This window comes from Ammodytes marinus, assembly GCF_949987685.1.
Source record: "Ammodytes marinus genome assembly, chromosome: 21".
Lineage (NCBI taxonomy): Eukaryota > Metazoa > Chordata > Actinopteri > Uranoscopiformes > Ammodytidae > Ammodytes > Ammodytes marinus.
In genome coordinates, this window is record NC_137225.1 from 7,888,664 (window position 1) to 7,960,752 (window position 72,089).

Here is a 72,089-nt window from a genome sequence, read left to right on the forward strand (position 1 = left end):
CACGGCTGTAATCAGTCCTTTGAGAACACCTTTTCTTTCCTTCACTGTGCCTGGTGTTACATCTAAGAGTGGCTAATGACCTCGCTGCTTTCACATCTTCAGATGGACATGAACTTTTAATATAGCACAGTATCCACAGCAACACGTGTCGGGAGTGGCGGATTGGGTTCACAGGGTGTTTACAGTGCAGAGACCGCTGTTAAAAATGTGTCCGTTTGTACAAATGGATTGAACCGACTCCAGCCTGCTGCAAATGCAAATGTGTAATATTCATGCCCGTGTCAGCACTCCAGGCTGCAGTACATTTAGGTGAACGTACTAATGTGCCCCGGCAATGGCTGTGTTATCTCCTGCACTGCATCTGCTGAGTTGCACTGCGGTCTAAACAGCCTGTAACGACAATACTATCTAGAGATGTTTGCTGTGCTCCGGTGTGGTCAGATTGCTTTTAAGCTATTAGTAATCCAATCCTAGACTACCATGTACATTAAATACATGCTGTGCTGTGGTGCCGTGATTTGCTTGTCTATGATCAAATTTGAAAAGACTAAAAAGCCTTTCGTTGGCTGTCAGAATTCACACTCTTTGAGTAGTTTTCCAAGAAATTAGATTTTACTGTAGCCTTTACTGACATTTTCAGCAATGCTAGCGCTTTGGTCTGGACTGAAAGAAGATCCCATCTGCTATTAGATCAAACGCCTTAAACATTCTGATCAGACATTCATGGTCCCCAGAAGATGAATCCCAATGATTTTGTAGAACCGTTACTTTTCCTCCAGTGCCACAATGAAATTTTTTGGGCGTTTCAGTGAAATATCCAGACAAGTGTATGATGTTACCATGAATTCTGATACAGATTACATATCCATGCTACTTCAGACTTCCACTGTCTTCATCTACAAAAGGGATTGGCACCAGGTACAGGCCTTAATGGTTCCATGGCGATGGTTGTCCCAAACCTCAGCTACCCTTGGTCATTAGTGCTAAATTAGCAAACGTTAGCTAAGACGAACAAAGGAGACTTTATACTAAATACTTACATACTTAAAGGTTCAGTATGCGGAATGGTCAGTTTAGCTAACTTTTTGCCAGTGACCAGTTAGCAGTCCCCTCCCTCGTCCCTACGTCACCACATTAATGCACTGCGGTCTTCAAGCAGCGAGTTATCTAGCATCATCTCAGATCCATAAGTGTGATGAAACATAATAAAAACCATCAAAACAGACATTGGGAATGATTTTTACTGTGTGTACCGGCAGTGAGACGGGTGCCGGTTTGTAGCGTTCTCTCCTCTGATTGGTTATATACAAAGTAGTGGGATACCCGAAAAGTTTATTTGCCGATTACATGCAGAGCGAGTGACTGAGAGATTGGCTTTATAAAATGTGCACACTATATAAGTGATCACTATATGAATATAGAGCGATTTAACACTTAAATTAACATACATAAATGGCTTACTTCACCTTTAAAACCTGCAGAGATGTTGTCAGGTCACGGGACACATTCCTTGCTCATAGACATCCCATCTCAAACAGGCATTGCACTGCTCATCCCAAGTCAACAAATGGCAAATACATTTCATGTAGCTTGATAGTATGATGGGTTTGACTCAAACTAATACACACATTAGTCATTCAAGACAGAACCAGACATTTTTTTTATGACACTATAGGGCTGAGACCAATCAGCCTAATACACTTGTTTGAAGTATAATAAGAGTCACCAACAATGACCTACATCTGAGTGAAAGCTGACAGACTGCTCCCTCTCACAACCTCACATGGGCACACACACTGGTAATCACCTAAAACATCAGCGCCTTATCTCTCCTGCACTCCCATACCGTAAGCCTGCCTGATCAAAGAGGAAAAAAGCAGACTTTACTGTGTGTGTGTGTGTGTGTGTGTGTGTGTGTGTGTGTGTGTGTGTGTGTGTGTATGTGTGTGTGTGTGTGTGTGTGTGTGTGTGTGTGTGTGTGGTTTTGCTTGTGTGTGTGAGTCCACCTCAGCAGCTGCTCTGTCAGCATACTCTCAGTCCGAAGGGGGGGGGGGGAGGGGGGGGGCACACAGCATGGCTAAAGAACTCATCAACAACCCCAGGCACTGTGCATGGTGTGTGGGATGATATGCTGCAGCCTCAGCCTCTCAACCCACCAGACACACACACACACACACACACACACACACACACACACACACACACACACACACACACACACACACACACACACACACACACACACACACACACACACACACACACACACATGAACTCCACTGTACACACATCAACATGCTTACTGTCTGCATTCATCCAGCAAATGTGCTCGTAACCCACTAGGACGTGTATTCTTTTTTTTTACCGGGGGTTAAGATTCTGGTGCTTGTTATGAGAAAGTAGGATTTGATTTGTTATGAATGCAAAGCACACAGCTGAAAAGCTCTCAGGGTATTTAGTCTCTGGCTATATGCTTAATGAGAGTGTGTGTGTGTGCACGATGTGTGTGATGCGTGTGTGTGCATCAGCATTTGTGAGTTTGTTTTACACTTGTCAAAGAGGCGAGCTTTCTGGAAGTGTTATACACTTATGTGATGGCTAGTGGGCTGTAGGCACTTGGTCTAATTCACTCTGCGAGGCTTATTCCATGCTAACAAGTCAGCGATGCCACATGCCTGTCCTTGCCCACAGCCCAGTGTGCCAGTCTCAAAAGCAAACCAATTAGCCAGGCTGACTGTGGGTCTGTCAACCTGCCCCCTCCCTCTGAAAAGTCAAGCTCAACTTTTCTCCCCTCCTCTCTTCCCCCTCCGAGGCTTTAGAATGTAGGAGGTCTGTGAGGAGTGCAAAAGGGGCTGCGCATTAATAAGCCTGTATCGCTGACATGAAAGACGTCTGGCAGAAACATCAAATACACAAGGCTAAGCTGCCTTGCCAATTAGCTCAAATAGCCCAGTTAGTGACAAATCTTCTGACCCGGGAATCAAACCACGTCGAATGTACAAGTGAAGAGATGAATACAGTGGTAATGGCTGCATTAGCGCGGCCAGGGATTCTTTGTTGAAACTTTCTCTGGCTCCATCACAACTAGTTTGAAGAAAGCGGGCCAAACATGAAGGTGTCAGGCCTGGCTAAGTGAAGCGACTTGACACCGTGCAGCGCTGAAGCAGTTCCGCTGTGGGAGTCGCTAATTGGATGGTAATTAATGGAATGGAGGCCGATAAATACCTTTGTGAGAGGCCTTGTCAAGGACACGGAGGTGATTGGGAGAAAGAGAGAGAGAGCCAGAGATGGAGAGAAAGCTACAGGACAGGCACCTTTTCTTCATGGTGACAGCTGATCCTCTTCCCTTCATCCCTCTCCCTCAATTCCTAAATGAAACTCCCCCCCTCCCTTATCAGCCCTTCCCCCCAATACTCTCTCTCTCTCTCTCTCTCTCTCTCTCTCTCTGTTCCTCTCCCCTTATCAGACCCCCTGCCTAGTTTCTGCCCCAACCAACTTCACTCGTTTCCATGGAAACACAGGATAAAAAAATGGTTAGATTAAATCAAAGATGTTTGAAGTGTTGTAAATATTACAAGCTCTTTTTTCTTTTCGACTTCCTCTCAGTTCCTGGAGTTGGGGATGATTTCTCCTTTCCAGATAGTGCCTGTCTACAAGGCTTTGAGAAAACACACGGAGCAGCGCTGTATACTCACTCACCCACGCAAACTGTAAGACCTGTCTGTCTCTGTGGGGACTAATGAATGGCTGCTGAGCTCACAGCTTTTTTCTTTCTTTCTTCCTGCTTTCTTCAGGTTTCTCTGTGTTCCAGGGCTATACGTAGGTGTCCCACAACCCTGTTTATCCAGTCCGTCAGCCTGCGTTGTGGACTCAGTCTGTGTAGAATTGAATATCCAGGCCAGAAGGAGGAAAGGAACACAACCTGAAAGGGATTCTTGGGATGTTTTCCGATGTGAAACTGCAGTCGACCGTCTGATAAGGTTTGATTGTCTTCAAACATACCGCATGGTGCAGTAAACCATGTTGTCTTTCACCTGTTTAGGCTCTTTGATCCAGATTACCACTTGAGTGCACTGCAATGTGTAGCTGGAAGCGTCAGCTCACTTAGCTTAAGTAAACAGTATTTTTTAGTTTTTTTTTAGCTTTTGCTTTCCTAGCCAGAAGGCAAATGAGCAACGCAAATGACTCCGCGTGCTACTTGCCCCTGACACCAGTGTCTGAGATGTTTCCAAGCGTGGGATTAGGATACAAAGGCAAAGACAGCATGAGAGAAATGGAGTGAATGCACAGGATGTAACCTTTTGTAGCCTGATTGATTATGAAAGTGGAAGTAATTGAAATGATCATGACTTATTGTGCAAAGAAATACAACCCTAGATGATACAGAAGCTATTGCAAATGTCTCCATTTTTCAAATAAGGATTCATTTTGATACATCTGTGGAATCCTGAGCTTCAAGCTTTGTGTAGTACATAACCTATAGTGCAGTGTAGCCCATAGACATTGATACATTTACAGTTCCTGAGAGGTTACCTTCCGAGTACCTGGACCAGATATTCAACAATGTAATCCTGACCAAATCAGTATGTCATTTCTAAATAGATACAGATGATTACTTTGACTTCCCCATTCAAAACCAGCTTGGAAGATTAATTCCAGACCTGCCCTGTAAGTTTAGGCACACAACCCCAGCTGTTGTTACCAGGAGCTGAACTCCAATGGCGTGCTCTTCCAGCTCACCTCAAAGTTCTCCATGGAAACCTGAGGTCACTTGTCCATGTTGCTCAGTGCAGATGAGTGACAGGCAGATCTATAGTGACACTGGCAGCACGTAAAGCTTTTCCCGGCAGGCAGCAGACTGACTGTGTCTCTCCTTCACACATGGCCGAGCCCTGAAGGAGATGGGAGTGCCATGTATACCTGGCTGGCGCATGTAGAGTACACACACACACTCACACACACACACACACACACACACACACACACACACACACACACACACACACACACATACACACACACACATAATTGGTTGCTTAATCCCAGGAGAGAAGTTGGGTCTGAACATCCACCTTGACAACAATCAGTCCATAAGCAGACCTGTTTGAGTAGAGAGCCAGCCTTCCTTAGTCAAACTTGTCACACTGCCCCCTGGGAAATAAGTTTAATGGACAATCCAGTCTTTGTCTTGGGACTGTATCCCCTCCGAGGGTAAGACATCAAACCTGTGTGTAAAAAAAATCTTCAATAAGTGTGCGATTAAATGCTGCCGGACTTATACATTTTTATATGCATGAATGTTTTATGCGTGTTAACAGGCCTGTGTGACTTACATCCTCCTCCTCCAGTGGCTCTATTGTACTTGCGCTGTTTGCTGGGAGCAATAGCGTGCATCGGGGGAGAGAAAGAATTGTGCAGGATAGGTTCCATTATTCTGCCTTTATGCCACCCTGCCGTACTGTACTGTAGCAGTCGCTGGTGCAGTGCTATACATCCCACCAGAGTATGATTTATGAGGTACACACTCTCCCAGTTACACCTAATGAATTGAATTGCTACTGGCTAAATTTAACTAATTTTACTGCCTTTGTTAACCACGAGTTAACTGCCACAGGAATAGCAATGAATGCAGCAATGGTTAATGAGTAGAACGGTGTGCGATTTTAGAATATGAAAGATGGATTTGCTCTTGCCCCTAAATGGGACTATTGGTGTGTGTTGTGGAGGCACACTGGGTCTCCCCATTAACCCCACGCTCTGGACCACTGCCTTTGTGAGTGGAGGTTCTGAGGTTTCATGTTACTTTATCCATATGTTCAGTCTGTGGCCCACACATCTGTCTGCATGTCTCACATCCGCCCAGTGGCGAACTTAGCCATTTTGGGGCTCCAGGCGAACAGTCATTTGGGGGCCCTTGCATCTAATGTACCTCGCGCACACTGAGATACTCCATACCAGGGATGAACAAAAGTCACTAGCTTTTTTTCATTTTGGATGAGACTACTCGGGTACGTGTCAGAGGCTTTCTTAGCTTGGATTGGTCTAAGAGGATCCCACATCACAGGGTCAAACTGAGCCATTAACTGAACCTGACCCATGACATGTCCATTGCCTAGTCCTAGTTCATTAATGGCGCTTTTCCACCGCATGGTATCAGCTCGACTCGACTCGACTCGCATTTTTGGCTTTTCCACCGCAATTTCATGGTACCTGGTACCACGTAGCGGCTGCTTTTTTGGTATCGCCTCGCTCTAGGTTCCAAGCGAGCTGAGACGATGCTAAAAGGTGACGTCGGCAGACGGCCGGCCACTGATTGGCCAGAGACTATTGTCTGGCCAATCGGTGGCCAGAGACTACCGGCTTCATTCTGTTGTTTATTCTCCCCAACTCTCCGGGACTTTTGAGTGTATTTACGCCGCGTGCAGCCTTCTCTGGCTCTCTTTCATTTGATTTGCATCACAGATCCGAATTTATTTTCCATATATTCGCTAAGCTCACCCAGTGTTGGTTGTTGGGGAAGTTACTTACATACGAGAGGAGACATGTAGGGCAGCTAGCAGCTAGGCTAAATAGTAGCCAGCTGGGACAGACATGATAGCGAGCGATTACATTACAAGCCTCGGACTGAACTGATTACCTCAATAAAATATTCAGGCTGAGACACGGCTTGCATTTGAAAACACGTATCCTGAAACAAGCACTAAACAGTCAACTTTATCATGCCCGTGTTTACGTGCATAGGGATGTACGTGACACATACCTACAGCTGACTGTGTGGCAGAGTCACACATCGGGACAACAACCATCCCTTTTAATGGCCCGTAGCAATATTCTTCTACTTCTTTTAGCAAACAGATACAAGGGGGGTTTTTCTTAAACATTTTTCATCCGTGTTTTTGGCGGTTGGTTCAGTTAATAGTGCAACAACGTTCAGCAGGTACTATTTGCGGTGGAAAACGACCCGTGCTGCTACCAAACCAAGTTGAGTCGAGTCGAGTTGAGTCGAAAAGCGCCATAAGTGTGTCAGAGGGGCCACGCAGAGGAAGCTTTCTCTCTGACAGGAAGTTGATGATTGCCACTAACCTGGATACAATTCTAGAGACCAATATGACTTTGCTTTCAATTAAATGTGTTGTTTTATTTTTTAAATACACAGTGAATTACAACATAGCCTGTGTCCACAGAGTCTAGGCCTATTTGAAATAAAATCTTCAAATATAAAAAAAAAAAAATAGGTTATAACCCTGCCTTCTTTAAGCATGGATAGTAGTGACTAAGTGTGCAGGGGAGAGAGAAATATACACAGATAGAGGGAGGAAGAGATAGCTTTATTTTGCTTTTTTACTTAAATTGATCATTGATGGCTTTAGACTGACTCCTGCTGTCGCAAGCCTATCAGCTGTTGTTCTGAACAGCTGTTACACACGGAGGTGAAAACGAAATTGAAACTTAACTATCGCCTGGCTGGGCTGACTTAAAGTGGAGCAGCCAAATATAGCCTAAACTAATAGGCCTAAATATTGTTACAAAAATACAGGCAATGTGTTGTGTGATTTTTGTCAGTAGCCTACAGTAGACCTAGAGGCTGGCCCCGATCGCCACTAACTGTTCTGTAATACACGATCGCCGATCACGTGAACACACAGGCGTCTTTATTTTTAGCATATATGCATCCAATCCGCGGTTCACGTGGGTCCTAAACCGTGAGGGTTGGTCCGAATGGACCACGGATCAACCGTGATCCGTTGCACCATTACTTATCTCCATCAGTTTGTTGACACACATTCACGTCATTAGCATAGCTGCTGGCTGAGCCAGAGCCACCTGTTGGATTGACAGTAGGAGCTGGAACGTTACCGGTTAATGATGTAGACAGCTGTTCTTCCGTCTAAGGTCCCGCTGCCACTGCGCTGGGTGCTGTACAAAAGCTTAATAGCTTTGGCAGCTTCGATATTAAGTCCTGACTTTGGTCCTTCTTCTGTTTGTTTTGTGACCCGCTCTCGTATGTTCGCTTCATTTTGGTATAGGTAGGTTAGGTTTATCTCGTCTCTCTCTTCTCCCGCTATTTACTTTTTTGGATTTACGCGTGAACGTGCAGCGTCATGAGCGTAATGTGTAATGGAATAGTCCATGTAGTGCAGACTGAAGGGGGGTGCACGATTGGCAGAAAGGCCGTCAAAACGCGAGTAATTAGACATCCCGATGATACTATTGTGAAGAGATTTTTTATAAAAAACAATAGATATGGGGCAAAATATAAAGAGGGCATTTTGGGGGCCCCAAAGGGGCTTATGGGGCCCCGGGGCTCCAGGCAATTGCCTGGTTTGCCTCAATGGACGGCCCGCCCCTGCATCCGCCTCAACCCCCCCACCCCCCTCGTGACTGATGTGTGTGTGTGTGTGTGTGCATGTGTGTGTGTGTGTGTGTGTGTGTGTGTTTGGGTTTGTGTGGGAGGGGGGCTTCATTTACGTTTAGCATACACACACACCTGCATCAAAACCGGGCGAATTCAGCCGCTCCAGAGGTCAGCATTCTGTAAATATCCGCTAGCTCTTGTTAACGTGTCACAGCATTTTAAATGGATGGACAAACAGCCCACCTGGGACTGCTGGGAAAGACAAAGGGGTGAAGGGTAGTGGGGGGCAGTGGTGTAGTGGTGCCTGGAGAAGTGGGTATACTCTAAGTTGTACTGCGCGCGCATCCGCTTTTGCCGGTCCTATATGTCCCATAATTGCGCTGCCTCACACAGCCACTCGTGAGTAGTGGTCCAACACAGGCCTAATGCATGAATAGTCTATAAGATATAGAGAGCGTAGCTGGCAGAACGGCTATATGTTTAGCCTCCGTGTCCGCTCCATTTACAGCCATTAGTGCGAGTGGGGGGGGGGGGGGGGAGTTCACTGTCCTGACAGCTGACTGCCGCTACGGTCTGCCGGACCATCACTGTTTGCACAGTAGGCTAAATAGGGAGACTGAGGTGGGGACCCTGGACCTTCTAGGGGGGTCCGGGGGAATGCTCCCCCGGAAGAAAAAAATGCAACCTTTTAAAGTAAAATTCATCAATCTGGTGCACTTTGAGAAGAAAACTGCATGCAACCAGGCCCAGGGGCCCAAGGGCTCAGGGGGGCCCTAAGCCAGAGATACTGATAGTAACTTTACATGTCGCATTGTCAAAGAGCTCAGTCACTCATGTCAATAACAGCCTAGGGTCCAAAAAGGAATAGGAAATAAATCATCATGGCCCCTAGCAGGTGAAAAATAGAAAAGCAAGTGCAAAACAAAAGCATTATTAGATATGTCTTATGGGCTTCATAAGGGGCCTCTAAGGCCAACACACACATACAGGAATAAGCTTTATACGTGTAAATTCTATACTGTTCAACATAAAAAGTAGCTTTCCACCCTGTATCTGTTGCAATGGGCCCCTCCATCATATAACATGGGTCTGCAGACCAATCTTCTGAAATGTTTTTACAGTTGCAGAGTAAAGAGTGCTGCCTGTTTAAGAAAAATAATGTTCCTTCTGCAGCTCAAGATTTGATTTAAATCTAAATTTTCCTCTGAAAGTGCATCAGATTGATGCATTTTACTTTAAATCTCATAATCCGTCTATGAACCAACTGGTTTCCACAATCTTTTTTATTTTTGCGGGGAGCATGCACAAGCATTATTCATAGAAAAAAAAATGTGGGGGCCCCCCACAGGGTCTTGAAACGGGCCCCGAGATCGTTAAGACCGCCCCTGCACGCTTGCCGCCTTCTCTCTGCCCGCTCGCCTCTCTATTGAGAATGCATTAGTGGGCGAAACAAACGCCTCGGCCCGTGTGAAAAGGCCTGAACTACTGAACGAAGGAAATCAAATGAGGTTCTGGCATTTTCCCCAAAAAACGGGACAAATTGTGTCCCGGGAGAGATTTTTCTTTTCCCGGGACAGCTGGTGAAAAAAAGAGAACAATTTCGGGGAAAACGGGACGGGTGGCAACAAGTCCCGCAGTCGCGGCCGTTAGAAGTGGGTATACGCAATGTCGCCTGAAAAATAAGTGGGTATACGCCGTATACCTGCGTATACCCCCCACTACACCACTGGTGGGGGGGGGTTGAGAAAAGAGTATAACATTTAAAAAAAGAACATGGCCCCGCCCTCTGCTCCTGTCGTTATTTTTACAAGTCTTTACGACTCAATTTAGCGCATGGGAAATAAAACAAGCAGGGTGTCGGAGCCACGGGGGCCAAGATGAGTTAGTGGGGCTCCCTGAGCTGTCAAGAGAGCGCAGCAGTGGGGGGGGTTAGGGGGGGGAGGATTTGGGAGGATAAAGCCCGCTCTAATCAAGCACGTTTATTCAGTATTTAACTTTGTCACGTCTCGGCAACTTGAAAAGCCGGAGCGGTTAACAAACCAGAGACTTCTCAAGTAAACAGAGGCCTTACTTCAGTCTGTGTTATTTAACATGGGCCATGCGAGTCACTTTAATATAATGTAGTATCTTTTTCATCAATCTCTCCGTGCAGAATAAGCCATGCCTTGGTCCTTTAAAGGAAAAAAAAATGATTGACACATTTCTTCTCATTGCATTCAGGTGGCTGAATTGGCTTCACACGGTGTTAATATTGCGCTCTCTGATATTGGCTTTTCTTCCGGCACACTCTGATAGTGCCGTGTTAATGACGGCGTCTAAAAAAAGTCCTCCTTTTCTTTTCATTGGACTCTCTCTCTCTCTCTCTCTCTCTCTTTTTGGTCTTCTTCTTTTCTCCGCCGTTATTTCAGACCAATTGAGAGAGCACACGCTGAAGGGAGGGGAGAGGCTAGGTAATTAAAATTCTGTTCGGCATGACAACGCTGTTTCATGCCTCATTCTCTCTTGGTCACACGTGGGATGAATATGGGATAAGTGTGGGCACTGTTAATAGGTGAGCGGATAGTGTGCTGCTAGATCCAGCACACAGGTGGAAAAGAAAAACAGACGTATAAAAAAAAATCTGCAAGCTTATCAGTACCTCCGGTGCATAGGACTATGTTATGCCGGGTAATGGCAGCGTCTTAAATGTTTAATGTGTTCTTAAACAAGAGAGGGAGGCTTTGTATTCAGTCTGTTCCTCACTGACAACTGCAAACGTGTGTTTCGGCTGTGAGAACATGTTGTCTAGGATTTGAGCTTGTGTATGTACCATTCACTCACTTGCACTGCATGCTTGCATGTGCTTGTGCTGTGATGTGTTTACTAGAGGGGGTGGGGGCAACACAGAGCCTCCTGGGATGCAGTCCACAGGGCTTGTAAACTACTGTCACTCAGTCATCACTTCTTCCTCCCCCCCAAAAAAAAATATCCAAACCCCATATCCCATACTCCCTTGCTCCGATCCCCGTGCAAAACAAAGACAGCCGCATCCAAAGGGGACCATCACTCCACCAGTATTTAACCTATGGTACAGCTTCTTTCTGTCTAACTCGTTTTCCTTTGCTGGGCTATGTCTCTCTCTCTCTCTCTCTCTCTCTCTCTCTCTCTCTCTCTCCCCTCCTCCTACTCTCCTTCATCAAAGCATTTCTGGCTATTTTGTTTCACAGCTCTACAGAGAGTTATTGCTCATGACAACGATCACGGCCGTTTATTTTCTCTCTCCACAGCCAGGCCTCTGTATGCACGCTGGGGCTAGTATTACCCTATGATATTCAAGCGCTCCCTATTAAATATGCATGAACCCTGGAGATGAAAATTAATTTTGGGAATGTTCTCTCCCTGTTTCTCTCTCGCTCTCCCTTTTGAATGCTCAAATATGCCTTCATCTGCCTTTCGTGTCAAGCCAGGAATTCATTATTTTATTTGCCGGTGACTGTGTGTGTGTGTGTGTGTGTGTAACATGGCACAATAATACGGTGGATACAAGCAAGCGTGGCGATATTGATCTTGTTCAAAGCAAGGGGGCAAACGAAAAACAACTCTGGCCAAGACGCACGTCGCAAGGAAAGGAAGATTTTGTTCGTGGATGTGCCCAAGTTTTGAACAAGTTTGCCCTGAGCCCTTATCATTCATGAATATTTAGGGCCACAAAATGGGAAAATATGAAATTGAATTATGCATGTATGAAGCGATGGAAATCTGCAGTTTCTTTTGTTTGCTACACGATCTTCTCTGCAAATCATCCCCTGCTCCTCTCCACTCACTATACATGCCCCCAACGACCTTCAGCCTGCAGACTGGGGCACGTTCTGTTACACCAGCGTCTATCCTGCTGCACCGCCGATGACAGCATGCCTTCAGAGGGGGAGAGGAGTGGGGGGGGGGGGAACATCAGAAACATGGCATACACAGAGATAGCCTGGTCCAACCAGACCATCGTACTTCATTTCATTTGTACAGAAGGTCTGGAACTGCCCTATTGGCAAACGTTCACTCACTTGGAGGCGGGTGTCTGTTAAAGTTTAAAACTATTGGATCTGCCCAGTGCCACTCTGGATCAGCCAACCAATCGCACAACGTTTGGTCGTGACGTATGTCATGAGCTGGCTTCTGACGGTGCGTTCCAGTTGTAGGAACTCAGATATTTCCGACTTCACTACATATTGTAGTCTATGGATCTACCGGTACCTGGCAACGGAAACTTGCTAGAGCCTAACATTTAGTTATTTGGATGAGAAAGGTTGTAGGCGTCCATACTTTCCCGAGCAGATGCACTGGAACACAGACAGGTCGGAACTCGGAACTACCAAGTCGAAAAAGTCCGAGTTCCGAGTATAAAAGAACGCAGCATTCAACTGAAACTGGGGCGCAACTTCGACTTCATTGTTCTCAGCCACTCGCTCTGTACGCTGATTGGACCGGCAAAGAAGTCTAACAAGTCTAGAAATCTAAAAATTACAAATTGATTTTTTTTTACCCTACTATTAGAATGTGTTGTCATTACTTTTTGTTTATATTTGTTCAAATCTACTTTGAATTTAGCAAAATTCAAAATCATTGAAACACTAACATTAATTGATCGGCTTATTACCATTTTTGTTATTGTGACAAATATGTCACATCAGGATTTCCATGACTATTTTACGGCCCGATGTGACGTATACATCAAAGCAATATTTTCCTAACTTGTTCTAAATAAATTTCTTCATGAAATATGGTCAGACTAGGTTATATGTAATACAGGACACCCTATTAAAGCATTATAATTTGTTAAATGGGTTTTAACTCACCTTTAGTAACAAAAAAAAAGCTTTTAAAATGTGCTTATTCCTTCACTTGTATCTGTCACCCTGCAATGTTTGGGAAGTCACTACCTGTCACAGTCACATGACTGTCCATTCACTTTGGCACGACTCTGTTGGTGTAGAGCGTGTCAGGGAGGGACCATAGGTGAGGGACCAAAGAGAACAAGTGGAGCGGTTGAGGTATTTGGATTTGAAACTCTATCACAACTGCCATTTTCTCCCCAAATCCTCCACCCCAGCTTTAATGAGTAAAAGTCTAGAATAAACCTGTATAAGAAATATTTTAAGACCTTAAAACCATGGGTCCTTCTGGGTAAAATGTATCTTGCTTTGTCAACTCAATCATAATGAGGTGTAGTTTCAGTTGATGTTATATTAGCACTTTCGTTTCGCCCTCCTTGTTTCACTACTATATTTCTTTAAAAGTTGTGCTAAAGAAGTTCACACTGTGCATTATTGTATTTTAGTGACACCAGAAGGTTCCTGTCCCCTGGAGGAAGTGAGCATTCAGCAGGGAGGGGCCGCTCCCTATGGCCTGCACTCACTCACACTGACTCCCATCTGCATAACTGCATCTTTCATGAGGTCCGGTCAATGCCCAATCCATACTGTATAGGCCTCTGTGTGTGTGTGTGTGTGTGTGTGTGTGTGTGTGTGTGTGTGTGTGTGTGTGTGTGTGTGTGTGTTTGTGTGTGTGTGTGCGCGCCTGCTTGCATGTGTGTCCGTGTGTGTGTGTGTGTTAAAACAAATGTGTGTTCCCCTGCATGTTATTTTATGGTGCACCATATTTTGTCTCCCTGTGTCATGCATTAATACGTTTTGTGTCAACCCCATGTGTGTGAGGGCATGTTCTTTTTTATATGTTCTGTGTGATTGTGCTCTTACCTGCCCGGGAAACACAATCTCTGCAACCATCTGTTAGGGACTAATCTTCCAGGTCAGCAATTGAGATGTCCCCTCTTTTGCTCTGCTACGAATTAGCACTCTCACCCGAATCTCTTCATCACCCTCATGGCGCCTGCTAGTGGCACCTTGTTTAGAAGCGGTCAATATTAGCAAAGAGGGATGTGGGTGACTGTGGGTGTTGGACGGCCACTGCAGTTCTTATCAGGTAAAGTGGTTTTTGATTAGTGTTAATGGCCGGGACTAAATAGCCTTCAGCTTTTTCAACAGCTTTACCTGTTCTATACTGTATGTGTGTGTATGTGTGTGTGTGTGTGTGTGTGTGTGTGTGTGTGTGTGTGTGTGTGTGTGTGTGTGTGCGTGCTGCTCTGCTCAAGGGCATGCAAGCAATTCATCAAGTTGAAAAAGATATATCCACTGTGTTGTGACAAACAGTTTTTTGTTGCTGTCTGAACCTTCTTCTGTTATAGTAGGTCTGCATTGCTTTCAGCTATTTGGAGAATGCTGCTAGGTGATGGCTCATATACTAAGTGTCCCCCCCTCAGAGGAGCTGTGAGTATGGCATCACCTACATGCCCCTGCACTAGACATGCAGGAATGAGGCTTTTCTAGTTGTCGCGCACTCTTCTAAAAGACAGGCTGCAATACACAGCTCCTCACCCTCCCCAGGAAAAAAAAACGCAGGGCATCTGGTGCGACAGACAGCCTTGCATGTTAATGCCGAGTTAATATTATTATTATGAACCGCGAGTGACTTCGCATGTTAGTGAGCGCTCTGTCAAATTAATGTCAGTTCCATTAATGCCGCCGTCTATTTCGTGTCACAAGTAGTGCTGGCGTCAGACTCCCCGCTCTGCATCGGGCTCTACTGGGGCTGCAATTGGAAACACACAAAGGAATGCACACACACACACACACACACACACACACACACACACACACACACACACACACACACACACACACACACACACACACACACACACACACACACACACACACACACACACACACACACACACACACACACACACAGCCTGCCTCATGAAAGGATTCACACCCCTGCATCTCAACTGCAGATACAAATTTACACACACACACACACACACACACACACACACACACACACACACACACACACACACACACACATCTTGTCTCTACAGAGGCAAGAGACGAGGGGAGGAAAATGAATGTCCTGACTCATTTATCACGCAGCCCCAAAAGTACAGATGAATCCAGTGATGAAAATCTGTCCTGAGAAATGTCAGGAAGATATTAACTCCAATACATCAAAGTGGAGCTGCAGTGTGCGAGCCGGGCTGCCGGCGGATGCTCCCGGGCTGCCGGCGGATGCTCCCGGCCTTTAGTTAAATACGGGATGCACACCGGCGCCACACTCATTTTTTCTCGCCCCAACTCGGTCCATTTGTCACACAGATATGAGTAAATAAAGACACGAGTCACTGCCAGTCCCCCGAAAAGAATAACATCCCAAATGATGCAGAACGTGAATTTCATTAGCGCGCAAATGCCATTCTTTAGATCTGTGGCATCTCAATGAAGAGTGAGGGAGTGAAGGGACGGGGGGGGGGAAAGGAGAGGAGGAAATTGCCTTTTCATGTAGATTTCACTAATCGCTTCCCTAACAAAATAAGGTTCAGACTTGTGCTAATAAGTAAGCTAAGGCTCAGTGGACAGATAGAGAGAGACAGCACAGAGGCTAATGGAATCCAAAGCTTTCCATGCCTCCATGGGTGTCTTTAATTGTCAAAAAGGGGGATTCTGGTAGAGTTTCGCCACTTGCCCCGCTGCATTGTGGGAAGCCTGATTTGGAGTGTGACGCACTGGACTTGTTTCATAAGCCAGAGCTTTGTCTGGTGTGAGCGAGGTGGATCAAATCCCTCACCACACGTCTAGAAACAGGTCCTGTGATTCACTCTTGTTTATTTGGCACCAAGCTCCCACAAAGTATATGTTTCTCTACAGACTCAGGCCTTAAATCTCTGACTTCAACTCTCTCCTGGAATGCAATATGCGGCCCTTTATTCCTGTGTGAATTTGTTTACTCCATAAACACTCATTCTGAATGTCAGATATTATTAATTTGAAGAAAAGATATATAGTAAATATTGTTTTTTTTTTCGATCCGAGCCAGCTTGGGTTTATCTGCTTTCGTAGCTGTTGTTATCACAACACCTTATATCGGCTAGTCTATTTTAGCATAGCTACTCTCCGCTGGAAATCCCAACCACTCTGGTTCATTAGTAAGGAAATTGGACTGTATGGGAACTCCATGAGAAGTAGCTAAATGTGCTTTTTAATCTAAAAAAAGGTCAATGTGCGCCAGCTATTTCAGAGATTCACCGCAAGGTTATAATTGGGGCCTTGTCTGAAGAGAATGTAGAATTAAATGAAGACAAAGCTACGGAGCGTGTGCTTGGCCTTTGATGAGGAGCGGGGGAGTGAGGACCCTTCATTTGCAACCTTTAATCAGTCCGAGGAGATCAGATTCAGCCTGTGATTGTGGAAGAAAAGAAAGTGAAATGGTAATTAGTATTGATTACCTATGGGCATATGACCCAGCCGTCTCCCCTTGCATTCTTAAATCAACCCAAATTATTGGATTTACTAATTTCATGCTCAGAGAGAAGGAGCCTGGCAATGCTAAAACATGCTTCCACAATGAGCCACGTGCCATGTGGGGTCCGAAAAAATGAACGCGCTGGGGGAAACGAGGCAGAGGTGTGAGTGGCTGTGAAGCTGAATTAACCACTCCGGCTTTAAGTTAAGGATGATCATTATTATACAAGGATGTGTGGGGAGTAAAGGTGATTCAGGTATAGCTTTTTGTTCAAATTACATTTCCCATCACTGTCACTAAGCGCTGGCCTCGGCCCGGCCATACACGCATGTAATTACTGGCAGTTAAGTCAGAGAGAAGGGAGGTCCAACTAGGGGAGGAAATGCAGCCACAATTACATGTATACACAATTAATACACCCATGGGAAATTGAAATTTTCCTTCAAATGATAAGATTAATTCCTAATTATGGCTACAAGGACAGACACACACACACATGCATGTTCACACGCGGCCTCACACTTGTTATTCTGACTTAAGGGATTTAAGCCATCATTTAGTGTGATTGTGAGGAGCAGCACTGGACAGCAAACTGATGGAGGGAAGCCATGTCATAATGCACCCAATGAACCCAGGCAGCGCCACAGAGACAGTGCTCTGGCGCCATCTGCTGCTGGTTAGCTAGAACATCAAGCCCCAGTGGAGTGGCATTTTCTAACTTCTTTTAAATCAATGCTAAACGCTTGTCTCATAGAAGAGCTATTGCTAGGACTAATTTAACAGACTGTATCAATCTTTTTTTGTAAGTGATGTTGTATCTGGTTGCTGTGGTTTAGGTCTTTGTTTACCGTCTCTTGTCAGTGTGAGTCACCTTGTGCTCGTGGAGGGTCTGTAGTTGTTTAATTGAAGTAAGCCTTCTATTGCCATTAACCAGCTAACTAGCTTTTTGCTATACTTAAAGGGATAGTTCGGTGTTTGTACGGGGTACTAAAGCATAGTTAGTGTGTTACCTTATGGAGATGGCGGTCAGTGCAGTCACTATAAGGAGTTTAGGGGAGCAGTCGCTGAAGCACAAGTCAGCCTTGTACTGTTGCAGACAGGGCCAGAAGAAGTTTAACATACAATTGAACTGACATTTTTATCATCTTAGGGTATTATAGGTTTTGGTTCAACATTTAAATATGTGGAGAACTTTTTTTTTCTTCTGATCCCATCTGCAGTATTTCTAGACTGACCTATGCTACAGCTACGTCTCTCCTAAACTCCTTGTAGTGTCTGCACTGATCACCATCTCCATAAGATAACACACTAACTATGCCTAAGTACACCACACAATCCCACTTCAAAAAATACTGAACTATCCCTTTAAGTTGTCCAATCATTTGTGGAACCCAATGAAATGTATTTCAGATTCTAGTGAACATGCAAATGTTTCCACAAATAACGGTCTTAGGCTGAATGGCTGTGTGTGTCAAATGAAGAGAATGAAATATAGCTTTAAACAGAGCTGGGTTGAGACAATATACGTGTAAGATACTGACAGGTGGAATACAATGAATGTTAAAGCTACTTAAAGGGACATATAAAGGGAAACTGTATGCTTAAGTGGTTAATAAATAAATCCAGTGACAATAATCAGTAGGGTACACTTCTCAAGTCTGATTTTTATTATGTGGGAAAACACAGCTAACATGTTGGAGCAATAGGACTGACAGCTACTCAGTACGGCAGTGCCTACAGTTAATAATATATCCATGTGTACAAGCAAAATAAACAATGTTAAAAAGAATAATATATTAGTTTCAGTGTAAAGCACAGCAAGCAGTTCTCTCTCTTGACGTGAAGCAGTGGAACTGTATTGCATCAGTCTCACATAAATATGCTGCGCGTCACACTGGTTCTAGGCAGATACACATACTGGTCTGTATACAGCAGTGTCTATTCATTGTGCAGCTCGGGGGCTCAGAGCCTGCCTGAAGCAACTGGAGACAGAGTAAGTGCAATTTTCAAAAAAAACAATGTTGACGCTAAACATACAGGGCAACGAGGACACACAGATGCAAGGCAGGACAGCTGTGGCTATGTGTGTGCGTTTGATATTAGAAACACTGCAGAGGCTAGGTTTACAGTTCATGAGTTTGTCAAGTGAAAACAGAGGAGTGACATTGGGGGGGGAAATGTGTGTTGTTACTAGAGTTTACAACACACAGACTGGAGCCTGCAGGCCACCGTAGTGAGCCCGTCACATGGCTGCAGAGACGTCTGACTCAAGAGGCCGGTTACGGACCACGTGCTCCAGCTGGCCAGAGTCTGACACGTCGAAGCTGGTCTTGTACTTGGCCAGGATCTTCATCAGAGGACGCAGCTTCAGCCACCACTGCTCCTTAGGGATCCTGTGACTGCGCGCACACACACACACACACACGCATAGAAACACAGACAGACACATAGACACACACAGAAACACAGATAGACACACACACACACACACACACACACGAGGATCAGCAATGTGTGCCTCTTATACTACAGTAAGAATGTCCTGATTCTAAGGTATATCTGATGCTGCTGGCAAAGTATTTTCTATTGAAGACATCTTTAGCATGTAGCATCCTTATACACTGTATGAAGGCATTATGTATTCAAATGTCTAAATGTAATACATGTTCCCTTCATTATTTAATAACACCTGCATCATGTAATATACATTTCTCTATTATTGCATTTTCATAAAAAAGAAAAAAGGGCAACCACCACATTTTGTAAGAACTACAGCATTATAATAGTTTACAACAAAATACATCAGGTTATTACTTAAGTGATAATTATAAACAGTAGTGCATTGTTATTACATAATGCATTGTCACACACACACACACACACACACACACACACACACACACACACACACACACACACACACACACACACACACACACACACACACACACACACACACACACACACACACACACACACACACACACACACACACACACACACACACACACACACACACACACACACACACACACACATCTTCGTTTACACAAATTGGATTAGTAAACTGATTCAAATGTGTAAACTTGGAGTTTTCTTTCAGGTTGAAGAGTGATACGTACACAAAGTCAGTCTCCGGCTTGAGCTGTACCACGGGCTGGAAGACCAGCGCCCTACGCCGCATGCCCAGCAGACAGCACGAGTCATCAGAGTTAGCAAACACTCGTCCTGCAGGCAGACAGAGGACACTTCATATTCTAGCCTGTTTTATGGTTGCAAATATAAAGCAGCACAGAAAAGACATATGGAAGTGGATATCATGAGGATAGTAAATAAAGTACTAATTTATCTATAGGACGACTATACAAAGAAAAAAATCTCAAAACAGAGGGTTAAACACTGGGTGTTTTGACAGAAATCTAAAAAGCGACATAAAGTGCCAGGACACACATAGTAATGTGGGGCAAAGCAGGAAAAAGAAATGTATGGGTTACCCATTCAGTCCACGCTCATACATTTCCAACCCAACTAGTTCAGATGAATAAAGAGCTGGAAATAGTATGGCATGGAAGCTGCTTATGCATTTGTAAGGATGAAGACGCTGTCCCCCACAGCCACATACAGGCTGCCTGCCTCTACAGGGTACGGTGGAAGAGACAGACAAGGGACATGGAGCTAAATGCTAAGTTGTAGATAGTCATGGAGCCAGCATGAGAACAAATATTTACCTTCATCTTATGTCATCCATGTGTATGGCAAATAGACATAAAAAAACAAAGAGGAATTGTAGCTGTAATTGTAGCCTGTGCAGTGCATTTTAAAGACAAACTATTCTTCAGAAATATCACATTACTCGCGGTTGTTATCCGTCATAGAGAAAGACTGAGTATATTCAAGTCAATTTCTCATTACTCTGTGATGCTGATGAATGTAAATCAAATAAATGATTTCCTTCCAGAGGACAGAGATACATCAAAATGTCAGCCGGAGTGACTCCATGACAGATCTGGGATTAAAGGTTTTGCCTCTGTAGGGAGGGAGGATCTAAAACCACAGGCTGTGTCTCTCTAACACTGGAACATTAACCTTACCCTGTCTGAAGGTCTCCAGCAGCTTCTTGGTCACCCACTGCATGGCCTTGGCAGAGATCTTGGTCCCAAAGTTACGGTCAAACGGAGAGGGCGCTCCTCCCTTTCAAAAGGAAATCAAAATGGATATTTCTTTTTTGTTTGGAACACAAAACAACCCTCTTGCCATATGCTGTCTGCTGCTGTGAATGACTTATCATATATAAAAGGATGTGTTGAAGATATTAGTTGTGCTATGTTTAAAACTCTTAAATCAAAATCTACTTTCATTTCCCCCCCCCCCCCGTATCCCGTTCATTGCTCCAGGCAACAACCCGATGTCCCCGTGGGAATCATCAAAGTTTTGTTTGATCCAGTTTTATCCATGTTAATCTCAAGACACATTAAAGCCCAAATACAACAAAGCCCATCTATGTAAAGTAGGGATATGCATATGTATGATACAAATATAGAAAGTAGTTCATTAAATCTTCCTCCCACTCAGTCAGTCAGAAACAGTAGAAAGGGCCTACAGTACCTGCTGCATGTGTCCCAGCACATTCTTCCTGGAGTCAAACACTCCCTTCCCCTCCTCAGAGTACAGCTGGTAGATGAAGTCTGTAGTGTAGTTGTCATTGCTGTTCTCATTCCTACACACACACACACACACACACACACACACACACACACACACACAGACACACGCACACACGCACACGCGCACACGCACACACACACACACACACACACACACACACACAAAATGGTATGATGTCTGACCCTGCATGTCCCTATTGTTCATGTGACAGTCAAAAGTTGAGAGCAGCACTGCAGAACCACAGCTGTTTAAACTGAAGACAATCAGCAGTGGATCTGTTTACAATACAAGCAGCTTAAAATCAAATAGTGAAAAGCTGGGCCTACAGGATCAAAAGCCCTGCCAGTTACATAACATGGGATGAGGGATGCAGCATTAATATTGACTGTGCCTGCCTGGCCTAGGGGTCAGTGAAGCAGTCATTTTGTTACCTGAGGACCAGTCCTCTTTGAATGCTGCCCTTCATCTTCTCTGTCAAATGCTCAACATTGGCCTGTGGGAGTGAAAAGGACAGGTGAGTAATGTTGACCAGTTAAATTTAGCCTGACCGCCCTCTAGTGGATGAAGTGCACAATGACGTATTAGGGGCGAAAGGCTTCAAATTGAGAACATACTGTGTAGTAAGAGATCCTGTTACATGTTGGTGTGACAAAGAGCTGATGTGACGGTTACCTGCAGGTCTTTGATGTCAAAGGGTTCTTCATAGATGTATGCAGCATCCGCCCCAGCAGCCAGGCCTCCTACACTGGCCAGGTAGCCACAGTAGCCTCCCATGGTCTCAATGATGAACACGCGCCTCTTGGTGCCACTGGCCGACTGCTTGATGCGGTCACATGTCTGACACACGCATAGAAGCTCATAGTAAGTCAGTGCTTATTACAAGCTGAGCATTGTGAAACAGTATTATCTGAGATATGTATGTTACAGTGAAATGTCTACTTAATGTCACTTTGAGATGTCAAAGTGTCACACAATCGTACCAGAAAGATTCAAAGTGTAATGATTAAAGGTCATATCCTGTTAAAGTAATACAGTCAAGGTAGACAAACAACAGCAAAGCCATCTCCTCAAGGCCAGCATGCGCATTTCTCAATCTGCACAACTTCAGTTCACTTTGAGTCAACTTGCTACATTTAAAACAACTTGATATCATAATAAACACATGTTTTCTACTTGATCTTAGGGTAACACTTGATTTTGATAGTCCAGTGCGGTGACTAGGATGACAGTATAACAAGTCTAGAACACTGTTTAAAGGCGCATTCAACTGATTTGTTAATCTCCCAACTTAAAGTTGGTGCACTGCTAAGAGCAATAAAGACTGGTAGAAATCAGGACTGACAACTGGTGTCCTTACTTGTAGTCTCTAGTATGGGTCAACATCCATAAGCAGTAGATCCTACATGTCCCATAATGCTTCTTGATATAGCATATTTCATTAAACCCTTCTAAATGCCCACATCTCTTACCCCTTACATATTCTGTTTGTAATGCATGCTTCTGTTTATAACTCGTGACAAATAAACTGAACTTGATGTGTAAAATCAGCAGAATGCCCCTTTAAAACTGTGCATATGTTTAGTGTTTGGGCTAATGTTCATCTTAAAGCTGAGGTTATTGTTAGAACTACAGTCAGGTTGATCTTTACGGTGGGAATAGAGTTAGTATAACCACTGGACCCTTGACTCCACTACAACTGTATATCATGTGTCATTCTCCTCCTCTCTGCATTAGCATCTTGAACAAACGGTCAAAGTAGTGCCGGCGGCGGTTCGACTGCCTTACCTCCACGATGGCATTGAGGGCCGTGTCGGCCCCGATACTTAGATCTGTGCCCGGTACATTGTTACTTATGGTGGCAGGCAGCATACACATCGGGATGCAAAACTCCTCAAAGGTAGCGCGAGCATCATACAGCTGCAGCAGACTCTCAAACGCCTAAAGCGGCAGTATATGAAAACCAGTTAGAGAGAAATGAATGTCTCTCAGTGTGCTAGAGCGTACCCGGCCATTCCAGCCCCTTCCGTGTGATAGCAGCAATGGCTTCCCTTTGGCAGAGAGGATGGGAGGTGTGAAGAAAGACGCACAGAAGGGAGAAAAGGAGCAGAAGGGAAGGTGATAGTAAAGATTGAACACAGGGAAAAGACGGTAGAAACAAACATGGGGCAGAAGTTTGTGTGTGTGTGTGTGTGTGCCTCAGCAGCTCAAGGCAGTGACACACTGCATAGGACAATAACATGGCGGCCATAACTGCTGTGGCAGGTAATGCAGGCAAGACAAGCACTGGTCACGTCTTGGAGAAGGATGAAGAATGAAGAAAAAGGCGGCAAAGATTCAGGCTAATGCTGGGCTAACGCTAGAGGACTGCTAAAAGACTAACTTTATAAAGTTATAGTAGTAGCTTGAGTATCAATTCAAGCATCAACACAGGCCATGTACACTGAGGTACAAGGTGTTAGCTTGTTTTCTGTAGATGTTATTTGAGAGCTAACTACAATATCAAACCTGTACGTGGTTAACCACTGAACTTTATGTTAATGATGTGTGCAGACATAAACACAGTCAGGCAAAGCAAACATGGCGGTCATGACACTGGTGCATCTTGTAGCATGCCTCCATGTTGGCGCTTACTTACCTGACAGGGAAGGGAGGGACGCTACTCTGTAACTTGCTTTACCTTTACCAGTCATGTCTCACAGCACAGTCGTGACTCAATTGTCTGACTGTCCCAATGTCTTAAATTCTAGTGGAAGTTTGGGGTGGGCTCGTGGTTAGAGCGTCCCCCTAGAGGCTCGCAGCAGACTCGGGATGGAGTCTGACCCGGGTCAGTTCTCTGCCTGTCTTCCCCTCTTTGCCCCATTTCATCTCTGTCTCTCCAAATATGTCTAATACAGTAAAACATTATCTTATCGTTATTATTTATTCCAGATATGGCTGGCAGAAGCCATGTTGACATAGTTTCCTCCAAATGATTGACTGAGAGGCTGGGAGATATTCATTGACTGGTAAAGTAACTGAGTGAGCGTTTTCTCCCTTCTGGAACATGATTGGCTGACTGGCTTTGTGAGCTTAAGTATGTCTGAGTGTTTGTCTTGCTTTTCCCCAGATCAACTAGTGTGCGTGCCAGCCCCCACCCGTCACTTACAGTAGTAATGGCGTTCAGAGCTGTGTCAGCTCCAATGCTGAGGTCTGAGCCCGGTACATTGTTGGAGACAGTGGCTGGGACCATGACCATGGGCACACAGAACTCGTCATATTTCCCACGCGCCGTTAACAAATCCAGCAGTGACAGGAAGGCCTGCAGGGCAGAGCCAATGGGGCTTTAGTGTCTACAAAGAGGCGGGACTTTGGCAGGTCGGGTTTGGTTGAGAGGTTGTTACGTACCACGTGGAAGGGACAGACAAAAAGTGAAAGGGTGCCAAGGAAGGGGAGCCAGGTCTATCACAGCGGACAGTAGCCAAACAGACAGGTACCACTCTACTTATACATTACCTCATTCTCACGCTCTCACGCACACGCACAAACACACACACACACACACACACTACAGGAAAATAAAGCGTAGTGAGCATCTAATCAGGAGAGCATGAAATGAAAAACAAAAAAAGTGCTCTACGTTTCCAATTAAAGCCTAATCATCTTTTACAATATTGCTTTGCTTTTCACTTGATGGAAATGAAGAAGGAAGAATCCCACTTTTCTGTAATGATATAGTCAAATGACTTCAAATACACAGCGAAGCCATTTTAATCTACTATGCCGGCTGTTCTGTCAGAAACATGATTATGTGTATGGCGTCATATGGTGATGTGCTGGGATAAGACTGATGTATACATATGGACATCTGGCATAATAATTAGTAATGCTTCAATAGGTTTATAGTGTATGAGAAAAAAAAAAGTCACTTGTATCAATCTCCTTATGAAATATATATAACCCATAGCTTTAGCGTCATTGTCAAAATGCAAAGGCTAAAACAGGTGAAACACCAAGAAATCCAAGGTGAGAATGTAGCCTCATAAGAAAAGTAATCCAGTAGGGAGTAAAGAATGTGAAACATACCTCAAATCCACCAACGATTAACAGTGCATTGATGTTGTTCTTTCTCATCTGCTCAGCTATTTTTTCAATATGCTTTGCAGGTAGTGTTCTGAAGCAAAGAAATAAAAAAAATTCAAAATAAGGACAAAATATGAGATATGAACCATATACAACAATAACCAAGTATATACTGTAGCTGTGAATTTGGTCCCTAAAGCGGAAATCTAAAAGCAGTAATGTTCATTGTGTTGGCCTGATAATACATAGATTCCCTGCTTTAAATCAAAAGAGTCACAGAGCAGAGATCAAGGATTCACCTTTTGGTTCCCAACAGAGAGCTACCTTGTCCCGTCCATCCTCCGACATCAGCCCATTTAATCTCCTTAATCTGGAGGGGAAGGGAGCAGCAACACATTTTAAATGACTTACTGGAACACTCAATCACATTTTACATTACTTCTGATGTAGAATTCAAATCTAAGAAACCCATGCCTAAATGAATGTGTTGTTGTTGGTGGTTCAACACACACACCTTTATACACCCACCTAACAGAGGAACTGGTTCAGTGGTATGTCAGTGTGTCATAGCAGAGTCTTATCCTTTTAAGGTCAGCTGGCACAACCCAGGCACACAGGGTTATTCACTAACCAGTGATTTTGGAGACATTTTGATGAGGCGAAATGTTGGGATCAATTTTAAAGTGTCGTTCTTTAAAATGTGCCAAAAACTGTCTTAAGGAGAATACAGTTTTCAACCAGGGAAAGGACAGGAGGGGAGAAGAGAGTGGAGAGTGGAGAGGGAAACCAGTTTTACCAGTGGTGCAGCGGGGGAATTACTTTTCACCTGCAGACTTTATTGTCAGATTTTACTTTCCGCCAATGTTTAAATCAGATGAGAAGCATCCTGATCACTTGTTCTCTTAGTCCACATTTGACACTTTGTATATTCTGTTGCCAGCTACGGTTGTGCTCTGCTACTGCGCTGGCTTTAGCTGAGCGGGGCAGAGGAGGGACATCGAGTGTGGGAAATTGGTTTACATTAATCCCAACAGATTAGATTACCCTCTGGGATTCCCTGATGACTGTTCAGTTAAACAGTGATTGTGTGATATCGATTCAAACTGAACAATAGCAAACACACGACTCTTTAAGATCTTAGTGCAACATTATTTGATGAATACATTACATTCATTTAGTGGGATGACTTTGCTAAGACATTTTTAAGGTCTAGAAGCAAAATTGCAAAGTGGTGTGTCATGTAATGTGCTGTAGAACCCACCTGTCCTTTGGAGAATCCCTCAAAGCCATCGTTGACAGCAAACATCTTGTGTCCCTCTGAGATGCCCACCCTGACGGCTGAGCGCACAGCAGCGTTCATCCCCGCTGCAGGAGCACCCACATTCAACACTGCCACGTTAAAGTTGCTCTGTTGACATAAAACACAGACAAAACGGACATCCAATGGGACTTTAATGGTTTAATCATCGCACTAAATAACCAGAGAATGTTACAGCTGTTGTGTTGGAGGGGCCAGTTCATCAAGCTCTGAGAGGGAATCGATACATGCTTTCTTGTCTGCTCTGTGCTCCATTGGTCACTGTCACAGATTGAGGGGGGGGGGGGCTCCACAGCATGCAGCCGACAACACTTGACACTTGATCTTCAGTGTAGTGGGGCCACAGCCACAGGGGTTGAACAAGGTATCCCTCAGTGGGGAGCCAGGTGTTATCTGATATGCACCACAGGCTAACACTGAGCCACCTGGGCCTCATGTCAAGCCTACAATTGCAATTACAGGCTTTACAGCAAATGCAGGTTACACAGCAAGCATTAATAATGGGAGGTACTAGTCACCATATCTGAAGGCCAGCAGAACTAGCATGCATCTGATTAAGAGAAATACTCATTAGGTGGGGCTGCACAATATATCGCAAATCTATTGTTATTGATTTATCAACATTTTGTGGTATACGTATTGTGAAGACTACTAATGTATTCACGCTCTGCATGTCAATATATTTGGCCAATCAGATGAAGGCTAGCAGTAAATGTTGTAAAGAGGTGTAGCCATAGTGATCAATACAAAATACACAATGAGGCCATGTTGTTGGAATAGAAAAAAATGCATTGCATGTGTTCCAGTGTCTGCATAGGCTACTACTGTTTGTGGTCTATGTTGGCAGACAGACATTATGACATTATCTAAAGAGGCCCTATTATGCTTTTTCAACTTTTATGACCTATAGACGTTGTTATAATGATTTATAGTCATGTTTAACCGTACTAAAGTGTAAAGTAATGACTTACATGCATTTAGACTTATTCCCTGCTGACCGTCTGGGGTGGCTGTGCAGAGCGCTAAACACTAGGGCAGCCGGTTGCGATTCACCGGGATTTATTACATAGATAATCCGGATTTTTTCATGTATGATAATGCTGCAACGTGCTCAGGCACATTCCTGCCATGCCCCCTCCTGCCTGCTCAAATCTGCCCGTGCGACGCTGAAAGTGTTCCGGAAGGAAGGTAACCAATCACAACGGAGTGGGGTTGGCAGGAGGGGGCGAGGGGCCGGAGAAGGACGAAGCGGAGTGTGGACAGAGAATGCTGAAATCGCTGAGATGAGAGAAAGAGCTTCCCGAAAATCTACATGTTTTTGTGTGCTATGATTCGTGTCAGGTTGCTCTATAGGAGTCATTAATGAGAAATTAAGATCAGAAAAGTAGTATAATAGGAGATCTTTACAGTAAGTATTTGCTTATTTATCCCAAGTTATATTATCTTTGTATTATTCAACAATGTTATCACAAATCCCATGTTGTCGTGATATCATGGAGCCCTATTTTTGGCCAACTCTTTTTCAAGAATACTATACTGAGTCTTTTAAAAACAAAATAGCAGCAGCAGCATCATGACTGCAGAAGCTGAGTCATTTGTAGGCAGATCATTACAGCACTGTAATAAAATATTTAACATCCCAGTGGCTTCGGGAGGCAAAACAAGCTGCTCTCCAGGGGCCTCATAGAGAAAACTTTGCGTAGGATTCACATGGAAAGCTGGCGTACGAAAGAAACTCAGGAACTGCTTGGGCACAAAAATATTTGGATTTATAAAACAGTGCGCACTCACGTCCTATGCCTGTTTCTCTTTATAAATCACGATCAGCCCCAAATGTGGCGCAGCCTTTGCGGGCTTCACGTTACGCCCATATTTACCCATACATAGTCATTGAAACGCCCCAAATTAATATCATTCACTGAGTGCATGAAGGCGATCTCGGCTGACTGAAAGGGGAAATGGAAAAATAGACTCCACACGAGGTGTATCACCGCGGCCACACCAAAGTTCCCGTTGGGGAGGTGGCGACCAGGCAAAATATAGTTTGGTGGAACAGTGTGAGCGTAAAGGTGTTAAGAGTGTGAGCGTGTGGCGATCTCTGTTAATGCTGCAGCCTCAGATTGTGGATGAAATAAAAATGGACGCCAAAAAGTGCACACCCTCACACAGCAGTGTTTGTGCCACGAGTGGGGGAGACCGAGACCCCCCCCCCATGAGAAACTGATTTGGGGAATTCCTCCTGGTGCAGTGATGGCGGCGGGGTGTTAATAATAAACTTCATAGCCCCTTTCAAAACACAGACAACTGCTTAAGAATAAAAGGAAAACAGATTGATAAAACAAACTAAAAGCCATAAAACTATATGTAGTATAGTATAGCTATGATTAATATATGAAACTGTGCCCCTTGTCTGCCTGACTGTGGCATCGAGAACAGCATCAGTGCAGCCTAAACGTAAGTGTATTTGTAATCAGCTGTTCATTTTCAATGAGAATAGGTAGGCTACATTCATACGTATTGTTTAATTTCAGCCGTTGGTTCAATAATTTTTTTGAAAATACATTTCTCAATTTACATGATCCTGATTTGTGTTCCATGGAGTGAAATCAGTCAATCAGGTGATTCTTTATTCATTGCAAGAAGCGTTTCGTATTCATCCGTATTTGCAAAAGGAACTCCTTATGTAAGTGACATGACATGTAATATTTGGATTCATTTTAGACAAACTCATAGTGTCTCGCGTGACATGCTTTTGCCATGGGCGTGGCCGTTTCTCATTTCTCCCGTTTCTGTGCGTACGCCTGGGTCAGAGTGTCTGTGGAGCACCGCACATTGTCCCGTCAAGTTTGTTTTTTATAAATCCCAATGTTTGCCTAGAAAGTGGCGTGCGCCGTCTTCTGTGCGTATGCCACGTTCGACTGCTGCTATAAGAGTGAGAAATAACAACTCTTCCTCGCTGGGTTTCTGTGTGTATGTGTATATAGAACTTGTGTTAGGAGTGAGCACACAGAGCTAACAACACTGACACAGGTAATGTAAGAACGTAATGAGGTGACTTACCACTGGCAGCTCACATTCTGGTTTACGATGAGCCAGCAGTTTGTACGTCCTCAGATTATTTTCAAAGCTCCTGCAATCAAATGTAGGACAAGGAATATTGTTAAACAATAGAGTGATACATTTTCATGTACGTATATGAAAATACACATCAAAGGGTCAAAACGTAAAGCCATAGTACCTAACTTTCTCATATAAATGGATGTCGGTCACATTCAAGCCATCGCCAAACGAGTTGACACAAAGTTGATTAAGCCTATCAGCTCCATAAAACTCTCTGTATTTCTCAGTATTGCAGTGTTTACAAACTGGTGTCACCCCTCTGACACTGGTGCAGGAGCTCAAAAAGCACCCACAAAATGTTTCAGTTGTTGATTCTACTGCTAAGGAAAAATCTGGAAGTACAGCAGAAGGTATCAAATCCATGTGCCATCACCAAAGGCTTACCTCATGTACTGTAAATGCGCAGGGAGCGGTTGTCATTCCTCAGAATTCCTCATGGTGGCAACAAAGGTTACGCACTATAGCTTTAAGGTTGCATTTTGAATGTTCTTCATAGTTATCTTCTCCTGACTGTATCCTGTCTATGTAAAACATAGGTTGCGTTCCGAACCGCATACTTTCTACTATATAGTATGTAGAAAAAAGATTTAGGATGTCCCAATTCTTGTGACCCGGATGTCCTACTTCATGCGGCCAAGATTGTTAGTGTTGAAAACTGCATCCTATTTGGGCGATTCTGACCCACAATCCAGTGTGCACGTGAAGTGACGTCACATCGACGAAGCCTCCATATGAAAGCAAACGGGGATGCGACGGATATAAAAGCAAGAGGCAAGATCAAGGCGCAATGTTATGATGAAATAAAAGAGTAAAAGTATGTCCCAATTGTATGCCTACTGCATCCTAACTAGATTATTTTTATCGTCGGATGTAGTATGTAGAATAGAGAAAAGAAAGAGTATGCGATTCGGAACGCAACCATAGTAGTGGTATTTTTAAATAGCACCATCAAACTGATGCCATGGCTATAACTTTGGTATATGATATTATTCTAAGCCATACCTGCCCCGAAGTCTAACGGCCTCCTCAAAGCGTTTCTCGTCCATGGCCTTCTGGACCTCTTGAGTCTGAGAGAAAGAGAGGATTATTAATGTATTTTGTAGTAGTATTTCATACACTCTGCATCCTGTGTGTATAAAAGCAGTGGCACTTTGTCTGATTTATTTCAGCTAAGCCACTCAGAATTAGTATGTGGCCATTCATACTGTAATCTTTAAAGTGTCTATTTTGAGGATTGATAAATGCGGCGTGCATGGAATCGCATTGTCCGCTTTTCTTCAACCACTTCACACAAATCTGAAAATAAAAGAAAATGTTGGCGAGAAGTTATTTTGAGTTTCAGTTCAAATCTGAACATAACATGCACCTACACCGAACAAGGCTTCTTTGTGTGTTTCTATGGAGACGGGTTGCTATTACATCACCCATCTGAGAACCTGCCAAATGCTTCGGATGATCATTAACAAACAAGACACAACTGCCTCTCAAGACAACACAACTCTCTTGTAAACATCAGAGGCACTCAAGGCCTAATGGGCTGTGTGTGCATTCTTTCATCATTACTTAATCTCCTCCAACTTGGCCCCAAGGACTTTGTCTTTCTCGTCCAGCACAGTCAGTCATTCGCCAGTGTTTGTGATTGTAGGTGCTTCGAAGTGTCCCCCTTTCCTCAGTTTCCATACCTTTGTAAATATGTTTTGTGTGTGTGTGTGTGTGTGTGTGTGTGTGTGTGTGTTTGTAATGAATGTATGTCAGTGTTGGCTTGTTTTCCAGCCTGGTCCACTACCTACCATCTGTACACACTCCATCAGAGGCAGACGCACAGCTTGGTTCCCAGACAGAGACACCACATAGGCTGGTGTGTTGGCCGTGGTCTCCAGCAGGGCGAGGACAGCCTCCACGCCCATTCGACTGGCCTGTGTGAGGAGACAGCATCATCTCACTGTCAACACCTTGTTTGTTTCTCATGTATTACCTTTGATGACTTTTTTTACAAACACAATCTTCCCCAAATCCATGCATGTCTTTTTCACACTGGATACAACATGAATGTAGATTCTCCATTTCTCTGCTTCAATTGGATTTGGTTTGTGGTCAACATGTAGAGATTTATCAGTAACTGTCTCCGTGAGCAGTGTTACAACATGCTGAGCTACAAATCTGTTAATGTGCTTAACCTAAAACCTGGAGCCATTTCCACACACACACACACACACACACACACACACACACACACACACACACACACACACACAGGATTAAACAGGACATGCTGTGGACAACTGCCCTATTCCTACCGAAATATCTCAAAAAGATCACATAGCAAAAGGGCACAAAGGTTATCAAGTGTACACATTTAGATAGCATTTCTCATTTAGCAATGTTAGATTGATTTAGAGGTCAAACTTTGAGGTCGCAGGAAGACGTGTAATACATTTTCTATTAGGGCTGTAACTAACAGTTATTTTGCAGTGTAAACTATTTGTCTTTAAAATGTCAGAATTAGAAAAAAAGTGCTTGTTGAAACTTCCCACAAAACCAGTTGATTTACTAAGACTGCATTATGTATCTGACCAACAATACAAAAGCCAAGATATTCATTTTGCTATGGCAAAGAGAAGCATAAAAGTCTGATGTTTGAGAAGCGGCAAACAGCAAATGTTTCATCATGTGTCGGGGTGTGGACCTACCAGGATGCGGTCAAAAGCAGAGGGGGTCCCTCCTCTCTGCACATGTCCCAGGATTGTAACGCGTGTGTCGAAACCCAAGCATCTGACAACAAGCTAGGAGAATCATATATATGTTATATATAACAGGACTTAGCAAATATTGTTGCAATACAATTGTGTTATTCCTCTAAAAAGGGAAATGCTAAGAGTTCATTCAACTAATGGATCTTCAATCTGAAATGGTTCTTATTTATCTCATGCGTGTTAGTCATACAACTACATGGGAATTATGTCAGCAATAGAACTCAACTGTGGAACAAATGTCTATGTAAAAATGATACAACAACATACTAGACACATCACACACTGAAAAACAAAAAGTAGAAAAAGCTGAAGAGAAGGGGAAACAGCAAAGCACAAGCAAGCCATTCTAATTTTTCAGTCATGTTAGCAAAGGAGCTTGTAGCTTATACCGAACACCACAGAGGATCCCAAGCAGGAGAGGGCTCAATTCAATAAAGATATTTGGGTACTGCACAAGAAAAACAAAACACTTGACAATAAGTGGTCATGGCACTCTGTTATAATCTCATTGGGCAAATGTACTGTTCAGGTGTCAAAAATGTAAAAACATGATTAATATAAGTATGTGGGAAGCAAATTATGATATAACAAATGTCTGGTTGCGAGTTTAGCAAGGGCATCTGGGAGTGTCCAGCAGCAGTAGCAGTAGAATTGTGAAAGCTGTCTTACCAAACTAGAGAGTGTGTCTGATAGAGCACTCCACAAACGCAGCAGAAGAGTCAAAGCCACACAACGGCAGCAGTACAGAAGTCGTACAGGTCAGAAGCCGGATCTTGTCACACTTTCTTTTTTTTCTGTACTTACATTCTTGATATAGTCAGTGGTAATGGGCGTGTTGCTAGAATCAATCGCCCCTTCTGCTACAATTATGATATTCAGCCTTTTCATCCCTGCTCGGTTCTACAGGGAGGAGGGTGGTGGTGGAGAGACAACATGACAGAAAAACTGAGAGCGTGGCTGTGACGTGGGCTCTCAGAAGCACAGGGGGCCGGACCACGCTCACAAAGCTTGAGGACGGATTCACTTCATAATGAAAAAGGATGTCCTTACAGCTTGTGGTTGCACTTTGCAAATCAGCAATACCCTGTCAACTGTATTGATGGTCCGCGTTATTGTGGACTGAGCATACAGCAGCATTGTTATCTAAATCAGGAAGCAAGATGAATCTGAATATCTACTCAAATTAACATCTTGTTAAATATCCTGGTGCCAATTAACAAGGCAGACAAACGAAAAGAAAAATGTAATAAAGAATATTCCAGGGTATTTCTTTTTGATTTTCTAGCAGTCGGGCCTCCATGCTTCTGGCTTCCCCTTTCTTTGCACTCAGGTACTCACATCCTTGACCAAACTAGAGGTTATTTGCTTCCCGTGCCTGTCAAGGGCTCCCTCTGCGACTATGATAATGTTCAGCCTTGTGCCCCTGGAGCGGGTCTGAATCAAAGGCATGTTTCCAAAGCAGAAAAAAAACAAAACATAAATAAAATACTGGACCACTGAGACTAAAAGTAAACACTTTCCTTCCCATCAGTCTTCTCTGATAAAAAAAAAAAAAAGTTGAGGATTCAGTAGAATAATAACATGTTAAAGAAGACAGCTTAGAAACACTATATACTGTAGCATTGACGCTGGTACAATAGGCTCAACGTGGTGAACAGAAGACATTGTGTTACCGCAGACAGTTTTTGACACATCTTTTCCTCCCAGCCGTCCTCTGGGGGCATCTCAGGAATCAACACCCAGTCTGCCCCACACGCCAAGGCGCTCACCAAGGCCAGGTAGCTTAGCGTCAAACACACAGACAGAACAGTGTGTATGTAAACACAGGGGAATAACACTTCATGTATCTCCTATTGGATCTGTAATTTAAGTTTATCAAATGAATTCTTACCCACAGTGTCTGCCCATGACCTCCAACACAAATGTTCTCTGGTGACTGAAAGATTAGAAAAAAAGAAAATATCACTTAGCGGTGCACTTGTGTATTTGAAAAGCAGAGCACATCCACTAAGAATGGATTGTGCATGCTAATAGCTCCACGAATTGCGGTGAAATTGTGCCCGCAATCTGCTCCGTTTTAGCACAGTATCCACTAAGGAATTTGTACTATGTATATATACGTTCGCTAACACGGCTAGGATTTGATTGTGATGAATGTTCTATAATATGCTTCACGTCCACACAGGTTGACTGGTACACACAGATCACAGATTTATACAGTGACATTGTATTTAATAAAGCAGCCCTTATTAGTACAGCGGATAAGCACAAAAATAGTGTTTGAGAAAAGCATGACATTTCTACCATGGTTAGAACATGCCATAAGGTTTATTTTCAGATGTGGAGGGAAGTCAGATTTTACCTTTGCGAACAGTGAGAGGCCAAATCCAAAATGACCTCCATTCCACTGGGTATGATGTGCAAACTCACATAATTTAAGAAGCATGCAATGTAATTAAACATTTAAGGTGTCATGCAACAAGGCTTATTTGCATAGGAATGGAGCAATTTTGCACTAGATTTTGAATATTCTCTCATTTAAATACATTCAAATGAGAGAGGTGCATCTTTGGCGATGTCTGCTCCATAGGGCAGTTTCAGTGCAGTCTGTGCGCATTTCCCCCTCTGCGCTTGCTCTGCAGATAGGGCGCTATTTTTGTCTCTAATTTGCGTTTAGCGGCGCAATCTTTCAGTGGATGTGGTCCTAAAAATTGTAAAAGAAGTCCAAAATGATATGTATTTCTTCACCTGAAAATAGCTAGAAGAAAACATGCCTGCCAGGTTAGCAATGTACAGGAGCATATGTTTTATTTTAATGACAATAAGTGTTAAATTGACATTTAATATTCACTTTAATTTCAATTTGTTCATAATTGAGTGTGCCAAAGTATGTAGGTACGGTAATTAGTTCTCATGCTTGGGTATTGGGATGATCGGTCATAGTAATCACAAACTATCAAACTGAGTGATCAAACAGATGCAGATATGAGTATCCCCCTCACCTCTGTGCAGTGGTCATAATTGCGTCCACCACCTCGATGATTCTGTGTAGGGCAGAGTCAGTGCCTATTGTCATGTCAGTTCCACAGAAGTCGTTATCAATGGAGCCCACCATGCCCACGATGTGCAGGACGGAATACTTCTGAACGGCATCAGCCTCAATGGAGCCTGAAAGGACCAAGAGAGTGTTGAACCAGGGCCTGCTCTGTTTTAAGACTACACATTCTCCTCACAGCGTGTTGCCAAAATAGAACAGAATGAGCAGGAATGGAAATAGCTGAGCTCCAGGAAAAATCAAAACACTTCTTTCTGGAACCCCTTCAGGCTATTTGACCTTATACAGCTTTATTTCTACTTGCAAGATTATGATGTGGTAACATTTCATTTTGGTAAATATTTAATCAGACCATATCAGATACATATACCCCGAGTTTACCACATGTTATATATTTGCACTTTAAGTCAAATGTAATATATGTCTGAGGAGCCTCTGCTAGTCAGCAAGACTGTGAAAAGGGCATCACATTGGGGATTATTTCCACTGACAGAACACACCCTTTAGTTTACTATCAATTTCACTTTTTAGAAGACGGTCTGACATTGACATTTGTTTGTGTGCAAATCAAACACAAAGAGATAGTGTTTCATAGGGAGAACAGTTTGTGGCACAATGAAAATCAAGACAAAATCTGTAGAGAAAGAATAGTTAGAAGACAGTGTTCTACTATAGAGTATATGATGCTGTGGGGTGTGTAGAATATACGGCATACACACAGACATTTCAGTAATACTGGCAGGTACAGCAACGACTCAGGCTGATCCACTAAACGTGTGCCTGTATAAAAACTAGGGGTGTAACGGTACACTAAAGTCACGGTTCGGAACGTACCTCGGCTTTGAAGTCACGGTACGGTACAGTACGGTACGGTTCATAGTTAAGGGAGAATGAACAGCTTCAGCTGTCAGTAACTAGCTCACAGTATGTACCATACAAATAAAATGCATAACAGATATAAAAATACTGCTGCAATTCTCCAATAAATAAAATACTTATTAAATAGTGTAGGTGCAGCATAAACTAAAATTGCAATGAAACAATATACAGTGTTAATGCTCAGCAGGCTCTGCAAGCTGGTATGTAAACAAAGGGTATGTCATCTTTAAGGGTCTTTTTTGACTTAAAAAAATATATATATTGCTGCAGCTCTCTTAAGCTGTTCTCTTATAACTAGGGCTGTCAAGCGATTAAAACAATTAATCTAATTAATTACAGGCTCTGTGATTAATTAATAGCATACCTATATGACACTTTTATGTCTGTCTGTCTCTCTTTCTCTCTCTCCCAACGTAACTCCCCCCCTTTCCTGTTGCTGGCTTTCCCGTATTGTGCTCCCCATCAAACTCGGAAACAATTCGCTCACAGCCAACCTGTGTGTGTCAGGGCAGCGCCGCTCACACACACACACACACACACACACACACACACACACACACACACACACACACACACACACACACACACACACACACACACACACACACACACACACACACACACACACACACACACACACACACACACACACACACACACACACACACACACACACACACACACAGAGAGAGAGGGTGTGAGACACAGTGTTTGTACCTGTTGTCATTTGCGCATTTGATCACACGCAGAACACCCACAAACCAAGAGTGCAATTTTTAGAATAGGCCTACTCACGCAGTTTAGTACTCTTTATTTGGGATAGATCAACCTCTCAGTGTGGAAACAAAATCTGTCAATGGTGACGGAACAGCACCAAATGCAGTTCCTGTGTAGGGTTTAACGCAGAGAGCTAACTTTAGATTAAGAATACAGCATCAGAGTAAAGCAAAGAGTACCTTGCTCCTTTAGCTCGGACAGCAGTCCACTCCATTCCTCTTTGAAGAGGTTGGCTCCCGTCAGACTGCCGTCTCCTCCGATCACACACAGGTTGGTGATGCCGTGCTTGACCAGGTTGAGTGCTGCCTTCAGGCGCCCCTCGTGGGAACGGAACTCTTTACAGCGAGCACTGCCGATAACAGTCCCACCCTGACGACAGCAGGAGGGAACATTTCTTCAGCTTAAAACGTTCTCTTTTTCCTGTCACTTTAAGGTGAGGCACTGCAGGTATTAACATCGTCTTTCCAAGCACTGGTCAATTGTGTGATTTATAGTTCTGCTATACAACCACCTTAAAACAGCCATCATCTCAAAATGAGTTATTGTCATCACTCTGAACCAAATATCTCAGCTTCTAAAGCCCCTACATAAACTAAACTTTCAATAATCATTCTGAGCACTATGGATTTGTTCTTATTTATGATACATTTTGTCCCTCAGAACATGCAGGAAACGCACATAGTAGTTTGATTTTCTGTGTCCAAAATCTGTTCTGAAAAAAATATAATACAAAAAAAATGATTGTTTTCATGTTTCTCTACAACTCCTTCCAACTCAGCTCTGTGTACTTGGTGCAGTACGCGGTCCAGTGTTTTCTTTTTGGGACACTTTGACCATAGTAAACACTACTGATGAACACACACTGTACGCTGGAATGTAAGGGGGATGACCATCTCTAACCACAGCGCAACCTTATGTTTTAGTTACACAACCTCTTACAATACCCTTATGTATTATGAACAGTTTGAAGACTATTAAAGTATCTGTATTGTTATTTAAGACTCCATTCCACAGATGTTTCTAGGGGCTGTACACTTAGCTGCATTAGATGTGAGGAATGCAGCCCATGAAAGTTACTCACCACTTGTAGCATGCTGGAGACACTTTCCCATGACGCTTCTATTATATGCTCTGCACCGTCCACCATACCCTGATATCCCTGATAAAAGAAAACATATCAAGTTTATTAGTCAATTCATGCATTAAGACATTTCCAAACTACATTAAAAGGTGAAGTAAGCGGTTTATTAAATATTAATATAAGTGTTAAATCGCTCTTTATTCATACAGTAATCACTTACATGATGTGCGCGTTTCATAAAGCCAATCTCTTAGTCAGCTGCTCTGCATGTGATAAGCAATTAAACTTTATGTAGTATCCCGAAATTTTAACCAATCACAAGAGAGAACGCTACAAACCGACACCCGTCCGCACCCGTCTCACTCATGGTCTCACTGCCGGTGCACGCCAGAGCGACACATGGGTGAATGTTTATGCGCATACAATGGCGAATGGCGGAGCTGGTAAAAATCCTTCCCAATGTCTGTTTTGATGGTTTTTAATCATGTTTTATCACACTTATGGATGAGATGATGCTAGATAACTCGCTGATTGGAGACCGCAGTGCATTAATGTGGTGACGTAGGGACGAGCGAGGGGACTGCTAACTGCACTCACTGACAGGAAGCTAGCTAAAAGAACCATTCCGCTTACAGCATCTTTAAGCTAACAGCTTAAATGACTCGTTTGGTCATGTTCACTCAGATTATCATTACAACCTAATGGAATGGCCAGAGCAGAACACATATTGTGAAACTCCAGGATTTAATATGGGTGGCTTAAGGTCTGTCCATCCTCATACACTGTACAACACACTGTGTCACCTGCGTGGGAGGGGGGAGAGTTACATACGAAGCATTTGCCAAAGCCTCAAGTCAGTTGCATCACGACACACGGACACAGATGTGCAGGGATCACAGGATGAGCAGGGCCCCACGCCAACCCTCCTCTAACAGCTGCTCAGTCAAAACAAACATCCCTGCGTTCGCGCTCTTACATGTCTCTCCATGAAATGCATTCATTTGAAACAACTGTCACTTAACTACTATATATTGCTGACAGAGTAGCTTTTAAAAAATAAAATCCCTCATACTGGAAAAGACTTTCTGGGAAACACTTTTGTCAAATGGTAACAATATGTGGTGGATGATGACATTGCTGTGAGTCATGTGTTCTACTTTGGGACGACAACTATAAGATCCAACGGACTATGAACAGTGGCAAGAAGCTTTTATTAATGATCATCACAAAGGATGGGCTCACCTCATGAATGAAATACACTTTTGCTCCAACATATAACCCCATTCGAACTACAGCACGTACAGCAGCATTCATACCTGGAAGAAAAGAAAGGATACAAAAAAAAGCAATAACCAATTAAACAACTGTTGTGCAAAATGTCAGTGATGATGAGCAGGGTAAGTAGATTCAGAACATTCAGTATGTTTAACTGTGGCAAACCATCCTGATTGGCTCTTCCACAGTTGCTGCATGGCTAGTAAATTCATTTCACAAATAACTGCAGCATTGAAACTCTAACTTTCTAGGTATATGTGTCCTGAATGTGTTTTAGCCTATCAGTGAAATACTGTCTGCTTGTGGCTTGGGCCACATTTTTGTCTCACCACAGCAGCACACTGCCATTTTTAGTCAAAAGGTTTCTCAGCTCCTCCGGCTCCCTGTTACACTGAGGTTAGTCCAAGTGACCTCAGTAACCCATAATGCACTGCTCTGTGACTTGAATGTCAATGGCAGTTTTAGCCTAAACACTGACACTAGGGATAATGCTTTACCCACAGCAGGCAGACAGGAACTTGGCTGACTGTTGGAGATGGAAACAACAGCAGAAAAGGACTGGGTTTATTTTCTCTGCACAGACTGGTGAACAGTACGGCTCTATTGGCAGCTGAGCAGCGTTACTAAGCAAAGAAGCCATTTTACTTTCCCCAACATGAAAGATAAGTCACAGAACTGAGAAATACAAAGAGCAAAATCCCAAAGGGAACAACTAGTCAGCTTGTTACATAAACTGAACAGCCAGGTTTAATCAAAGACAAATACGGAGGGAGAGTGAAAGAGACACAACTATTACAGTTTATCCAAGACACATACAGTGCTGCTTGAAAGTATGTGAACCCCTTGAGCCTTTTGGAATTTTATTTATTTGAACCATTATTAATTCATTTTTATTAATTCAATTTTTTTATATGAAAAAACAGATGTTTGTTTATCAATTCAACGTTTTTTTTTTCCAGAAATCAATTGTTAAAACAGACAAAACAAATGATTAGCCAAATGTTGTATGTGCAAAAGTTTGTGAACCCTAAGCTGCATTGCTTAAATCGAGCAGGTAAACACAATCAGGTGGGCCAAACTGAGTGATGAAATGGACCAATGTAGTGAGAAATCTTTAGGGATGAAATTGGCCGGCATTAGATAAAACAGAGATCAAACCAGGTCAGTTTAGGCTCACCAAAGTGAACCCTTACAGGTCAGACATGCCAAGAGTAAAGGACATCTCAGAGGATCTTAGGAATAGAGTTGTGATATTTCCAATTTGTCTGGGCACAGCTATAAATTGATTTTAAAAAAAGTTTGAGCTCCACCATCGGTCCACCGTGAGGCAAATCATCTACAAATGGAGAGCTTTAAGAGTGACTGAACATCTGCCTAGAAGTAGACTTCTTTCAAAAATATCCACAAGCACCACAAGAAAAGTGATTTTTCAGTTCAAAGCCAACCCAAATGTAGTGATTTGCAGACCTGATTTTGCAGCATCTGGGACGTATGTGCTTGGTTCCACAATAAGAAGAAAACTCAGTCAACATGGCTTTCATGGGAGGGTTGCTGAAGAAGCCTCTGGTCTCAAAAAAGAACAAAACTGCTTGTTACAACTTTGCCAGAGAGCACCTGGAGATACCTGAAGGCTTCTGGAAGTCTATTCTGTGGACAGATTAGTCCAACATTGAACTGTTTAGTAGGGCTGGCCCGAATGCCATTTTTCAGGCTTCGAATATTCGTTGGTTTTTCCGAGCGAATATTCGGATATTCGTTCCAGAAAAATACACCATCAAACCAACATTAATAATGCCAATATACTCACTGAAACCGAGTGTGTGAGCCGAGACAGCAAGCTGCGTAGTTTGTTGATGCTTTAATAACTTTCGAACGGTAGTAAAGTCGGAGTTCCTTACTTTTTCCCCGTGGAGGCGAACAGCTGTTGTTCCTTTCCAAATCAGCTGTCCTCTGCGCCATCGTAACCCGTACATGAGCGTATCAATTCATCCAGGAACGTGCATCTTAAGATCCAATATTGATAGTCTTTTGTGTCCATATTATATCCATTATTGACCGCCTATTCCCATGATGCAAGCAAGTCACGGTTGATGATGGGCAATAGCAGCACGGAATGTAAACAAACAGCTGAGCTAAGCTAACGTTAGCATTACGCCAAGCATTACCTTCCTTCCGGAATTGCGCTAATGTTGTGGTAGCCTATAAAGTTATTAGGAACACAATCTATTCTTCCTCCATCTCTCTCTCCCTCCTGCGCTTGGTGCCGCTTTTAGTTTGCCTCACTCTGGTAACATCACGTAGCCTACTACAGCTGATATCGCTTTGAAAGGGCACCGGCCAACTAGGTCAAAGTTGAAATAATTCGATAATATGTTTTAAATGAACGTCTAATTTTTATTTTACAATTGTTTTATAACTTGTGTATCCAAATATTATTTGCTGACAAAATATACTGCAGTTTGAGCTACCTTTGCAACAAAAAAAAAAACGTAAAAAAAAAAAAAAAAAAAAAAATTCGAATACTGAATTGAGCTCTGAATACTAATTTAACAAACAAATACTCGGATATTCGAATAATTCGGGCCAGCCCTACTGTTTAGTCATAACCAAAACCGCCATGTTTGGGCGAAAACGCAACTCTGTCTGCCACCAAGAGAACCTTCTCCCAAGTGAAGAATGGTGGTGTCAAATGGTCTGCACATCACTAGATGTAATGGTTGGGTTGGCCTTTACCAGAAACATAACTTTTCTTGTGGTACTACTTGTGGATATTTTTGAAGGAAGTCTACTTCTAGGCATATGTTCAGTCACTCTTAAAGCTCACTATTTGTACATGATTTGCCTCAACGTGGACCGATGGAGCTCAAACTTTTTTTTAAATTAATTTATAGGCGTACCTGGACAAATGTGCAACAACAAAACTCTATTCCTGAGATCCTCTGAGATTTTCTTTCCCTTTTAGGTGTCTGACCTGTATGGGTTCACTTTGGTGAGCCTAAACTGACCTGATTTGATCTCTGTTTTGTCTAATGCCACCCAATTTCTTCCCTAAAGATCTCTCATTACATTGTTCTATTTCATCACTCAATTTGGCCCACCTGATTGTGTTTACCTGCTCGATTTAAGCAATGCAGCACAGGGTTCACAAACTTTTGCACGTACAAAAGTTGGCAAATAATTTGTTTTATCTGTTTTAACAATTTATTTCCAGAAAAGAAAAATGTTGAATTGATAAACAAACATCTGTTATTTCATATAACAAATACTGGTATTTATAAAAATTAATGATTAATAGTTAAACTAAATAGAATTCCAAAAGGCTCAAGGGGTTCACATACTTTCAAACAGCACTGTATGTTGATGTGTCTTGTCGACCTTAGAGGTCTTCTTTATCTAAACTGGGAGTCGTTAAGTTAGGCATTCTCATTCTGCAGGACCTGTGCTTTTCCATGCAGACAGAGTAACTGAACACACAGGCTACACAATGCCCATTCAGCTCCTTTCATGCATGCCATTATAGCCTTATTGGTTTGCAATGGGGGCCAACTCCAAGTATTTTTCCCCCGTGTATGTGTGTGTGTGTGCTCATGTGTTCGCCATCACTGAACTCTAGTTTGCAAACCGCCCACCAGAAATCGATATAATGTAGATAGATTTGCTGGCAGAGGTAATGACTGTAATGTGCAGAACTGTGTGGAGCTGGAGGGGAGTGCAGGGGGTAGAACAACTCATTGACCCAAACCCTGTGACCCTAACCCACAGGGCTGCCTCACTGGAGACACCCTGACATCGCTGTCAAAGCAGGAAAAGCACAGGTGTAAATAATACAGATTAATGATGGCTGAATTCCAAGTAGCTAACTCGGTATATAGGCTATGTAGGCTACTGTGCGTTAACACACTTAAAAATAACTGTGAGCCATCGCTGCATTAGGCCTATTATTACCAGCTGTGCATTCCTTAAATGCCTCAAAATGTCTGCTGTGAAAAATAACTATATAATAACTGGTGGATAATGTAGCAAAATGCTGAAGTCATAACATCATAAAAATGTTGCCAATAATGTAAGTTAAGTTACTTTATTAGTCAATGGTTAAATTGAAACTTGTCTTTCTGCAAATCCCCTCTCAAGTTACCACACTTCGGAGGGGGTCAGAGCGCAGGGTCAGCGATAGTACAGCGCCCCTGGAGCAGTTTTGGGGTCAAGGACACAATGGTAGAGATGGTGGGCACCATAGACGTAATACCAGCCACTACTAGTTTTACAACTAACACCCTCCTGTCAGGTACCAGGAATCGAACCAGCAACCTTATGGTTACTGGTCAGCCACCTTTCCTCTAGGCCATTCTACCACAACTTATAATATTTTTGTTCACAAATAAGGATATTAAGGAGCAAGAATAATATTTTCTGGACTCTAATGTAATTATTGAACCAAAATGTAATACGTTCTTACATTATGGGCTCTACAGGCCTGTGCATTAATGGCCTACATGATAATGATACCAACTTTAAGAAACGTTTTGCTTTCTGTTTCATAACAGGGCTTGGACTATAGCCTGTTATACTAGTTGTATTAGTTATCAGCATGAAGTTGCACTCCATTGTTTGTCTTACAAATGTAGGCTACCTTTGCTTATCGAACAGCTCTGCATTGAGACTCAATGTTGTTAGTATAGTGTCATTCCAATGAAGAGGAGAGCCGGTGGATCTGCATAGGTCCATGGTGAGCACATGCCTAGGGTTTCCCTGTGACGCGCAGCATCCATGCATGCGTCTCATCACGTACACAGGATACATACCACCACTGGCTCTCACTCTGACTGCTGGTAACCACATCCTCGGCCCTAGCGTAGTCTCACTGATAATTGACATTTGCCGTTTTCAGTTCCCACCCTCCCCTATTCGTTTCTGCTCGTCATTAGCCCACAAGTCGAACCTACAGCCCGCAATGCGGTGGATTTGTCCCCACTTTGTCCAAGTTAATTATAGAGTGAATTAAAAGTTAAAATGAACCCTCTGCCCTACGTTATTGAGTTTGAATACATTGTGGTTTGTGTTTATAGGAAAAATAGACAACCAGATGACAGCTTTCTAAACTGCTGTCACCGTGATAAGCGGCAGACGTGCCACCAAATCCAAAACAAAGGGAGGATGCTGTTAGCGAGTTAGCAGGACATGTCACGTTAGCATGCTAACTGGCGAGCTTCCTGGGTGAACTATCTTTACTGTTTGAGCTGCTGTGCACTGAGTTGTGCCCTGTAAAAAGGAAAAAGCGAAAAGCCTCGCCCCTTCACCAGCATTAGGGCTACAGCATCAGCATCACACAGGTGTGTTTGCCCTCTATGGGCCTGTCCACACTGAAACAAATGGTCCGTGCCTGTGACCGTTTACCTTGAGCATCCCCTCCGCTTGTCAGCACTGCAATAGCTTTCCCCGCTCCCGACAGGTTCTCGAAGAAGATCTTCTTGTGCTCTGGCTCTGGCTGCGCCATTTTCACAGCAGTTCGATGTATATCCCAGTCCTACTCGATACAATAACACACCAGACAAGAGACAGTAAAAAAATTTGCTGAAATGATGAAGGGCAACAGACGTCCGCCCCCTCTACCTATGTATGCCCGCTATGCTCTCTCCTTCTCCTTCCGCCTATCGGTGGAGTGATTGACATTTCCGTGAGCCAACCAGATCTCTGAACAAGTAGCTTTCCTTTATCTTTGAACCAATGGGTAAAAACTTTAAAGGTATGTGGGCAGGGCAGACAGTAAGAGGATGCCAGTGTGGATCCTACTTCCAAGGTAGGCTATGTTTGTTGAAGGGTAAACCCACTTAAACCACCTTTATTTAACTAAATTCCCGTTAAATTGTGTAAAATGTGTCTACTGTAAGTAGCCTACATAAACACGGAAACGTTACAATGTAGCAGTGTCACATCGTTGGATGAAACAGTGTGGCAAATAAGTGATAGCCTAATTCTCAGAATGGATATTCACATTCTGCGAAACAAATCCATTTGAAAAATAACTCAGAACTTGTAGGCCTATCTTTAATCTAACTTATTTGTTGTATTGTTTTGTTGAAAAAAATGTATACGACTTAAAAGCCTATAGGCTAACATAATAATAATAATAATAATAATAATAATAATAATAATAATAATAATAATAATAATAATAATAATAATAATAATAATAACTGTTATTGTTATAATAATAATAATAATTATTATTATTGTTATTATTATTATTATTATTATTATTATTATTGTACGATAACAATCACTCATAATTTACCTTTGAGATGTTGCATATTCATTTCCATGTTTTCAAAAATATTATATGTATCTTTGTATTTGTTACAATATGCTCAACTATTTTGCTGACATTTTAGCTTATTAATGTATTTTGACTGTGCGATGTCTGAAAGTCTTTAATTTTATTGTTTCTGTCAATGTGTGTACTTGCTGATTCAGTATGCCCATAAGTATGGGAACATGTCTCCTCTTCACTTATCTCAGTCCGCACCATAGATTTAGTTTGAAAACAAAGCTCAACACTTTTCCGAAATTAAAATTGACTTTTTCTTTCATCGCCTTATGACCATTGCTTGGCAGTCATGATTATGACATCTCTGTTTAGAATCGCATCAGCAAAACAATCCACTGTAGCCTTTGGATGGATGAGGAAGTGTGCGTATAAGTTACAGTTATAGACTGAATACAGGGTTGTGACTTTCATTTCCCAAAATGTTGAGTTATTAAGATTTTTTGTTTTGTTTTTGCATGACAGGATGTGCTGTGTTCCTAGGTTTTTCGCTGTCACCTTGTTATACACCAAATTTGCCCAACATTCCTCCTTGCAAACATGCAAACAACACAAATATGCAATGAATGGATATCAGTATTGACTTTTGTCTCAATGTCTCCATCCAGTGGTGCAAAGACTAAATTACAAGCACAAAGACATTTAACTTGGCTGCATCAAGCAAAGAGCAAAATACAGTATCTCACAAAAGTGAGTACACCCCTCACATTTCTGCAAATATTTCATTGTATCTTTTCATGTGACAACACTGAAGAAATGACACTTTGATACAATGTAAAGTAGTCAGTGTACAGCTTGAATAACAGTGTAAATGTACTGTCCCCTCAAAATAACTCAACACACAGCCATTAATGTCTAAAGTGCTGGCCCTAAAAGTGAGTACACCCCTAAGTGAAAATGTCCAAATTGGGCCCAAAGTGTTAATATTTTGTATGGCCACCATTATTTTCCAGCACTGCCTTAACCCTCTTGAGCGAGATCACCAGAGCTTCACAGGTTGCCACTGGAATCCTCTTCCCCTCATTCATGACGACATCACGGAGCTGGTGGATATTAGAGGCCTTACGCTCCTCCACCTTCCGTTTGAGGATGCCCCAAAGATGCTCAATAGGGTTTAGGTCTGGAGACATGCTTGGCAAGTCCATCACCTTTACCCTCAGCTTCTTTAGCAAGGCGGTGGTCGTCTTGGAGGTGTGTTTGGGGTTGTTATCCTGTTGGAATACTGCACTGCGGCTAAGTTTCCGAAGGGAGGGGATCATGCTCTGCTTCAATATGTCACAGTACATGTTGGCATTCAATGAACGGTAGCTCCCCAGTGCTGGCAGCACACATGCAGCCCCAGACCATGACACTGCCACCACCATGTTTGTCTTTGTACTCCTCACCTGGGGCCTCATTTATCAACGCTGCGTACGCACATCAGAGGGCGTACGCCACCCCCAGTACGCAACCTTTGTGATTTATCAAAAGCAAACTTGACGGGAAGATGTGCTGTCCTCCACGCAAACTCTGACCCATGCGTACACACAGAAGGCGGAGAAAGGAGAAACGGCGACTCTGTACATACAAAGCATGTATGAAGTGCGAGAATGTATGTGTTTGTGTAAAATGAATCCAGATAGGCCTATTATAAGCCATGTAGGTCTATCATATATTGGGATTTCCTTTGCAAAACGGATGAAGCCATTCTTACAACTAATAAACAAATGCCTCCACAGATTTTTCCATGGAGTGATACCAAAAAAAACGAATTACGCTCTTGAATAGCCTACAAACGGAGATATATGAGTGCTCTGCAGTTATTAAAGAATAACCTATCTGCATGTTATTGAATTCATTCTGATAATATTGAGGTGGATTACTTTTACACTGACGTTGTTCTCGATGCCTCGGGCAGACAGACAGGAGTGCACAGTTTCATACATTAATCATAAGCCTACTGTACATCACATATTGTGCACAATTTTCATGCCTTTTAGTTTTATCTATGTGTTTTTCTTTATGTTCAAGCACGTCGTAACTGTGTTTTGAAAGGGACTGTGAAGTTTATTATTAACCCTCCGCCGCCGCCACTGCGCCAGGAGGAATTCCCCAAATCAGTTTCTCATGGGGGGTCTCAGAGTCCCCCACTCAGGCACAAACAATGCTGTGTGAGGGTCTGCACTTTTTAGCAACCACTTTTATGTCTTTAGCGAGGCAGTGGTCATCTTGGAGGTGGGTTTGGGGTCGTTATCATGTTGGAATACTGCCCTGCTGCCCAGTCCTTTAGAAACAAAGCCTATGAGTGCTGCCAGCATTGCTGCAGGGCTTGATGGGGTGGGGGGTCAGCCTGTCAGTGCTCAGACCATACGACGCACACGGCATCATACTGGTCTGCATGGCTGTCGTCCCAGAAAGAAATATTCTAAAGTTTATGCACAAGAAAGCCCACAAACAGTTAGCTGAAGACAAGCAGACTAAGGACATGGATCACTGGAACCATCTCTGTGGTCTGATGAGACCAAGATAAACTTAAGGTTGCTTTCGTAGGATTTTGGCAAGTGCTCAGGCAGGGGTGTACTCACTTTTTTTGCCAGCACTTTAGACATTAATGGCTGTGTGTCAAGTTATTTTGAGGGGACAGTAAATGTACACTTACTGTTATACGAACTGTATCAAAGTGTCATTTCTTCAGTGTTGTCCCATGAAAAGATCAAATTAAATATTTGAAGAAATGTGAGGGGTGTACTCACTTTTGTGAGATACTGTACACCATGAACAATGTTTTATTTTTCGTGTGATGCCACTAAAGTCACATCTACAGTGTGGACCCTATTCCGGATTCATGTGTGAAAAAGGTTATTCTTGAGACATTTTCTATGTGGTGTGATGATTGCATCGTCATCACCAAGTGTAATTGAATTGTGTCAAAGTTAAAATTGTTCTATTGTTATTTTAGAAATCTGCTAATGACAAATGTAAAAAAGAGGCAAAGTTTCCACACCACAAAGGATAGGTTCTCATTATTCTCAAGTGCTACTCCCCTCTTGCTGGTGCGTCTTATTTTATTTTAATCTCTGTCTTATGGGAAAGGGAATTGCCTACTTTACATGAGCGGGCCTTCCTCTCCCTCTGGCGCTTACAGCAATCATATGCTTTTCCCTCCATGGGGGGAGGGGGGGGGGGGTCTGCTGAGAGGATGGCTTTGCTAGAAAGTGCAAAATTCCGAATACAGCCTCTTCATTTAGCTACTAAATCTGTTCTCATCAACTCTTGCCTTCAGCCTTTTTCTGCTTTGCGTTACACCAAAGCTCTGTATCTGTTGAATTATGTCATCTGCTGCAGTACAGTATGCCATCTGAGCGGGCTCACACACTGCAGGGGAGATTTAAATCCATGTGACAAATTGGTGTAACTTACTGTAGACTCACAGCATATGTTTGTATTTATGCAGCAGCATATTGCTTTCAAGTGTACATGGTTATAGCCTCCTGTAAATATCCATTCAAGCTTCAAATGACAGGCAGTTGAACTTGAAGCTGAGGCATTTCGACCACTCAGAAGCATGAAAAACAGCTCTATTAAATCCTTTTTAAATAGGTGTAAACAGCCCAGAGAGCTATACTGGCTGGCAATTTGCCATCAGCATTGTTTTTTGCACAGCACCTGTAGAGCAAGAAAAACATGAATGATGCTGGATGTGAAGAGGGTGACTGACTAAACTGCACTGTGTGGGGGGTTTAAAGAAGAAGAATTTGCGTCTATTCGCGTTTGTACATTGACTTTGTATGTAAAGTGACACTGCACTATCTGATGAAGACGGCTGTGTGTTCATGTGGTGGTGACGTAGGGACGAGGGAGGGGACTGCTAACTGCTTCACTGACAGGAAGTTAGCTAAAAGGACCATATCACTTACTGAACCTTAATATAAATAAATATAAATATACTCAACAGGTGACTACAAAATAAAAAGTTCCAACGATGGTATTGTCTAGGTTTTTCACAAGAGCAGGCAACAACAAATGAAACTATGTCACAATGTTTTCTTGGCTAAATATTGTTGGTGTACATTTAGAATAAGTGACTGCACTAGGAAGAGGGAGACAGCTTTAAGAAATTGCACTGAAAATGTGTGAAATACAAACTAGAAAGTGGGCCTATGTTTAGTTGCATCAAATGCATTGTGCTTCCGTCTCCTCCTCTTACTTTTGAGATGGCATCAGAACTGGACAAAGTCTAATCTCCCAAAATTGTATTTAGGTTTTTTTATTCAATCGATATATTAACAGGGCGCAAACAGGATTTTCTACAAAAAGCAACCCAGAAAAAGGGCATGGACTCAAGCCTTTACATGTGTGCACATGTCAAGACAACTACATAAAAACAAACCTTTTCCATTCAATATTACATTATTTCACCAGAAAACCTTTTTTTTTGTCTCCGTCATTGTTGCTAAGCAGCCATTGCTGAAGTCTTTTTTTACTCAGCAACTCTCAAGGTGTTTTAACTGTTGATGAGGTGTGGGTTTCTGAGGGATAGCGCTCTTTGCTTTTTTATTTCAAGCTATAATCTTTTTTTTTACTGCACACTTTAATTTAATAACCAAACAGAGAGTTCTTATTAAATATTCTCAGACTGAATTATTGTGTTGCTGTATCGGTTTAGTGACAGAGTAAAATGAGCATTGGGCGTAATCATTATTTGTAAAAGGAGTAAGGAAGTATTTACATAAATGTGCTCTGTCAAGCATGTGCCAACTGATAATGAGTTTTGAATTAATATGCCTGAAACAATATGAGATTGCTAATGGTTAATGTTTGCTGTTGATATTCATCTTGAAAACTGACTTGTTTTATTGTTAAAAAAAGTTATTGTTGAATGGAATTGCTGAAATGTGCCACATCATTGGCATTTCAATAAAATAAAAAGACTAAGATTCTACAGATGTACACTAGATGGAAAGTCGCCGATTACCAAAGTGATTACAATTTATCCTTGAAGGCATACTGCAACATTTTAATGATTTTTTTTTTATAAAGTTAGACAAAAATAATCCCTCTCAATGATCACTTCTGCCCCACTATAATATGTGGTGTTGTGTTTATCTGCACAGTCCTCCTCTCTCTGGCTGGATTTTACATAGTAACATTTGTTGGTATTGTTTTGTAAATAGAAGACTCAGGTCTAAGCTCCTCCCTGCTACTTCACGAGGCCCATAGCACAGAGCAGAAGCCTCTCCACTTCCTTGACTGGGGTTAGCTTTTGTTAGCTCAGTGGCTAACACAGTGAAATGTACTGTGGTTGCGTTCCGAATCGCATACTCTTTCTTTTTTCTATTCTACATACTACATCCGACGATAAAAAGAATCTAGTTAGGATGCAGTAGGCATACTATTGGGACATACTTTACTCTCTTATTTCATCATAACATTGCGCCTTGATCTTGCCTCTTGCTTTTATATCCGTCGCATCCCTGTTTGTTTTCATATGGAGGCTTCGTCGATGTGACGACACTTCACGTGCGCACTGGATTGTGGGTCAGAATTGCCCAAATAGGGTGCACTTTTCAACACTAACAATCTTGGCCGCATGAAGTAGGACATCCGGGTACTTCTAACCATCCTAAATCTGGCCACAAGAATCGGGACATCCTAAATCTTCTTTCTACATACTATGTAGTAGAAAGTATGCGATTCGGAACGCAACCTGTATGTCTTACTGAGAGTGGTGTCCTCTCTCCCTCCTCCGAGTGTCGGTGCCTGCTCGATCACTGTGTGACTCTATAATTAGATTTTTAATGAAAATGTTGCATAGTAAAACTTTAACATCTGTACCACATTTCATGACAACCAAGCCAATAAACTGTGGAGATATTTCAGTCTGGACCAAAGTGATGGACTGAACTCTGCAATAAAAAAATGTTATACTAATACTAATACTAATAAGCTGATATCTAATATATCAACAGCAGAAGTAGCAATACTGCATTCAATCCTATTACATAATCAGGCTTTAGTGAAACCAACATGGCCTTTCCCCTCCCTGCACAGGTCACTTAGAACACCTTCTGGAGTTCCCCGCTCGCTGTCAAATGACATTTCCTGCTTGTAATTTCCCTCCCAAAATCTCCCACCTTATTGCATTGGGAGCCGTACCCCGGGGGAAATCAGGTTCCAGTGTGAGCAGGTTGATGCAATACAGGCTTACATTGATTGTTTGTTTATTGGCTGGAGGCTGTCATTCACATTGGTCCCTCTTTTAATTTGTTGTTGGTTTGGATGAGGTGTTTGGCCTAAAGTTTGTGTCGTGTCTAGGAATGAGCTCCATCTTTACTGATGCCTCATAGCCAAACCATGTGGAGCAAGTTAATGTCAAGGACACAGCTTTGTCTGCAGGTGGATTTGCTGTATTATGATTTATACAATGAATTTGAGCTTCAACAATGAAGATTCTCAATGGAATTCTGGACCAAAAATATTCCTATTACAGAATCCTTCAATATTTTTTAATTTTTTTTTTATTAACCTTTATTTATACATGTAAAATCTCATTGAGACCCATGGTCTCATTTACAAGAGAGACCTGTTCAGGTAGGCATCAGCAGCAACACAAAGTAACAACACAGAACACAAACGGTAAAATAACACAGTACAAAGGGCAAAGAACAAGTTAAGTACAAGTTAAGTTATGTACAAGTGCAGACCCCCACGAACTGTCTCAACAGCCTTCCTACTAGCAGTCTAAAATCATCCACATACTGGGAGGAGCATTCCTATTTGGGTATTTATGAAGCTTTTTCTTTTTTTTTTGTCAAACAAATGCAAAGCAAAACACACCAATACATACACAATATACAATGCAAATACATCAAATACACAACAAGCTGATAAAGAGACAAAACTATTTAAAGGTTTAAACAGCGATGTAGAATGGCTTATGCTCGACTGGAACACAGACCCCCATTGTACCTGGTCCAGTGTGCTACTCCTCTTAAGGTTCCCCGAGCTCACTCCAGCCTAGGAATGACTGCCTGTGTGTGTGTGTGTGTGTGTGTGTGTGTGCCTTTTAATGTAGTGCTCCTAATGCTTTGCACAACTTAAAAATGACTGCTCTTCCTACTTGGTTTATTCAAATCTATGATTTCTGAATTGTACACATCTGACTGTGATTGTTTTTAGCTGGATTCATTGTTCATTTCATCTTATTTTATTCTTGCTCTTTTTTTGTATTTTATATACTTTATTTAAATAAATATATATTAATTGTGATCCTATTTTTTTTCATCTCTCTTCGTTTATGTTATCCTTGTGATTGTCTTTATTGTGTATGCTCGTCGTCTGTAAATGAGGGAAAACTCAGTGTCTTTCGAGTGAAAATAAATGTTATCTATTGATTTATTGATTGAGTTGCGAGTAATTAATGGATGCATTATCTATTCTATAGAAAAACAGTAGTCCTGAGCTCATTAGCAAAGGGATGTTAAAAGACAATTTGAATTGATTCTAAAAGGGTTATCATGTTGGGATGGAGCCAGTCAATAAGTGTGTAAGGGTCAAGGATGGGACGCGGCCGCCTCGCGCTCAAAATGACAAAATTGCTTTGTTTAAAAATGCTCATTCGCTCGTGGATGAAAAGATGCATTTGTTTCCATACTGTTTTATCGATACCCCATATGTAGCAAATCGTTAAACTGTAATTTGCAGACGGTGTTAGCTCAAACAATTATATAGCTAATAAAATCAAATGACTGCGCCCTACATAAAACACAGCATTCCGGTATTCCCTGCACTGACGCGCTTTGCGCTGTAGGCCTATAGCTTCAAAGTCTAAATAGAATATGAAATTTGAAGAGCGCTGTTAAGATTATTTACAAGTTTGTATCTGTCTCCTACCTTAAAGTGGGACGGATACTGTGAAGGAATGGAGGTGTTATTCCTGTGCGTCTGTAACTGGCACATTTAATTGAGACTCGAGTATTGTTACCAAAATGTAACAAAAGAAATACCCTGTCTGAGGGTTAATAGAGGTCACATTATGCATCAGGGGGCCATGTATTTTCATCACACGGAAGAAAACAATTTAAAAAATATATGGAAAGTAACAGAAAAAAAGGCACACAAAGAGATGGTTGGTAACGTCAGGTAATAGCAGGAAAAAGGTTGTGAACTGATTTCTTTTTCCGCCCTGATTGCCACACGGGAACAAATGAGCGAGCTGCCAGTCTGCCGAGCTGATTTCGGGAGGAGGCCTCGAGGTGGCTGATTAATGAAATGTGGGAGGACAAAAAGCCACAGCCTTACCCACAATCCCTTGCTGCTTTCCCTGATTGGGCTAATCACCCTATTGTCCCTTTAGCACTTTGAGTCTGTCGGGGGATTCTTTAACAGCAAGAAGAAAAGATCGACCGCACTGAGAAGTGTACTGTGTTTTTCCTTTTCCAACACCTCACACACACCCCTCCCTCCCGCCGCCATCTTTCCCTTTTCTCTCCCACATCCAATCTTTGCGCCATTACCTCCAGTTTTTCCACAACGCCTCATGTGTCATCCGTCTAGCTCCCTTTAATGGCAGCCTCATAATTATTTCGATGATTATGTGTTGCAAGCCATTTAGCATGCTCAATGACACATGGTTAATTTATTTGCTGCTGCAGCCTCTCGTATGGGGGGCGGGGGGGGGGGGCAGAGAAAAGAATTGAAGATAGGCGATGGTGGCGTTGCTGGCGCTTCGTTTTGCTGGTAGTGAAGCAAATCACTGGCCCAAAATTGTTTGATAAATTGCAGCTGTTGATATAATATGCCATGCCACATCAAAGAGCTAATGTGATACAAATAAGGTGTGCTTTGTGTAGCATTGCAAGGCAACATTTGCGTGGGGCTAATGGTGTGTGTCTTGGTTGACCGGTGAACCCCACATAACACACCGCACCATTGAGCAAGCCATTAGGACATGATAATGGGCCAAGACTGCCTGATGCCGAATGCCTTGCAGCCCCCCTGTTTTCTACTTCAAGGCTTTTCACAACTCCGGCTGAAGGAAAAACAGGACAAATTCACAAATGAATTTCAATTTGCTTCTTTATTCGAAGAAACATTTTAATATACAGTATGTATTGATTTATAGTTTGGGGAATGAATGGAGAAAAGAGTGTAAAGGTTTAAAGGTTTGGAGTTCATTTGATACATGCAATGGTGTGGGGAAACCACTAGAGGGTAGTATAACCTCATTGAAAGGCAACAGATGCCATCGGCTCCATCTAATCCCAGAGGACTTTGTCTGAAAAGACAGAAAAGCATTATGTTTTTGAGAGGCATGATGGCTTTTCCACATGTTACCAAATGTGTTCTGTATGTTTTAACCTGGATTGCGATTTAATTAATGGATGACATGAAAATAATACAAGTTAACCAATTAAATAAACAGATTTTTTTTTTCCTAGATCTCTAAAAGCCTGATAAAAAACTTGATTTTATTCAAAGCGGGGGCTTAAAAATGAGCTTTTCAAGTTGTTGCTTCACTTGGACGTCCAACTTGTGCAGAATGATGTATGTGCAGTCTGCCACTAGAACGTTGTTTGGGTCAGGCAGGTCTGTTTGGGATTCAGTCGTGGCCCGGTATACAACATGCACAAGTGTGATACATGTGCTACAATGGACCTTTCTGGGTAACGCTTTATATTAAGGTCCTTGTAATAAGCATTAGTTAATAGGTTATACGGCCCTTAATAGATCCTTATTAACATTCATTTGTGTTAATAAGACTATATATAAGTGTTAATAATAACATAATAAACTTGTTTATTGTGAGATTATAAGACATTTATAAACCCTTATAAGACTATTTATTGATTGCTTATTAAAATTAACAAAAGACTTATGGGTCTCTTATAATTGTTAATAAAAGCATTACAAACCCATATATTAAGTGCACGTGAGGGTGCTCTACAAAAAAGCCTCCGGGACCATATAAGTTTGCCTGGAAATATTGTTCGCTAATTTGCCTTATGGTTTATTTTTCACTTAAACTTTTTTAAATTTCATTCTATCAACACCAAATTGATCACGAAGCACCAGGGGAATGCGATTCAGATGTCCGTAAAAGATTAGTAGGATAGCTTGAAAAACATTGACCAAAATGTTTACGCAGGGGCGGGGCATAGCAGCTAATTGGCCATAACGCATTGACCATAGGTCCTATCATCATGAAACTTGCTGGATATGTACAGAACACGTGTGGTAGCATGTTCCCTAAAGCTTTTAGAATTCGAACCCATAGGGGACGCCACAAATGTGAAAACCATCGTTAAAAAATGCCCCTCACCCCCTGACACTGATTGACGTACAGCAGGGGTGTCCAAACTTTTTTCACTGAGGGCCACATACAGAAAAATCTACGAAGGGCCGGGCCACTTGGCAAAAATAACACATTTATCAGGACATGTAGCTGCTCTGATGTTTAGTTTCATAGTGTCTTCGTAAAATTTAACCCTTCTTCACGGCAACACTTTCCTTGGAAATTAAACAGACACACTTCCCCTCAGAGCCGGCCCTAAACAGAATTTGATTAGGGGGGCCCCTCTCCAATGTCAGCTCTGCCCAAATCATTGACTATTGTTAAATGCCTTCAGACACCCAGTGTTTTCTGCTATTGCCTCCAACGTCCAGCTAGGTGAAAATAGTAGCCAGCCGAGTTCCCGCCCTCCTAGGGGGGTCTGGGGGTATGCCCCCCCGGGAGATTTTTTTACCTTTTTAAAGTGAAATGCATGAATCTGGTGCACTTTGAGGGGAAAATTAAGAGGCTTAATCTGAAGAATTTTGTGTGAAAAAATTATTTGGAGACACTGTGTCATAATAATTAGAAGCTATTGAAGAAGGACACATGGATTTTCCATAATAATATTAACTTAAAATAAAATATTAGGCAGGGTCCTCTGGGATGGGCTTGGTGCTCTTTTTCTTTTATGGGACATATTTCTTTGTAATATAATGAATGCATTTAAATTATTTAAAAACTAAAAGGGCCATATTACATTATATTTGTAAAATGTGCCACGGGCCAACCAATCAGTTTTGACACCCCTGCACTAGTGGGTTAACTAAAAAAAAAAATACTCATTTGTAGTTCCTTTGGCTTCAAATTATGGCCATTTGTCCACTGTCGAGCGTCACTTTTAGAAGTGTACGGCCCTTCAATAGATATAATGGTGAATGTTTTTTTACTCTTGAACATCACTTTTAGAAACGTACGGCTCTTCAATATCCGGCTGAGCAAAATGCAGTAAAGTTACATTGAACCTACATGGTCGTCTTCTTTGTCTCCCAATAATACTCCGGGCTAAATTAAAGCGGATTACAGGCTAAAAGGGTAATAATATTTATTTGTTTTGAATGGTAATGTTTGCTGGGTGTTGTTCTTAATGTCTGAAAAATGTATTTGTCCAACTATCTAATTTTTCTTTTCTTTTAACTCTGCTAATTAAATCAATATCTTCCGAGTTTCACAATCCGAAGAGATCCATTGCTATCATACCAATGACGATGATCAATGCACCGTCATGGTTATGATTGGAGACGTTAGCTTAGCTCTAACAGTGGTAGTCAAGGGGAGCAGGTCAAAAGATAAACTCTACACCATCACTAAACGCTCCTTTGTGCTTGTTGGCACGTAATGTTGCCTTTTATATTTTTACACATTGGTTGCGTTCCGAATCGCATACTCTTTCTTTTTTCTATTCTACATACTACATCCGACGATAAAAATAATCTAGTTAGGATGCAGTAGGCATACTATTGGGACATACTTTTACTCTTTTATTTCATCACAACATTGCGCCTTGATCTTGCCTCTTGCTTTTATATCCGTCGCATCCCCATTTGTTTTCATATGGAGGCTTCATCGATGTGACATCATTTCACGAGCGCACTGGATTGTGGGTCAGAATCACCCAAATTGGATGCAGTTTTCAAAACTAACAATCTTGGCCGGAGGAAGTAGGACATCCGGGTACTTCTAATCATCCTAAATCTGGCCACAAGAATCGGGACATCCTAAATCTTTTTTCTACATACTATATAGTAGAAAGTATGCGATTCGGAACACAAACATTATGTCATTATAACTTTCCCTTTAAAGTGTTTTATGCTGCACCGCTAAAACATTGTAAATACAGTATGTGTAGTTTTAATTCACATTTTACCAACCTTGACAACATCTAGTACTCATTAACTTTTAAAAAGTGTATATTGTATGTGATAAATTACGCAATACATTAAAGAGATCCTATTATACTACTTTTCTGGTCTTAATTTCTTGTTAAAAACTGCTGTAGAGCAACCTGACACGAATCACATCACAAAAAACTATGTACATTTTCGGGACACTCTTCCTCTTACCCTAGCGAGCACAGCAGTCTCTCTCTACACACTGCTTTGAGCTTCTCCGCCCCTCCCCCCCCCCTGCTGCAAACCCCACTCCGTTGTGATTGGTTACCTTCCTTCCAGCAGCGGGAGATTTTCAGGATGGTGGGGGCATGCAGCCGGAGCTTGCCTGAGCAGCATTACCATACATGGAAACATGACAGAAACTACCCGAGCGTGACAGAAACTACCCGGAAATTTGAACAAGTTCGGCTCGACCGGCTGCCATAGTGTTTAGTGCTCTGCATAGCCACCCCAGACGGTCAACAGGGAATACGTCGAAATGCATGTACGTAATTATTTGATACTCTAGTATGGTTAAACATGACTATAAATCATTATAACAACGTTTATAGGTCATAAAAGTCGAAAGGTATCATAGGTCCTCTTTAATAATACAATGTTTACCTTACCTTTTACCTAAAGCAACACAAAATTATCAAGTTAATAAGACTCAATAAATGGGTTTGTAATTCATTTATTAACAATTATAAGAAACTCAAGACTTGTATTAATGTTATAAAGCAATCGATAAATAGTCTTATAAATGTGTTATAATCTCACAAGAAACATGTTTATTATGTTATTATCAACACTTAAGGATAGTCGTATTAACAGAAATTCATGTTAATAAGCATTAGGGCCTTATTACCCAATGCTTATTACAAGGACCAAGATAATTCAACTTTTTTGTTTGGAAAGAAAACACATGGTAGTGACAGTTATTCTACCATTCCGCAAAGTAGGGAATTCATACATGTCATAACACATTTGAGAACAAGAGTTCTTAAGTAAAAAAGCAGATCGTTGTGAGGACTGTGCAGGGCGGTCAGTACATATTTGTGCTCCAGTCCCTGCACAGTGCATCACAGGCCTATATCTGTGTGCTGCAGCTGGGTTACATACTGACGCGCACTGAAGTCTGTCACTGTGCTCTCCGACCGCTCTGTCATCTCCAGCATCTGGCGTGACTTCTTACTGGAGAAGCTTCTGGAACAATCACGCTTCCCTGGTTGTCATCACCTGGTGTTCCTGTCATGTCACTATCTCTACCACACGCACGCACGCACGCACACACATATACACACACACACGCAAGCACAAACACACACGCACGCACGCAAGTACACACACACACACACACACACACACACACACACACAAACTACATATATTTCTGTGCCAAGCCAAGCCAACATGTAGCTGTGTCAATCATTTCCGAGATGTATTATTAATAGTCCACCCCTGCTGTATAGCAATAACAACCTTTACTAATACAATGGTTCACAAAACATTCATATCCAGCACATCTGCTTTGTGTATTTTTTTTCACTGACCCAGAAAAACGCTGAGAACATTTATCAATACTGGAGCGGGGCTTTGGTGTTCGTGTGGTTGATTGAATGAAATAAATGTGCATATAAAAACTAAGCCGCTTTTATTTTTTGCTTACACGGACCTCTCCCCATGCATGAGCATTAATAAAAGGAAACAGTCCTGCACTAGGCGGGAAAACAATCTGTGTATCTCCTGTTCAATCCATATCCGTATGGAAATCAAAACACGAAAAACTAAAACAACAGTTTGATCTTATGTTTTAATAATTAATTTCATTTGAAAAAATAAAAAAACAGACTGTTTTATTCAAAATATGTCTGTAAAACATGAATTTATTGCTATTTCTTATTTTTCATTTTCCATGTCTCACATTACATAAGAAAATGGGAAAGGAGACACAGAAAAATTAAAAAAATGTTGATCCAGATCAAAACGGGACAAACCAACAAATGTTTAATCTTTATAGAGGGGTTTTGGCTGGCTGCCAAAGGCTGCTATGTCACTGTCTGTAAACGTGGACATAATATAGCCTAGACACGTTTCTTCTTTCCTCGACACACACACACACACACACACACACACACACACACACACACACACACACACACACACACACACACACACACACACACACACACACACACACACACACACATAGCTTACACACAAGCAAACACTCAAAATGGGCTTTTTAAAGTGGGTCGTGCACCCCTCTTAAACTGGGCGATTGCCCACTTTGACTCAGCAAGTGAAGTCAAGACAGGGAAAAAAGGGAGTGACATAGACGACGAGCGCCTCAGTCGCAATGGTCACTTGTGGACCTAACCAATACAACTGTTTTCACATGCAGCTGTCTGCACTGGGGCTCATGCCTCAGCTGATCACGAGTATCAGCAACATTATCAATAATGTAGGATGTGTCCCTCGGTTCCCAGTGCGATGCTGACGTCTGCACGTAATCGCTGATAAATGAGAACCAAGGCAATTTCCTACCTTTGCGTAATGGCTAAATTTGCCTCTGGGCGCACGCACGCACGCACGCACGCACACAGAGACACACACACACACACACGCACACACACACACACACACGCACACACACGCACGAACTTCTTTAAAGAGGTAACTTTGGCACGAGACCGGAAACTCGACCACTAAATTGAAACATGTATTTTTCAAAATCAACATTTAGGCCATTATTCTCTTATTTGATATACTGGTCATGAATTGTGATTAAAAATAGAGAAACGCGTGTTTTTAGTAGAATATATAATGAAGATGAGAGGATGATTATTAAAATAACAGGTCACTTATCGTTTTTTCGTGTTTCAATTTCCAAACGGATATGGATTGAACGGGAGATACACGGATTGAAAACATTGCTTCAGAGTGTCTTAGTTATCTGTTGCAGAATTGACATTACAATGAAACAAATAAATAAAACATCACAATAACTTTAAAACTGTAACATTGGTTTTATGGTTTCTCTTTGGAGGGTTTGATGTACAGTAACCAGTAGACGTCTCCAACTGTGAACTAAGCTTTCGGTCAGAATGAAGCCCATTTTCAATGTGTCACTTTGTATCCTATTTTACAAACTGTCCTATTTTTTTCAATTCTTAAGTATGTCCTAAGAACGCTTGTGCTCTCAGTATGAGGATTTTTTTAAATGTGTATTTATAATTGTCAGTTTTAGATTCAGTTGCACAGTCCTGAGTCATGGGATTTAGAAAATTTACATTATTCTGTGTCAAAGCCATTGAGAAAAAAATAATATATGTGCAGCTCACATAACACTGATGTCCTTAGCAACACTTCTTCTTCCAAAACACCCATTTTGACATGTCACAGAAAGGAAAGGAAAGACAGTCTGAACTAATACTTTTAACCAGAGCTCTGTCTTCTGTATAAGTGGCATGCACAGGGGGGGCTTGAAAAAGACGGCTTAACTTTAATGATGAAGTAATTTTTCAGTCTTTGCATATGGCACATACCTGTCTGTTCTGGCTAACATGACACATGGAATTCCTAAGAAAAATAAGGCAGCTACAGTATACAGCCCAGTCCACCAATTAGCTCTTTCTGTTGAGAAGAGGATGGTGAATGGATGAGTGAATCCTGAACATATTTCTCCATGGCTGGACGGGACAAGTTGTACAGGCGACTGCTGGGCAAAGGGGCGCCGGGGAGGAGCTCAATGGCACAGTCATAGGGAGCATGGGGAAGCAAGGAAAAGCACACCACATTTACTGAACACCTCCAATGTCATGATATTCAGGGGGGGGCTAAAGAAAGGTGACTGCAGAAATAGAACAATGTATTTCTAGGATTATTGTTCCTATTCAATAGGTTTATTGTGTAATATATTCTTTAAAGAAATAAACGCACATATAAGTATGCGTTATTTTCATTTGTGTTAGCCTTGCCTAAATTCTTCATCAACCAACCTATGCTCTCCAGTCCTTCCAGAGGTGGTTTAAGACATTGATGTAGGAGAAAAAGTTTGAATTCCTCCACCAAGATTTTCAGCTTCAGGTCCTCCGAAAACAACAGATACTGTATTTTGAACCTCTGCACAATCCACGTTGCTTGGTATACACAGTCGCTCTTGCTGATTTTTCTAACCATTAGCATGAGAGCGAGTGGGACAGTGTGGCGTCGCATCTCTTCCTCCTCATCACTATTAATTACTGATTAAATGATGATTGAAAGTTCCCTCACCTGACTGCTTATGGAGATGTGTTTAGTTGGCTGATTTGAAGTCACTCAATCAGAGGGAGTTCCGTAGTCAACACCTGATTATATTATGCCCCCTCCCTCTAGCTTTAAGTCATCTCTCCATTTATTTCAATTAATCACTTAATGGCGTTAGGGTCAGTAAACATGCTACGTGCTATTATATCCACTCTTTTATTAGTTCCATCCCTCCATCAACCAACAACCGAGGTAGAGACTGATCAACTTGGGCTTAATGTTTTCTCAGTCATTGACTGGTCGGTCAAAGAGCGGGGAGGCTGCTTGGGGTTCTCAAATGAACTGATACTACAGCCCAGACACGTGTCCTTCATTTTTTTTCTACACATTTTAACAGATGTGATATCCGTTTTTTCGCTGCAGTAAGAAAAAGACAAACGGAAAAGCCAAGCGGAAGTCTGGACTGGTGCCCCAAAAAGTCTATAGGGAAATAAAATGTTGAGAGTGTAAAGTATGATTTCAAATAATCAATAAAGGCGTAAAGGTACAAGAAAGAAAACGAATGTGACACACCTCTTGATATTGGCTCCGTTCACATTTTGACATTGGTGTATATTAGTCACAAAAAAATCTGTCACATTTTATATTATATATGAGCAGACATCCAAAAGAAACCAGACATGAACATGAAATTGAGCCAGAGTTAGGTCCCACTGAAAACAAGGAATGGTTTGGTATTCTGGGACGCATGATGGGAGTGAGTTTATCTTAGCGTAAGGACTAAAATAACAAGGTAACAGCATCACACATTTCCTTTTGTTTTCACTGTACAGAAACTGAAATTATAATGAGTGTTTTTGTATTTTCACAACACTGGAATATTAAAAATGAGTACAGTATGTGTTCTCTCCTCCACACTGCCTGCTCGCTCTGTGAAATGTTGGCGCGACCTCCTGCACACTGTCACTCTGTCTAGCTGCAGCAGTGACAACCAGCCACAGGGTGTAAACACAGCACAGCATCCAAAACCACACGCCTGGCTCGCTCTGGAAGGACAATGATTTACTGTAGATAGTATATTTCTCTTATGCCAACAAGCTTTTTTTTTACAATTTTTTTATTTTTTTATTATTCTTTACATTTCAGGAAACTGCTGTATTTGTTTAGTTGGACGCTACATTTTTTAAAGCTATAGTGCGTAACTTTTTATTTTCGGTTACATTCAAGCCATTGCCAAACGGGTTGACACAAAGTTGATTAAGCCGTTCAGCTCCACAAAACTCTCTCTGTATTACTCAGTATGGCAGCGTTTACGAACTAGTGTCGCCCCCGATACTTGCACAGGAGCTCAAGAAGCGCAACGTCTCAGTTGTTGATTCTACTGCTACGAAAAAACCTGGACCTCCAGCAGAAGGTAAAAAATCCATGCATGATCACGAAGGCTTTACCTCATGTAGATGTGTGGACGGACACTGTTGTTGTAATTACTCAGAATTCCTCAAGGGGGCAACAGGAGTTACAGACTATAGCTTTAAGTGCTGATTGGCTATTATTCGCATATCAGCATCGCGGCACATTTTTAAACTGGATTTTTTCGGGTCACACTTTGTGTCTTGGCATTCCCAAAATCCAACTCCACCTTCCTGGCTCGGGAAGCAGGGACAGGTCATTGTAATTTTACCTCCGAAAAGGATTATAGAGAAATACTGATTACCTGACAGAGGCAAATGAGACCACGGCCAGCGTTAGTGGGGTTTATTCCAAATGTGAATTGACAGGGCGGAGGTGGGTGGTTAGGTTCAATCCACTATTGCTGATGAGCGGGCTGATTTCTATTAACCTGCAGCCTGCGGATCAAACAGAGTGTTCCATGCTGCTGACGGAGCGAGAGAGGGAGGGGGAGACAGAGAGAGAGAGAGAGAGAGAGAGAGAGAGAGAGAGGGCATAGGGAGAGACTCTGCCACCAAACTTTTATGACACAATGCCTGCTTAATGGGGTGGAAGATTCTTCCCATTTAGCCCGGTGCGGAAATAAAAAAAGGAAGCCGGTCGGTGCTCAGGAAAAATGGCTCCTTCCAGTTAAGTCCCCCAGTGGATTGGAAATTACCGAATTATAAGCAGAGTGATCAATCATGGAGGAGTATGTGCTCCGGAATGAAACGCCCCAGTGTTCTCCGAGATGGGTTTGCTCGAATGCAGAGAGCGACAAACCCAAACCCGATCCCAGCAGTTAACATAGGTGCCATTAGTTCAGCTGCGCCCGAAAGAGCACGCACCCAACAATTTCCATGTGCTTATTCACAGGACCTAGCTTACACCATTTGTAATTGTAGTTATTTTGATACACAGACTGACTGACTAACACCGGCAGGTATGTGTGTGATCCCCCTAGAAACAGACAAACACACAGCATGCCATAAAAATGTCAAGTAATATCAGTAATTTGTGTCGATTCTTATTAACACCATGCTGCTGTGTCCACTCAGACGTGAAGCCTACCGGCGAAAACAAACAGCCACGCAAACCCAACAACCAGTGTTGAAAGAGATTGGGGTTTAGTCTCCCGGCCTCCCCTACTTTGACAGCACATGAGGCAGACATAGCCAGCAGTGCTAGCAGTCAGGCCCGGAAAAGGAAGCACTAGAAGGGGAAGCAAGAAGCGGGGCTGTAGGGCGGAATATGTCAGCTACGGTGCTCTGGGATGGTTGGCGGCTGGAATATTGATGCAAACCAATCGTGACAAACAAGATGTAAATTGTCATCATACACAGTCAAACTGGTTTTCCGACAGCTGACAGTCGGAGGTGTTTGATTGATGGCGATCGCGAGGCAGGACTTTGAAAGCAGGAATGTGTGAGTTTAAAGTTCAACTTTTTGGATTGGACACGAGAGATGTGACAACAACTATTGTAGTGCACTAAAGCTAAACAGAAGGAAGACGAAGAAAACAGCGGCACGGATTTAGTAGGTTTTTTTTCTTTTTTGAGGAATGTTCACTGATGGCTGATGAAGTTTTGGACATAGGGGGAGAGATGTATTGAGTGTCAGTTGTGTCATGCACCATCTCCCGAGCGGATCTTAAATATTAGACTGTGACTTTAGGTGGAGCTGAGATGTCAACTATGGTTTGGGATTGATGAGCAGAGACGGCTGTCAGAACAATAACTTCAAGACACATTATTTTTGAGGTTTTGAAGTACACTGTATAAAAAAACACGAAAAAAAACAGTATGTTGGTATATAAGTTCAATAAATGTTTCAATTTCAGCTCCAGAGTTATTGTTTTGTAAAATCAAGAGATAAAACAGGCGCTACAGATGTTTCTTTGTACCAGGGTTAGAGAAAAGACAACACTTGATGCGGTTTCCAGTGACCCTTTTTTAAATGAATTATGAGTTAACAGGTTTAGATATTAAAGGGGATACTGAACAGCATACTTAGCTCAGCTCAATGAAAGCAAGTTTACAAAGAAACATAAGTTATGCAAATTATCATACTTCCGAACATTGAATGTTTCTCACCAAACTCACTGTGTATCCTTTGAATAGAAACCAGCATTTCCTTCATTCTAAAACAGATTATTTGAGATCCTACATCCATGTTTGCTAGCTGACAGTTTTCTTCTTTAATGTATTTGTTGACGCACAACATAGTGTCTCAATGCGCATTATTGCCACCAACTATTCATTACCGCAATTGGTTGAAACTAGTGTCTAGAATGTGTATTGGATTTTCCAGCATGGGCACAATTCAAACAAAAAGGGACCAATATATATATATATATATAAAAAGATTGCTCCATAGCGTTACTGGTGATCCAAAACTCAACAGGGTAGTATGGTAGTTTGCTTAAATTATATTTCTTTGTAAACTTGTTTTCATTGAGTTAAGTGAACACTCAGCAGTGCATTCATTCACATTATGATTTGAAGTCAAAATTCTTAATGTCAGAAAAACATGTTTCCATTTAAAATGGGCCTGAAAAATTAAGCTACACATTTTGGATGACCTTGAAATGTGGAAAATGTACGATCTTAATACAAATGTATGTCAATGTCAATATGTATACCTGTTTAATGTTAAAAGACTAGGGTGGTTGATTATCTAAATCTATATTTTGTATGATATTGTACAGTGTGGCCGTTTTCCAGACCGCATCCAGTGTGAAAAGCATACATCTCACCATATGTATAGAGATTATCCTAATGACCTATAACAATACAAGGGTTTAGAATAGAGTAATAAAAGGCCCATTATCATATGGGAGTGTTTTCAGATGGCCTCTACACTGGGCAGTGGGTAGCGCTGTGAGAAAGGTCTGCCACTGCTGAGACTCCATGCTCTGCTTCTTATCCAGGGTCTGTGTATGTTTTGATGGTTTGTTTAAAGGATTGAATCCAAAGTGACAGAAAGGAGAATACCACTCGTATTTTCGTTTTACCGATTTCTTGCTGGAATGCAGAAACGAAAATATGATCCGAATTCTCCTTTTTCTTGCTTATTGGTACAAAACCAAAACAGACTATGACAGATACAAGAAAACGGGAGAACGGAGATGTTTTATGTCCGATTTCCCTTCGTTCGATTCTGACTGTAAAACAAATAAACGATCCTCATTGGCTATTCCATCGGTGGGCGGACTTCTCCTGATTGGTTACAGCGCTCCGTCAGATGTGCCAGCGTAAAAATAATCTTTATAATAGGATCGAAAACTGATAGATTTATCTTCAGATTGTGATCAATTCTTGATATAAAAAAAGTAGGGAACTCAGAAAGCAGCACATTATAAGCCTACATGGGCTATAATCAACATCTAAATAAAGTGCATGGTCGGACATATAATAAAAGGTTGGAACAAGAGTCGATTGTTCATTAAGGATGTGTTCGGGATTTTTTATTTTTTTTAAACGTCACGTTTTGCTTTGATAGCGTCCATAGAAACGGGGGTGAACACCTCGCCAAACCATGTGAACTAACAAAATAGAGATAGACCTGGCCTACTTCCAAATAGCTAAATATAAAAATACAAATTATGGTCATATCCAGCGGAGGGCATTTCCCTGCGTAGCCTCGTACGAAGGGAAATCGGACATAAAACGTCTCCTTTCTCCCGTTTCCTTGATTCTGTCATAGTCTTTTTCGGTTTTGTACCAATGAGCAAGAAAAGGAGAATTCAGCTCGTATTTTCGTTTCTGCATTCCAGCAGGAAAACGGTTGGTATTCTCCTTTCTGTCACTTGGGATTCAATCCTAAAAACAAACGATCAAAAAATACACGGATTCTCCAGCCATACATACCACTCTGCTAATGACTCGCAAGGCCGGACTGAAGAGCACACTATTCCTCACAGGCATCAGGCACTTTTCAGTTTTCCACTACTTCATTTTGTTCATTACTTGTAACGATTTGAGGAGATTGGACTAAATAATGGTCAGTAAGTTACCAGTGCTGAGGAGCTCAGGAAGCTCAAGTCAGTGTAATATTTGACCAGCCACCATCCCGCCTTCATGTTTGGGCAAAATCCTCTGTAGGGACCTGATAAATCATAGCCCAGGAATAGTTTACAAGCAATGTTTTGATGGTTTTGGTGAGAGAGAGAGAGAGAGAGAGAGAGAGAGAGAGAGAGAGAGAGAGAGAGAGAGAGAGAGAGAGAGAGAGAGAGAGAGAGAGAGAGAGTATTAATTTTGGGGGAAAAGGCCCTCTGATGAAAATAGGCCCTGTGATGAAAGGTGTGGGCAGGAGAATCTTTTATATAAATTGTCTGTATGGGGTGGAGATGAGAGGTGAGGAAGACAGAGGGAGTAATGGCCAGAGAGCCGAGAGATGTCTGGCTATAGGATGTGTGTGTGTGTGTGTGTGTGTGTGTGTGTGTGTGTGTGTGTGTGTGTGTGTGTGTGTGTGTGTGTGTGTGTGTGTGTGTGTGTGTGTGTGTGTGTGTGTGTGTGTGTGTGTGTGTGTGTGTGTGTGTGTGTGTGTGTGTGTGTGTGTGTGTGTGTGTGTGTGTGTGTGTGTGTGTGTGTGTGTGTGTGTGTGTGTGTGTGTGTGTGTGTGTGTGTGTGTGTGTGTGTGTGTGCGCGCGTGCTTGTTGCCTGCATGGGGAGCTGCAGTGGAGGCTGTGTGCTGATCATTCATGATGGCACCTCAGAGGCCTTCCTGTAAGGAAGAAAAATGAAAACTATTAAAGGCTTGCTGGGCTATGTTGGCTTTGGTGCGTCAGCAATTATTAGCCAGGGACAGCAGTCTTTAGGTCCGCAGACAGAAGAGTGGGAGACTGTGACAGAGGGGAATAGAACACCATGATCCCCCCTATATATAAGCCACTGATCTGAGCTGCAGAACTTTATATAGTGTGTGGCGGTGATAGTGGTGCTAGTGTGGGTTTTCTTTCATCAATGGCTTTTTGAGTTGTAATTTAGCAGTAAAGTAGTAATCCACAGTACTATACTTTCATTTTTGTGTGTTTGTGTGTGCGTGTGTTTCTAGCCTTTATTATCGTTTTGCTCAATCTTTGTGGTTAAGCAGCCAAAGATGCTGTGGCGTGTGTCTGCACTGAACTTGTAGAGTTCATCTGTCAGTCAAACAGTGTGGGGGGCTCAATGACCTATTTGTTTTGGTAACACTTTACAATAAGGTACACAAAAAAGAGTAGTTACTCTTCCAAAAAAGAGTAGTTACCCTTTTAAAAAGAGTAGTTACCCTACTCTTTTTAGTGTACCTTATTGTAAAGTGTTACCTTTGTTTTTCTTGCATGTTCTGTGTATTGCGCCAGAGTTCCTAAAAGATTGGCATTTAGGCGAAAAATGACAATATTGGAATACATTTTTGGTCAAAAAGTGACTCAAAGGGACCACTGACCAATCGTCAATGTTGACGAGTTGGGGAAAAAAAATTTAATAGTTGGTAGTGAGAATGTGTGCGACACTTGCTGTTCAGTTTTTGTTAGTGTGACTTGATGGTATAGACCTACGTTGACAACATGATTGAGGAGACTGAGTTTAATCTTCAATGAAATAAATTTAACATTAAAGCCACTACGAGTAAGTCGGCACGTTGGCGACACCTTTGAACAAAAGCGGTAGTATCATTACGACGCCAGCTGTCGTGAAGCTGTTTTCTAGCTCGTGCAGGGCGTTCAGATTCAAATAATCAGGAAGCAATATGGTGCGTGTCCGTGTGTTGAAAGCAAAGTGTGAGGGCACCGGACTCTTTTCGGCTCCGTGAGTCTATGGGTGACACAGCATCAACTAATGCCAGTAAGTGCTAAACACACCTGATTGCAATGAGTTGATGCATTGTCACCTCTCACGGAGCTGAACGAGTCCGTGTCCCCACACAAAGCGAATGAACGAGAGATGGCAGTTAGTTAGAATGGATCACGATGAGGTAATGTGTTTATGTTGTAAATAATGACTATTTCAGATGAATAATGGTCATCTGATGATGCTGGTGAGGCAAAGTAAACTTTGTTTTAGTAGGCTACCGCTCATTCATTTAGGAGTAAACACTGCAGTCTACGTTCGCTGCGTGAAATTGTGTATACGTTGCCTGGCAACGCCCTCCCGCCCGACTATCACTCTCCCTTTTCGCTTTTCTTCATTGCATTTTCTTTTTTTTCTTTTATGGTTCAGCCCCGTTATCAGTCATTATGACGACAAACAACTGTCTCAAACAAGGCTCCCGCTCCCCTTCCCTCACCTGGAGGGATAGGCTTCTCAAATCGCGTAACTGCGCCACACTGAAATCTGTGACCAATACGGATATGTGACCATAGAGCATGCACGCGTGAACCGAAAATCGGACTGGGTGTACGACCAGATCAAATGCAGTAATAAAAACTATATAAAAACGTCTTTCTTTGCACTGATGGTCTTGTTTGCTGTTAAAGGTAATAGGTGAGTCAATCTAGGAAAAAAAAGGGCTTAACCCCAAAAAAATTGATACAAAAGGTTTTTCAATGGATTCCAGTAGTATTTGGTGTGCTGAATAACATACTAAAAGTCTACCAAAATCTACCCCCCAGAAAGCCCTCATTTCCAAGATGGCGGCCAAAATGGCGGCGGGTAGCTTGAAATGGCTATATCTCAAATTGAAAAAATGTTGCAAAGGAATTTTCAACTGATTTTGGTACCTCTGGACATGCTTACAAACATACTAAAAATCTAGGAAAATACACCTTCCGGAAAGGCTTCATTTTCAAGATGGCGTCCAAAATGGTGGCCGGCCAAGCTTAAAATGGCTATATATCTCAATAGAAAAATATTATTCAAATGATTTTTCACTTGATTCTGGTACCTGCAAATATGCTTATGAACATACTTACAATCTAGGAAAATATACCTCCCAGAAAGGCTTCATTTTCATAATGGCGTCCAAAATGGCGGCCGGGAGCGTAGAATGACTATATCTCAAATGGAAAATGTTACAAAAGAATGTTTCAACTGATTCTGGTACCTCTATACATTAAGAAAGTGCGACAAATCTAGGTAAATATAACTGCTAGAAAGGCATCATTTTCAAAATGACTGCCTGTAAGCTTACATTGGTTAAATGGTTCAAATTGGTTACTATTCAAACTAGAAAGGTGGTGTTGGTGTTGAATAACATAAATGCCACACTTATTGTGGTCTTTATTCATCATCATCTTCGGGCTCCTCTGGAAGAAACTGGTTATGTGGATTTTCACATTCCTTAAGTTGACATGGTCCACAGACAGTAGTACAAGGTAGTCCATATTTTCTGCAAGAGCAGCGGAGTGTCTTGCAGGCAGTGGTACAGTTACAATGAATGACCTTCAAGAGACTGTCTGGAGCAACATTCGTTGTTGACATGAGTGGGACAAATCTATTGTCCTGCAGGCTCCACCCCCAGTTCAGGGCATCCATACCATCTTCTGTTCCCATCCAGACCATGACCTGGTAGTACGCTCTACGACAGTGAAATTTGGTCGCAGATTCAGTTGGTGGCAGACGTTCAGGCGTTACAGTTGATGAAGCTGAGACAACCTTCTTGCTGAAAATGTTATATTGCACTGCTGCAAGGGAATCTGTGACTTTCCACCAAAGAGGACAGGCATTACTTGGCACCCAAGGTCATCAATCACCTCTGTGGTCTGGTCTGGGACAATGAATGCATTGGCACAAGATTGAAGGACAGGATCCCCTTTTACAAGCTTCTGGAAAGCAGTCTTTTTGCCAACCCCGAAGATCCGAGAAGTTGTCACAGCCAGTGAGAGCATGGATGAACATCAACTGAGAACACACATCATGTCCAAGTACTTCTTTTAAATGGTTTACGGCATACACTTTAAAACTGCCATCAGCTTTTGACTTGTCTGATCTGAAATATACGCCCTTACTATCTCTCTCTGCATAGTGAAGTAGTAAGACAAGGAGATCTGTATCTTCTCCAATCAGCGTAGTGGTGTGAAGAAGAGATGATTCCACTGCGGCCCTTACGATGTCTACATCAGCATCTCCAATTGAATTGACCACAGTGCAACCCCTTTCTTTCAGTTCATCGCTTATCATTTGAATCAGCCTCTGTTTATTCAGATCTCTTGATAGGAACTCCTTTACCTGAGAACTCTGTCTCAGCAGTGAAGTTGACAATGGGATGAATATTGTTTCCTCTTCTTTGATGTGTGTTGTCTTTAATGGATGGCCCATCCCCA

At 42.2% G+C, this 72,089-nt stretch overlaps 1 protein-coding gene across 3 annotated transcripts; it reads right to left on the reverse strand.

Moving 5' to 3' along the window:
* Positions 1 to 18,333: 18,333 nt before the first annotated feature.
* On the reverse strand, positions 18,334 to 45,277 carry pfkpa (phosphofructokinase, platelet a). Of its 3 annotated transcripts, XM_080050265.1 has the most exons (23): positions 45,064 to 45,277; positions 39,637 to 39,710; positions 38,395 to 38,472; positions 37,493 to 37,682; positions 35,605 to 35,770; positions 34,494 to 34,538; positions 34,276 to 34,384; positions 33,407 to 33,502; positions 32,540 to 32,632; positions 31,640 to 31,765; positions 30,852 to 30,916; positions 29,790 to 29,859; positions 26,673 to 26,819; positions 25,711 to 25,781; positions 25,415 to 25,502; positions 24,498 to 24,650; positions 23,138 to 23,290; positions 22,025 to 22,189; positions 21,784 to 21,845; positions 21,293 to 21,404; positions 20,779 to 20,878; positions 19,810 to 19,915; positions 18,334 to 19,086 (listed from the first exon to the last, which is right to left on the reverse strand). In XM_080050265.1, the coding sequence occupies exons 1-23, from the start codon at positions 45,161 to 45,163 to the stop codon at positions 18,930 to 18,932; spliced, it is 2,526 nt and encodes an 841-aa protein (XP_079906391.1). In that variant the 5' UTR covers positions 45,164 to 45,277; the 3' UTR covers positions 18,334 to 18,929. The 3 variants fall into 3 exon arrangements, with proteins under 3 accessions (XP_079906391.1, XP_079906390.1, XP_079906389.1); XM_080050264.1 differs by lacking the exon at positions 24,498 to 24,650; XM_080050263.1 differs by lacking the exon at positions 23,138 to 23,290.
* Positions 45,278 to 72,089: the final 26,812 nt, after the last annotated feature.

Excerpts from the sequence above, each read along its gene's own strand:
- pfkpa (XM_080050265.1), bottom strand. The coding sequence starts at position 45,163 with ATGGCGCAGCCAGAGCCAGAGCACAAGAAGATCTTCTTCGAGAACCTG. Across the intron at positions 19,916-20,778 it reads GCTGGAGACCTTCAGACAGG|GACGAGTGTTTGCTAACTCT; the intron begins GTAAGGTTAATG and ends GTCTGCCTGCAG. Across the intron at positions 19,087-19,809 it reads AAGCCGGAGACTGACTTTGT|TCACAGGATCCCTAAGGAGC; the intron begins GTACGTATCACT and ends GTGTGCGCGCAG.